This window comes from Panicum hallii, chromosome 9 (assembly GCF_002211085.1).
Source record: "Panicum hallii strain FIL2 chromosome 9, PHallii_v3.1, whole genome shotgun sequence".
NCBI classification, from domain to species: domain Eukaryota; kingdom Viridiplantae; phylum Streptophyta; class Magnoliopsida; order Poales; family Poaceae; genus Panicum; species Panicum hallii.
The window spans coordinates 37,796,611-37,868,699 of record NC_038050.1 but is presented as its reverse complement, the minus strand read 5'-3'; the positions used below and the strand labels follow the sequence as shown (position 1 = coordinate 37,868,699).

At 47.7% G+C, this 72,089-nt stretch overlaps 2 protein-coding genes across 2 annotated transcripts; one reads left to right on the top strand and one right to left on the bottom strand.

Moving 5' to 3' along the window:
* Positions 1-24,151: 24,151 nt before the first annotated feature.
* Positions 24,152-26,890, bottom strand: LOC112876857 (acyl transferase 1-like). The gene is made up of 2 exons (XM_025941037.1): positions 26,408-26,890; positions 24,152-25,278 (listed from the first exon to the last, which is right to left on the bottom strand). Exons 1-2 carry the CDS (start codon positions 26,849-26,851, stop codon positions 24,313-24,315), a joined length of 1,410 nt encoding a protein of 469 aa, XP_025796822.1. The 5' UTR covers positions 26,852-26,890; the 3' UTR covers positions 24,152-24,312.
* Positions 26,891-31,801: 4,911 nt separating this feature from the next.
* LOC112876407 (protein DETOXIFICATION 33-like) lies at positions 31,802-35,086 on the top strand. The gene is made up of 8 exons (XM_025940505.1): positions 31,802-32,204; positions 32,281-32,825; positions 33,599-33,685; positions 33,806-33,862; positions 33,958-34,196; positions 34,289-34,407; positions 34,499-34,585; positions 34,670-35,086. Exons 1-8 carry the CDS (start codon positions 31,890-31,892, stop codon positions 34,826-34,828), a joined length of 1,608 nt encoding a protein of 535 aa, XP_025796290.1. The 5' UTR covers positions 31,802-31,889; the 3' UTR covers positions 34,829-35,086.
* The last annotated feature ends 37,003 nt before the right edge of the window (positions 35,087-72,089 follow it).

Sequence of the window (72,089 nt, the reverse complement as noted above, 5' to 3'; positions counted from 1 at the left end):
TAAGGGCGGACAGGGACCCCCTCCAAATAGGAGATCACCCGATCACCACCTACGGAAATACAAACCACACAGGACGTAGGGTATTACGCTCTCGGCAGCCCGAACCTATCTAAACCTTGTATTCCTTGCATCTTTGAGTTCCTGATCTCGGCGACACCCTACCTACAAACTCACCACCTCGGGGGTATCCCTCAGTGGACGTGGCGGTAAAATACCGACAGCTGGCACGCCAGGTAGGCGTGTTCATCGAGCATCCACCGGAGAACTCGATGGCGTCATTCAACTTCACCAACGCCGAGCTTGACCTGCGTCACCAACAGCCTGGGTGGCTTCGGCAGCCACCTAGTCGACTCCAGGAAGCCGGAGACCTCCGCATCAACTTGAAGCAGTGACCTCGACGAGTTCATAGACAACCTCGACGAGTTGCTGCTCCTTGATCTGGCCCTGCAGATCGAAAACATGTTCGTTTTCGATGCGACTTCCACTTGTGATGCACCAGAACTAATCGGATCGAACTCAAACCGATCTGAGAGGACCACACAACCTAAGTCCCTTTCTGACTTGGAGGAGGACTTGGATCTGCTGCTCAAGTTCAAGAACGTGGGAGCCACCGCTTGCTGGGGAGCCCCCATTTTTGACAACTACTCGGACTCGAACGAAGAGTACTCATTGCTTAGTACTACACCTTCAAGCTAGAGCCGAGGAGGACTCGTAGATGAGGGAGCCACCGCCCGTCGGGGGGCCCCGCTCTTGAAAACCACTCGCAACCCGATGGCTACCCCGAATCATTTTTTGGGAACCATCTTGGTTTAACCATAACATCTATGCCACAAGGCCGTTTCGTGTACTGGAAGGGCTTAGAGCCCTCCGAACTACTCGATTACAAGTCCCGCCTTTTAGCCTTCATGCTGAAACTGCCCTTCCAGTAGGGCAAAACTCTCTCTCCCATTGCGGAAGAGGGAGATAGTAGCACAGAGCTACTCGAGTACAGCCATACAGCTAACAACTCACCAGATCATCAGGTCTACATGGCCTCCCTTCGCAACACGGATGACAATGAGTTGGGTCCCGAGTACGACGATGAGCAAATCACAGACGTCTCTGCTGATGAGCCCACAGCTGACGCCTCCCAGGACGAGAATGAGGAGCACCGAAGGATCTGGCAGGTGAAGAACGCCAAGCATGCCCAGTGCAGGCGGAACGAGGAAAATCGCGCTCGCAATCCAATGTACCAAAGGAACCTCAACAACGCTTTTGCAGCAACCGCGAATTAGGAGTATCGTACACCGATTGGCGCCATCACAAAAGCAGCTCTACTAGCCCAACAACTACCACCCAACCCTCAAATACAAAGGCTGCAGTATCTGACCCAGCGCATGCTCATGCAACTCGATGGGCAACATCCACTGTCCTCCACTCGGAATCTACCCTCGAAGTCTGAGCGCCATGGCGAAACAGCGATGATCAGTCGCACCCCAAAGGAGGCCCGGGAACCGGAGGAACGACAGTCGCCAGCGCAACGAGGGCCACCCATTCATGCATGGCAATGATGAACAAGAAGTACAACAATCTACTCACCAACCTTGCAACCAGCATGGTGCAAGGCCTCAAGGCGAAGCTCCACTTGAGGCCAGCCTTCACGACGCTCCCACGATCTACCTCAGGCATAAGATCAATGATGGCCGTGACGCACGGCGTGTTATCGAAGCAAGGAGAAGGGACCATACCGACAGGTACCATGATGATGACAGCAACGACCGCTTCCCCGCCTTCACCTCCAACATCACCGAAAAGTTCTATCCCACGGAGTTCAAACTAGTCGAAATCCCCAAGTACGACGGCAAGCAGGACCCACGCTAGTGGATCTGATGCTACTCTCTTGCCATCGAGGTTTCAGGGGGATCCAACTCTACCAAAGCCCTCTACTTCCCGGTAGCTTTGGAGCCCATGCCCCTCACTTGGCTTGAAAGCCTCAAGCCAAACTCCATCGACTTCTGGGAGGACCTCAAGCGGGCCTTCATCGACAACTTCCAAGGATCCATGATCAGAGCGGGCACTCGCCATGATCTGTCCTAGGTGAAGCAAGAGATTAACAAGACCCTGAGGTCCTACACCCAGTGTTTCTTCGAGATGCGCATCACCATCGCCGACATCACCGACAAGGACGTCATCCGCTGCTTCTAGAACGGGCTCTTCTTGAAGCACACGTACCATGACTTCGAACGCAATCGCCCGACTACTGCCGTGGAGCTACGTGACATGATGGCACGGTGGGCTGACCAGGAGGATGAGAAGAACGACCACTTCCCCAAGCGCAACAGCGACAAGTAGGGCAACGGCAACGGCCACTTCGACAAGGGCCAGCAGAACCGACCATGACTTCGAACGCAATCGCCCGACTACTGCCGTGGAGCTACGTGACATGATGGCACGGTGGGCTGACCAGGAGGATGAGAAGAACGACCACTTCCCCAAGCGCAACAGCGACAAGTAGGGCAACGGCAACGGCCACTTCGACAAGGGCCAGCAGAACCGAAAGCGCAAGCTAGACCAAGAAGTCGCGGCCGTTGAGCGCAATCCGCATGGCAAGAAGTTGGGGAACAATGACACATAATTTGAGAAAGTCTTGCAAAAACAATGTCCGATGCACCCGAAGTCGCGACACACGCTCTTCGAGTGCGTCAGCCTCCACAAGTCTCTCAATGCCCCACCCCTTCCCCAAGTAGGAAAGTGAAAGGACCAGGAGGACAATGATGAAGGTGATAAGTCGGGGGCTCAGGACTTCCAGGATCCGAAGAATGTTGTCAACGTCATCTTCGGTGGAGACGGCAGATTTCCCTCCAAGCGCGCGCAAAAGTTGACCCTACGCGAAATCCTCTCTATAGAGCCAGCCACGCAAAAGCCTCTAAGATATAGCGAGGTCCCGATCTCCTTCTCTAGGGATGATCAATGGACCAACTTCTCCGAGCCGGGAAAATTCCCGCTCATCCTTGATTTTATCATGGTGGGCTCACAGCTGACCTGAATACCCATCGATGGCGGGAGCGGCCTAAACTTGCTTTTCGTGAGTACTCTAAAGAAGATGGGCCTGGACATCTCCAAGATGCTCACCCCTAGTAGAGCTCCGTTCTACAGCATCGTCCCGAGAAACGTAGCTACACTACTCGGCTCAATGGTCCTCCCAGTTACCTTTGGGACGAAGGATAACTACTGCACCGAGTACATCAAGTTCGAGGTGGCTGACTTCGACTCGTCATACCATGCCATCCTCGGCAGACCAGCACTGGCCATGTTCATGGCCGTACCGCACTGCATCTATCTACTACTCAAGATGCCAGGCAAGACACGCATACTCACACTTTGTGGCGACTTGAAGAAGTCGTACGACTGCGACTAGGAGGTGATCGAGTACGGCACAACATCACGCGTGCCAGAGCCATCTGCAGAAGTACATGCGACCGTGCAGAAGCTCACTGACTTAGAGATGGAGATCTCCAGTCAACAGCCTAGCCAATCGAGGGTTAAACCCAACCCCAGAACATCAGCATCAAGGCCATCCAACTGCAAGAAGGCGACCCGTCCAAGACTGCTTTGATCGGAGGTGGCTTGAGTGACAAATCAGAAAGTGCGCTCATCAGCTTCATTAGGGCTAACCGAGACATATTTGCATGGAAGCTAGTGGATATGCCAGGGTTGCCCAACGGAGTTGATTGAGCACTGACTAAAAGTTGACCGTAAAGCCACTCCGAAAAAGCAAAGACTATGACGCTTTGCCCCCGATAAGAGGGAGGCTATCAAGAAGGAGCTAGCGACACTACTCGGGGCTAGTTTTATTACAGAATACCACCCCGAGTGATTAGCTAACCCTGTACTAGTCTTAAAAAAGAATAATAATGAATGGAGGATGTGTGTGGATTATACCGATCTCAACAAACCCTGCCTGAAGGATCCCTTCGTGCTCCCACGCATCGACTAGGTCATCGACTCTATGGCTGGCTGCATCCTACTCTCATTCCTCGACTGCTACTCAGGCTACCACCAAATAGCTCTCAAGGAAGAAGATCAGATCAAAATGGCATTCATCACCCCTTTTGGAGCATATGCATACACAACAATAGCATTTGGGTTGAAGAACGCAGGAGCCACATACCAACGGGCCATCCAACTGTGCCTTGCGGACTAGCTACATCGCAACGTTGAAGCTTACATGGACGACATGGTCATCAAGAACAGATCCCATGATGAGTTCATCCCTGATCTCGAGGAAACATTCAACAGCTTGCGGAAGTTTTGATGGAAGCTTAACCCAATGAAGTGCGTCTTCGGCGTGCCACAAGGAAAACTACTCGGTTTCATCATTAGTCACCGAGGAATTGAAGCAAACCCGGAGAAGATCACCGATGCTCCATGGACGATTAAGGATGTCTAGAAGCTCATAGGCTGCATGGCAGCCTTGAACACATTCATCTCCCGACTTGGAGAACGGGACCTACCCTTCTTCAAATTGCTCAAGTGACACGACAAGTTCCAGTGGACCGAGGAGGCAAAGCAGGCACTACAAGATCTCAAGCACCATTTGTAGTTGCCCCCTATCCTGACAGCTCCCATCGCCGCGACTACTCACGTCGTCAGTACAACAATCATGGTGGAGCGACAGGAGGAAGGCCATGACTTTGGGGTGCAACGACCAGTCTACTTCATCAGCGAAGTCCATTCTGAATCCAAGGTTCGTTACCCGAAAATTCTGAAACTACTTTATGGTATACTCATCACCTCTAGGAAGATTCGCCATTATTTCGATTGATACAACATCTTGGTGGTCACCGACTTCCCATTGGCGGATATCCTCCACAATCAGGACGCCACCGGGCGCATCTCCAAGTGGGCAGTGGAGCTGGGAGCCCTCACCCTCGACTTCAAGCCTAGGACGGCCATCAAGTCGCAGGCGCTAGTCAATTTCATGGCGGAGTGGCGAGAAAACCAAGTGGAAGCCCTAGCCAACCAGCCAGAGCATTGGGTCATGTACTTGGATGGCTCACTCAAGCTCGGAGGCGGTGGCGTGGGAGTACTTTTCATCAGTCCGAGAGGAGAACAACTCAAATATGTGTTCCAAATACTATCTGAGGTCTCTAACAACGAAGCTGAGTATGAGGCATTATTGCACAGGCTACGCGTGGCAGTCTCTCTAGGCATCAAGCGACTACTCGTCTACGGTCCAACAAGTCAACAAGTCAACAAGGAGTGGAAAGTCAACAAGGACACCATGCACGCATATGTTGCGGAGATACGCAAGCTCGAGAACAAGTTCTTGGGGTTGGAAATTGTAACACCCTAATTTTTAATTTAGAAATCTAAATAAATTCTGCTAGAATTCCTTTTAGGATCCATAAGGTTTTTATTCCATCATTTTGGTTTTAGAGCATTTACCGTGAATTAATAGCAATTTAATAAACCATAAAAAGAAATATAAGGAAGTATAGGTTTTGTGCATCTCATGCCCCATTGCATTGTTTTATTGTTTGTCTTCTATTTGAATTTAAATTTCAATTTCAAATTCAAATGCATTTGAATGCAATTATTTTTCTCTCTCTTTTTCTAATTGGGCCCGGCCCACTCTCCCTTTTTTTTCTTTTTCTCTCTTTTTCCCTTGCAGCCCGGCCCAGGCTGGCCTTTCCTCCCCCTCCCGCACGGCCTAGTTGGCCCGGTCCACTTTCTCTCTCTCCCCCTGCGCAGCCCAGCCCACGGCCTTCCTTTCTTTTCCTCTTTTCCTTCCCCTCCGCGCGGGCCAGCAGCTCTCCCCAGCCCATCTTTCCCCGTGCGGCCTGCTTCCTCCTCTCTCCCCCGTTCTCCCACTGACGGGTGGGTCCCGCCTATCGGGACCTTCCCCTTCCCCATGACCGGCTGGGACTCGAGCCCGAGTCCGACCGTGGTCCGGCGCCGTCCTGCCCTGCGGAGTCTCGGGCCCACATGACTAGATGCCTGGCTGCCCTATTTAAGCCCCAGTGCCCTAGCGCCTCTCCCCCAAGCTGCAGCCGCCGCCTTTGCTGAGAAACCGTAGCGCCAGAAGCTTCCCCGCCGCCGCCGCCATTGCCGTGCCTCGGCCGCTCGCCGCGCCGCCGCTCCACCGCTCCCCGCCGTCGAGCAAGCTCTCCAGGAGCATCACGTTGCGGTAAGGATGCTCGCCCGTCGCTTCTCTCCCTCTCCCTCGCTTTCCCGTGCTCGCTATTGGTCCGCCGTCATCCCGAGCTGCCCCTCGCTGCCGGCCTCCGTCTCCAGCCGCTATCGCCGCCTCCCGAGCCCCTAGATGCGTTCCTCGCCTCACGCTCTTGCTTCCCGACCAAACCCGGGTCCAAACCATGCTCGGGAACGCGTTAACGTGTTACCCAGACGAAGTGCCGCCGCACCTCCTCGCCGCCGGCGCTCTGCGCCGTCAGCCGCGTCACAGCCATTGGATCTCTATCCAACGGGTTAGATTAGATCTAACCCGAGTCAATAGAACCAGATACCTGTCAAATCGGGATAGTTTTGTGCTCTAGCCCCTGAGTTTCATAGAAATCAACCCGCAGTCCACGGTAGTTCAAAAGTATTCACGAATAGATCTATCTTCTTCTATTTAGGCCCCTATCTTTTCCAAAAATAGAACCCGCAGTCCTAAACCCTTCTGTTTTACAATCTCGACCGTAGATCTAATGTTTAATTATGATCTAGCCCTCGGTTTCTTTGGTCAGAGCCCTTCTAGTTTCAAAAGTTCTACAAATAAGCCCCTAGAATCATGTTTTAGCCCTAACTTCTCAGTTTTAACTCCGTTTTCAATTATTGTCGCACTCACGCGATCCTTGCGACATATACAGGAGCTTTATAATATTATTTTGCTCTGTTTATATTGATTGGTGTACTGTTTCTTATTTATTGTATTTGTTTGCTTGTATGTACTTGTGTGTTACGCTAGACGGTGCGCAGTTTGAGGGACCGCAAGAGCCGAGATTTGAAGACGTTCCCGAGCAGCAGCAGTTTCTTGACGAAGGCAAGTGGTCCTTGATCATACTCCAGTCCCAACAATATTATAAATACACACATTTACTTTATATGCATGCATGTGTCTAGAATATGATGGATCCCAAATTAAGGATGGGCCTAGTTTCTATTGATATTCCTTGATTAAACCTGGGTTATTATATTTATGTTGTAGCTACGCTAGTTGCTTTTACTTAGATTTTTGTTGGATAACCTGAAAATCATGTTACACTGATTTACTCATATTTTGGAATACTTTATTGATGATAATTAAGATCATTGCATTAATTGGAACATGGAGAACCACCCAGGAAAACAATGCAACCACAATACTACATGGCTCTAGTCTTGTCTAATTAATTAGAAACTTTAGCTTATGATAATTTTACCGAAAGGGTTAGAGGGGTTGCATCGTTGGGGTATAGCTCGGTCCTCTTGAGGCATATTGTTATATGTGGTCCTTCGCTAAGGGATTACCTCATTAGGGAGGGTTATGACCGCTTTGACTTGAAACCTTAGCGGATTGTCATAAGTTGGGGAATCTTTATAAAGGCCTTGTAGTGAATCCCTGCCAGTCACCTTGGAAGTGTTTAAGGGCCTTGCAAACCCGGGCATCAAGGGAAACACGAATTGTGGGTAAAGTGTACAACCTCTGTAGAGTGAAAACTGATATATCAGCTGTGCTCACGGTTACAAGCGGCTTGGACACTCACATGATAATTAAACTTGAGGATGATCTAAATCGATGTTCTTTATTTACTTATGTTGTTGATTATTTACCTTTGATATTTATTTAAGGGTTGGTATATACTTACATTTAGTTAAAGCTTGCTAAATAAAATTTGATCAACTAAAAATGCTTATCGTAGTCAAACCATGTCAGCTTTTCCTTGATTATAGTCTTGCATGTCATATAATTTACTCCACTTGCTGAGTACCAACCATAAGTGTACTCACACTTGCTTTATTAAAGCCAATGCTCCTCAGAACAAGATAATTGTCCGGAGTTCCCAGAAGACTTCGAAGAGTACTAGGCGTATCTCTCCCAGCTGCTAGTTATTAATGTTTATTTATTCGTTTAAGATTAAGACTGTCGGTCATGTAATAAAGTACTATTATACTCTATTTCGTTAATGCATTATTTCGGGTATACATTTGTGACGTCTACTATATATGCAGAACTTGATCCTGGCGCACATATGGGATGCTTTCGGTTGCCTTTTCTAAACCGGGTATGACAGAAGTGGTATCAAAGCAGTGTTGACTGTAGGACGCTAGCCTAGTTAGTAATGGTCAATTTTTAAGGCTTATCTTGCTTAGTAACCTAACTTCTGCTTGCTTGCTTTTGAAAATTGCTTATTTGTTGAGTATATCACTATTATTTCCTCCTTGACTTCATGCTTGTCTCTCAAGTATGTTGGTAGTTTTCAAAACGCAATCTTGCTTTAAGGCCACCTATAGAATTTTCTAAATATCCTCTATCTTGCGCTGTCCTCGCTTTTGCTACAGATGGCTAGAAACAAGCAGACCGCCTACAAGAGCACCCGTGGACTGCCGCACCCGATCCATCATCCGCAGGAAGTGCCCGACCAGGAGGAGCCCGAACAGTTGGAGCCCGAGTTTATGAGACTCGAAGACGACGATGAAGACTACTACAGCTACCATGAAGGAGGCTGGGTGGAAACTGACACCGAGGAGGAGCCTATGGCGTTGCCTGAGGACTACCCTGAGGCCTCAAGTGGCAGCAATGAGGATCCTGCAGGAGGAGAGGGTGCCGATCCAGGTGGCGCAGGCGGAGACGAGGATGAAGATGGTGACGACGACCCAGCTGCATCCGATGGTGGTGATGAGGATCTAGACAATGATCCAGAGCCAGCCGTTGCCGCAAGCCCACCGCCACCTGAGCCCCACTACGAGAAGCAGATACATCACTTGGACTTTGCTGAAGGTCCATTCCCCGCACTTCTTTGGAGGGCCATGCAAAGAATCGGCTTCCCACTAATGCCCCTCTATGAAGCTTGCTTGTACAAGAATGCCCAGCAGGAGGAGGTGTGGTTGGTGGCAGTGGTGATTAGTGTTCCGGATGAGAGACATGGTAGCTAGATGGAGTACTACAAGCACTTTGATGATGTGCCTAGGAGGACCTTGCACGCAGGGACTAGTGAAGCCGCCAGGAGAGCGCTCTACTATCTCTGCCATGCTTACAGGGATGAACTTCAGGGCACTATGTTCCGATTGTTTCCACGATGCAAGAAGGGAGCCACTTGTGCGTAGATTCCTGCCCCGCCCCTAGGGAAGGAAGCTTGCTCATGGACACTACACAGGAGTTGGTTGCCGCTCTCAGCATAGACTTGGATGCTGCCGGAGCAGAGATCCGGGAGATCAAGAGAAAGCTGATGAAGACCATCACGGAGAAGGCGATTCTGGAAGCTCAGCTGAGGGGAGATCTAGAGCTACCCCCGGAGTACGACAGCAACGAGTCCATTGAGTACCTACCAGTGTCACCTCCTCGCAAGCGCGTCCACTACGGAAAGCCCGGCTACCACACCCGCTATCATTAGAGATGATAGATCTAGGAGTTAACTTAGGAGTATTTCTAAGATAGGAGTTTTTTTAAGAGTCTTTTGTAATCGCTAGTTCGAACAATCTTTATAGTTTGTTAAATTTAGATTAATGTGCAAGTTTGCTTGTTTTTGTGAGAACAATATGATTTGGATCTTTGTAATGATTGCGATAAAATGTGGAGTGATGACCATAATTATATCAAGTTTACAATAAAGATAGATAGTTTAGTAAAGCTTGGGGTTGTCTATCTTCTTACTACCATTATCTTATCCTTGCTCTTACCCTTTTTCCATGATTAATTTCATGAGTCTCATTTTTCTAACCGATCAGATGGTGAACACTAGGTCCGGGTCAGGAGTTGATCAGCCCGCAATACCGCGACAGGGAACGAGCAACAATACCAACCCCGATCCTCAACAAAGTAAATAGCACCAGGCGCCACCTGCAGGGATGGAGCAGTTTCTCGCCGTCCAGACTCAGCTACTTACCAACATGGCGAATATTATCGCCAATATACAGGCTCAGATGAACCAAGCTCCACCACCTCCACCACCACCAGTAAGAGACAGGCACAGGGAGTTCATGAGCCACAAACCTCCCTCATTCTCTCACTCGTATGATCCTCTGCACACTGACGACTGGATCAAGATGGTGGAGAAGATGCTGAACATCTTCCAGTGTACTTACGGGGAGAAGATCCTTTATGCTTCACGCAGATTGGAAGGGACCGCTGCAGATTGGTGGGATGCTTACACCGCAGCCCATGACACCCCCAACACCATCACCTGGCAAGAGTTCTGGAACAAATTTAGGGAGCACCACATACCCAAGGGTTTGATGAAGCTCAAGAAGCAAGAGTTCCTTGCGCTGAAATAGGGATCAATGTCTATGAGTGAGTATCAGGACAAATTCATCCAATTGTCTCACTATGCTCCCGCAGATGTAGCAGATGATGCAGAAAAGCAGGATCACCTCAGGGATGGTCTGATTGGTCGTATCAAGTATCAGTTGATGGTGCATACTTTCAAGAATTTCCAGAAGATGGTGGACAATGCCATCATGGTGGAGCATACTCGCAAGGAGATGGGTGAGCAGAAGATAAAGTTTGAGTCATTAGGGCAGTTCAGCAGCAACTCCTGCCCTCATTTCGCGCCCCCGCAAGGAACACCCTTCCGCCTAGGAGGATAGAATGACAACTACGGGCAGAATTAGTACCAGCGCCCCAACCAACAGGTTCAGCAGCAACAAGCTTAGCATGCCGGTCAGTCAGTGCAGCGTCCCAACTTTCCGCAGAATTGCTAGGGCACCCCTACTCCAACCGGTGGTAATACTTGCTTCAGATGTGGTGAGGTGGGATACTATGCTAATGGTTGTCCCAAGATTAACGTCCAGAATACTCCAGGCCAATTCAACAACAGTGGACAGAGGCAGACTCCACAGCAGCAACAACCAAGGAACAACAACCAGACACCGCAGAGAAAAAAGGGTCAGCAGAACTTCGCCCGCGGGCGTCTGAACCCTGTGGCCACGGAGACCACTCAGGAGGCTCAGGATGTTGTGTTTGGTATGTTCCTCGTCAACTCAGCCCCTGCATCAGTTTTATTTGATTCTGGAGCATCGCATTCCTTTATTTCTACTCAGTTTGTCACAAAACATGGCATTCCCGTGCATTCCATGCCCAACCACCTGCTAGTTAGTTCGCCTAGGGGAAATATGAAGACCATGTATCAGTGCCTAGGCGTCAGTTTCACGATTGTGGGCAGGGAATTTCGTGCAAATTTCGTGGTGCTGGATTCCAAGGGAATAGTTATCATATTTGGGATGGGATGGCTGAGCAAGGTTGATGTAGTTATTCAGTGTGCCAAAAGGTCAGTGCTCCTCACAAGCCCAAAAGGTGAACGATTTGAGTTCGTTGCAACACTTCCGTTGGCAGCAGACTATGCAGTGAGTCAGTTGAAGGCAGATACGATTGAGGACATCAGAGTCATCTATAAGTACCCGGACGTATTCCCCAATGATTTGCTAGGTATGCTACCTGAACACGACATTGAATTCATCATAGATCTTTTACCTGGTACTGCACCTATTGCTAAGAGGCCATATAGAATGTGAGTTGGTGAACTAGAAGAACTTAAGAAACAGCTAAACCAATTGTTAGATAAACAGTTTATTCATCCTAGTTCTTCACCTTGGGGAGCACCCGTGATATTCGTTGAAAAGAAAGATGGTAATAGAGGATGTGTGTTGATTATAGAGCTTTGAATGAGGTTACCATCAGGAACAAGTACCCGTTGCCTCGTATAGAAGACCTATTTTATCAGTTGAAGGGAGCCAGAGTATTCTCCAAAATTGATTTGATGTCAGGGTATCATCAACTGAGGATACGACCCTCAGATATTGCCAAGACAGCTTTCACTACCAGATATGGGCTATATGAATACATAGTCATGTCATTTGGGTTGACTAATGCTCCAGCCTATTTCATACATCTGATGAATAAAGTGTTCATAGAGTATCTTGACAAGTTCGTGGTGGTGTTCATTGATGACATTTTAGTGTACTCCAGGAATGAGGAGGAACACAAGGAACAATTGAGTCATGTTCTACAAAAACTCAGAGATAATCAGCTGTATGCCAAGTTCAGCAAGTGTGAATTCTGGTTGAAGGAGGTCTCGTTCCTTGGCCATGTTATCACAGGTGGAGGTATTGCAGTGGATCCCGGAAAGGTTAGAGATGTGTTGAATTGGGAACCACCGACAACAGTGTCAGAGATCCAGAGTTTCTTAGGACTCGTGGGATATTATAGGAGATTTATAGAAGGCTTCTCTAAGATAGTGAAACCCCTTACATCACTACTAGAGAAAGACAAGAAGTTTATATGGTCACAGGCATGTCAGAATAGCTTTGATGAGTTGAGGAAAAGGTTGACTATCGCGCCAGTGTTGGCTATGTCTGATATTCACAAGAGTTTCAACATCTACTGTGACATTTCTAAACAAGGTCTTGGTTGTGTATTGATGCAAGAGGGACATTTGATTGCATATGCATCCTGTCAGTTGAGGAAGCATGAGCAGAACTATCCTACACATGACTTGGAGTTAGCAGCAGTGATACATGCTCTGAAGATATGGAGGCACTACTTGTTGGGTCAGAGATGTCAGATATACACCAATCACAAGAGTCTGAAGTATATTTTCACTCAGAATGACCTCAACCTAAGACAGCGAAGATGGTTAGAACTCATAAAGGATTATGACCTGGAGATACACTATCATCCAGGGAAGGCAAATGTTGTTGCTGATGCCTTGAGTCGCAAGAGTTATGTGAACGCGACAATGGTGAGCCAGATGCCTCAGGAGTTATATAAAGAGTTTGAAGGACTCAATCTTGGGTTCATCGCTCATACGGAAGGAATCACTATAGAGCTAGAGCCGACCCTCGAGTAAGAGATACGGAAGGGTCAGCTTGAGGATCCTAAGATTCAGGAGATAAAAGAGATGATAGAGGTAGGCAAGGCACCTAACTTCACAGAAGATGAACATGGAACGGTGTGGTTCTGAAAGAGGGTATGTGTGACCAATGTGGATCATCTTCGTGAGAAAATTTTACAAGAAGCTCATGACTCAGCTTATTCTATCCATCCGGGCAGTACCAAGATGTATCAGGATCTAAGGGAGAGATATTAGTGGTATGGCATGAAGCGTGATGTTGTAGCTCATGTGGCACTGTGTGATGTGTGTCAGAGGGTCAAGGTAGAACATAAGAGACCAGCGGGTTTGTTACAGCCATTGAAGGTGCCAGAATGGAAATGGGAAGAAATTGGTATGGACTTCATTGTGGGATTGCCACTCACAGGAGATGGTTATGATTCATATGGATCATAGTGGATCGTTTGACTAAAGTAGCTCACTTCATACCGGTGAAGACTACCTACATAGGGGCACGATTAGCAGAGTTATATATCTCCTGAATTGTGTGTTTGCATGGGGTACCTAAGAAGATAGTGTCAGATAGAGGTACTCAGTTCACATCTCAGTTTTGGCAGAAGTTACATGAGTCGATGGACATGAAGTTGAATTTCAGCTCCGCTTATCATCCACAGACTGATGGGCAGACAGAAAGGACCAACCAGGTGTTGGAGGATATGCTTAGGGCTTGTGCCCTAAAACATTAAGGCAGTTGGGATAAGAGTTTACCGTTCGCAGAGTTCTCCTACAACAACAGTTATTAGGCCAGTTTGAAGATAGCACCGTTTGAGGCACTGTACGGCAGGAAGTGCAGAACTCCGTTGTATTGGAGTGAGACAGGTGAAAGTCAGTTGTTCGGGCCTGAGATCATTAAAGAGGCCGAAAGACAGGTATAGGTTGTCTGTGAGAATTTGAATGTGGCTCAGTCAAGGCAGAAAAGTTATGCAGATACTCGACGATAAGAGTTGACTTTTCAGGAAGGAGAGTATATGTATCTGAAAGTGTCACCTATAAGAGGTTTACGCAGATTCAAGGTCAAAGGGAAGTTGTCACCTCGTAACATTGGCCCGTTCAAGATCTTGGAATGGAAAGGTGAGGTAGCTTACCAGCTAGAGCTACCTGCGCGACTGTCAGATGTGCACAACGTGTTCCACATATCACAGTTGAAGAAGTGTTTGAGGGTACCAAAGGAATAGTTGCCACTGGAGGAGTTGAATGTGCAGGATAATTTGACTTACACTGGAGCATCCGGTCAAAATCCTGGACATAGCAGAGAGAATCACCTAGAGTAAGAGGATACGGATGTGTAGGGTTCAGTGGAGCCACCATGCAGAGGATGAGGCTACTTGGGAACGAGAGGATGAGTTACAGGTAGAATTTCCCCAGCTCTTTGCTAGCCCAACCGAATCTCAAGGACGAGATTCCTTTTAAGGGGGGTAGGTTTTGTAACACCCTAATTTTTAATTTAGAAATCTAAATAAATTCTGCTAGAATTCCTTTTAGGATCCATAAGGTTTTTATTCCATCTATTTTGATTTTAGAGCATTTACCGTGAATTAATAGCAATTTAATAAACCATAAAAAGAAATATAAGGAACTATAGGTTTGGTGCATCTCATACCCCATTGCATTTTTTATTGTTTGTCTTCCATTTGAATTTAAATTTCAAATCCACATTCAAATGCATTTGAATGTAATTCTTTTCTCTCTCCTTTTCTAATTGGGCCCGGCCCACTCTTCCTTTTTCTTTTTCTCTCTTTTTCCCTTGCAGCCTGCCCCAGGCCGGCCTTTCCTCCCCCTCCCGCACGGCCCAGTTGGCCCGATCCACTTTCTCTCTCTCCTCCTGCGCAGCCCAGCCCGCGGCGTTCCTTTCTTTTCCTCTTTTCCTTCCCCTCCGTGCGGCCCAGCAGCTCTCCCTAGCCCACCTTTCCCCGTGCGGCCTGCTTCCTCCTCTCTCCCCATTCTCCCGCTGACGGGTGGGTCCCGCCTGTCGGCACCGTCCCCTTCCCTGCGACCGGCTCGGACTCAAGCCTGAGTCTGACCGCGGTCTGGCGCTGTCCCACCGCGCGGAGTCTCGGGCCCGCACGCCTAGGCGCCTGGCCGCCCTATTAAAGCCCTCGTGCCCTAGCGCCTCACCCCAAGCCGCAGCCGCCGTCTTCGCTGAGAAACCCTAGCGCCCGAAGCTTCCCTGTCGCCGCCACCATTGCCGTGCCGCGGCCGCGTGCCGCGCCGCTGCTCCGCCGCTCCCTGCCATCGAGCAAGCTCTCGAGGAGCATCGCGTTGCGGTGAGGATGCTCGCCCGCCACTTCTCTCCCTCTTCCTCACTTTCCCGTGCTGGTTATTGGTCCACCGTCATCCCGAACCGCCCCTAGCCGCCGGCCGCCATCTCCGGCCGCTATCGCCGCCTCCCGAGCTCCTAGATGCATTCCTCGCCTCGCGCTCTTGCTCCCCGACCAAACCCGGGTCTAAACCACGCTCGGGAACGTGTTTACGCGTTACCCCTGCGAAGTGCCGCCGCTCGTCGCCGCACCTCCTCGCCGCCGGCGCTCCGCGCCGCTGCCCCTGCGCCATCAGCGGCGTCACAACCGTAGGATCTTGATCCAACAGGTTAGATTAGATCTAATCCGAGTCAATAGAACCAGATATCAGTCAAACCAGGGTAGTTTTGCGCTTTAGCCCTTGAGTTTCATAGAAATCAACCCGCAGTCCACGGTAGTTCAAAAGTATTCACGAATAGATCATTTTTCTTCTGTTTAGGCTCCTATCTTTTTAAAATATAGAACCTGCAGTCCTAAACCCTTCTGTTTTACAATCTAGACCCTAGATCTAAGGTTTAATTATGATCTAGCCCTCGGTTTCTTCGGTTAGAGCTCTTCTAGTTTTAAAACTTCTACAAATAAGCCCCTAGAATCATGTTTTAGCCCTAACTTCTCCGTTTTAACTCTGTTTTCAACGATTCTCGCGCTCACGCAATCCTTGCGACATATACAGTAGCTTTATAATATTATTTTGTTCTGTTTATATTGATTGGTGTACTATTTCTTATTTATTATATTTTTTGCTTGTATGTACTTGTGTGTTACGATAGACGGTGTGCAGTTCGAGGGTCCGCAAGAGCCGAGCTTTGAAGACGTTCCTAGGCAGCAGCAGTTCTTTGACGAAGGCAAGTGGTCCTTGATCATACTCCAGTCCCAACAATATTATAAATACACACATTTACTTTATATGCATGTATGTTTCTAGAATATGATGGATCCTAAATTAAGGCTGTGCCAAGTTTGTATTGAAACTGTTGAACTTCCTTGATCAAACTTGGGTTATTATATTTATGTTGTAGCTACACTAGTTGCTTTTGCTTAGATTTTGGTTGGATAACCTGAAAATCATGTTACACTGGTTTACTCATGTTTTGGAATACTTTATTGATGATAATTAAGATCATTGCATTAATTGGAACATGGAGAACCACCCAGGAAAATAGTGCTACCACAATACTACATGGCTCTGGTCTTGGCTAATTAATTACAAACTTTAGCTTATGATAATCTTACCGAAAGGGCAATACGGGTTGCATCGTCGGGGTATAGCTCGGTCCTCTTGAGGCATATTGTTATATGTGGTACTAGGCGTATGTCTCCTAGTCATCTGCCTGTAAAGTCGAAGTCTGCTGCTAGTTATTAACGTTTATTTATTCGCTAAAGATTAAGACTGTCGGTCATGTAATAAAGTACTATTATACTTTATTTCCTTAATGCATTGTTTCGGGTATACACTTGTGACGTCTACTATATGTGCGGAACTTGATCCTGGCGCATATATGGGATGCATTCGGTTACCTTTTCTAAACCGGGTGTGATAGAAACCCACCATGTGATTCACGAAAATAACGTGGGAGCGGATGTGCTCTCCAAACTGCGTTCTGATCGAGCTAACATCCCACTGGGAGTTTTCGTTCATGAGTTGCATGACCCTTCCATCAAGGTACTAGACTCAAGTTTAGGTCATATAAATGAGAAGCGCATAGAAAACTCCATAAAGATCGTTTATTAAGCTCATTTGATTTTGAATCATTTGACATGTGCAAGTCTTGTTTACTTGGGAAGATGACTCAAATGCCTTTCACTCGTCAAAAGTGAGAGGGCAAGTGACTTGTTGGGACTTGTACATACCGATGAGCTCAATAGCCAAAGGTGGTTTTCAGTACTTCATTACTTTTACTAATGACTTTAGTAGATATGGATATGTCTACTTAATGAGGCACAAGTCTGAATCTTTTGAAAAGTTTTAAGGAATTTTAGAGTGAAGTACAGAATCAATTGGGCAAGACAATTAAATTTCTACGATCTGATTGTGGGGGTGAATATTTGAGCTACGAATTCGATGATCATCTAAAACAATGTGGAATTATTCCACAATTGACTCCACCTGGAATGCCTCAATGGAATGGGGTTTCCAAATGGAGGAACCAAACCTTGTTAGACATGGTTAGATCGATGATGAGCCAAACTGATCTTCCACTATCATTTTGGGGGTACGCTCTAGAAACTGTCACGTTTACATTGAACAGGGTTCCAACTTAGTCTGTGGAAAGGACACCATATGAGATGTGAACTGGGAAACATCCCGGGTTATCTTTCCTCAAAGTTTGGGGATGTGAAGCTTATGTCAAATGTTTGATGTCCGATAAGCTCACTCCAAAATCAGACAAGTGTTTCTTTGTGGGGTATTCGAGGGAAAGCAAAGGATATTATTTTTATAATCAAGCAGAAGGTAAAGTGTTTGTTGCCCGCAACGGTGTCTTCTTAGAGAAAGAATTTCTCTCAAAAGGATTTAGTGGGAGCAAGATGCAACTTGAAGAAATTTGGGATGTATCTGAAATGGTTTCAACCCCCACTGAACCTTCACGGGATGAACAAGGAGTTGTAGAACCTGTTGTTGAAGAACCAGCCCCACGAAGGTCTATAAGGGCACGTCGCGCACCTGAAAAGTTCACGCTCCTAACCACGGGGCAGCGTGACATATTGTTATTGGATAATGATGAGCCCAAGTCCTATACGGAAGCAATAATGGGACAAGACTCTGAGAAATGGCTTGGAGCCATGAAATCCGAAATAGAATCCATGCACGACAATTAAGTTTGGAACTTGGTTGATCCAATTGATAGTGTAAGACTTGTGGACTGCAAGTGGATTTTTAAGAAAAACATAGACATGGATCGAAATGTACATATCCATAAAGCACGATTGGTGGCAAAGGGTTTAATCAAATTCAAGGTGTTGACTATGATGAAACATTTCTCCCATCGCAACGCTAAGGTCTATTCAGAGTTGGGCCAGCCCACCTTATCCTAGTTGGGCCGGCCCACCTTCCTTTTTCTAGTTGGACCGGCCCACCTTCCTTTTTCTTTTTTTCTCTTTCCTTTCTTCCCTTGCGGCCCGGCCCACGGCCTCCCCTCCTTCTCCTCTCTTCCTCCCCTTCCTTGCACGGCCCACTAGCCTCCCCAGCCCAACTCACCCCACACGGCCCGCTCTTCTCCCTTTCCCCTCCTTCTTCCGCTGACCGCCGGGGCCCACCCGCCAGGGTCATACCTGACCTCGAGCCAGGTTCGGGCTCGAGGCCGAGTCCGACCCCTGTGCAGCGCCGTTCCGCTGCGCTCCGCCTTGGGCCCGTAAGCCCAGGAGCCACAGCCGCCCCTATTTAAGTTCCAAACCCGTGCCCTAGCTATCCCAAGCCGCAGCCATCGTCTCCGCCCGCAAAATCCTAGCATCCTGAGCCCCCATCGCCGCTGCCATTGCCGCACGCTTCGAGAGCTCGCCGCACCGCTGCTCCGCTGCTTCCCACCAACGAATGAGTGTTGCAAGAGCACCGCAGTGGGGTAAGGATCCTGGCCCTCCGCTTCTCCCTTTCCCCCTTGCTTTCCCACGCTCAGGATTGTTCGCCAGAGTTCTCGAGCTGCCGCTCACCGCCGCGCTGCCACTCCGGCCGGCCCTGTCGCCCCCAAGGCCCCTAGATCGATTACTTATGACGTCCGCTATCTCCCAGTGCAAACTGCACTCGAAACCGAGGCCGAGAGCGTGTTTACGTGTTCTCCCTAGCGAACCGCCGCCGCTGCCACCACTCTGCCTCGCCGCCGGCGCTTCGCGCCGCCGCCCCCGTGCCGCCCATGTCCCTGGCTATTGGACCTAGATCCAACGGATTAGATCTAATCTAACCCGAGTCAACAGCTCCAAGTACCAGTCAACCCATGGCCAATTTGCTCTTAAGCCCTTGAGTTTTGTAGGAATCAACCCGCAGTCCACGGTAGTTCAAAAGTATCCACGGATAGATCCTTTTTCTTCTGTTTAGGCCCCTATCTTTTTCAAAAATAGAACCCACAGTGCTAGATCCTTCTGTTTTATGATCTAACCCCTAGGTCTACAGTTCAATTATGATCTAGCCCTCGGTTTCTTCAGTCAGAGCCCTTTTAGTTTCAAATCTTCTACAAATAAGTCCCTAGAATCATGTTTGGGCCCTAATTTCTCCGTTTTAACTCAGTTTTCATTGATTCTTGCGCTCACGCGATCCTTACAACATGTGCAGTAGCTTTATTATATTATTTTACTCTATTTATATTGATTTGTGTACTGTTTCTTATTTATTGTATTTGTTTTCTTGTATGTATTTGTGTGCTATGATAGACGATATGCCGTTCGAGGGTCTGCAAGAGCCGAGTTTCGAAGACGTTCCCGAGCAGCAGCAGTTCGTTAATGAAGGCAAGTGGTCCTTGATCATACACCAGTCCCAATAACTTTATACATACATATATTTATTTTATATGCATGCATGTGTCTATAATATGATGGATCCTAGATTAAGGATGTGCCTAGTTTCTATTGAAATTCCTTGATTAAACCTGGTGTTGTAGCTAGGCTAGTTGCTTTTACTTACATTTTGGTTGGATAATCTAGCTGGAAATCATGTTACACTGGTTTACACATGTTATGGTTTATGCAATTGATGAAAATTAAGATCATTGTATTAATTGGAACATGGAGAACCACCCAGGAAAATAGTGCAACCATAATACTACATGGCTCTGGTCTTGACTAATTAATTAGAAACCTTAGCTTATGATAATCTTACGAAAAGGACAAGAGGGGTTGCATCGTTAGGGTATAGCTCGGTCCTCTTGAGGCATATTGATATATGTGGTCCTTGGCTAAGGAGTTTCCTCATTAGGGAGGGTTATGACCGCTTTAGCTCGAAACCTTAGCGGATTGTCATAAGTTAGGGAATCTTTGTAAAGGTCTTGTAGTGAATCCCTGCCATTCAACTTGGAAGTGTTTAAGGGCCTTGCAAACCCGGGCATCAAGGGAAACACGAATTGTGGGTAAAGTGTACAACCTCTACAGAGTGAAAATGATATATCAGTCATGCTCACGGTTACGAGCGGCTTGGACACTCACATGATAACTTAAAGATGATCTTAATCGATGTTCCTTATTTATTTATTTATTTATTTATGATGTGGATTATTCACCTCTCATATTTTGTTTAAGGGTTGGTATATACTTACACTTAGTTAATGCTTGCTTAATAAAATTTAATCAACTAAAAATGTTTATCGCAGTCAAACCACGTCAGTTTTTCCTTGAGTATAGCCTTGCATGTCATATAATTTACTCCACTTGCTGAGTACCAACCATAAGTGTACTCACGCTTGCTTTATTAAAAACAATGCTGCTTAGAACAAGATAATTGTCCGGTGTTCCCTGAAGATTTCGAAGAATACTAGGTGTATGTATCCCAGTCATTTGCATGTGAAGTTGAAGTCCGCTGCTAGTTACAGATGTTTATTTATTCGTTTAAGATTAAAACTATCGGTCATATAATAAAGTGCTATTATACTCTATTTTGTTAATGCATTATTTCGGGTATTGACTTGTGACATCTACTATATGTGCGGAACTTGATCCTGGAGCACATATGGGATGCATCTGGTTATCTTTCCTAAACCGGGTGTGACAGGTGAGGAGGAGCTCGTTGTAAATGGTTACACTGATGCTAGCTTCCAAACTGACGAGGATGACTTTATATCGCAATCTGGATTTGTGTTCTGCCTCAATGGAGGGGCAGTGAGCTGGAAAAGTTCCAAGCAAGATACTGTAGCCGATTCCACAACGGAAGCTAAGGACATAGCAGCTTCGGAAGCTGCAAAGGCGGCTGTTTGGATCATAAAGTTTGTTTCTGAGTTGGGTGTTGTTCCTAGTGCGTCCAATCCAATGGACCTCTATTGTGATAATAGCGTGCCATTGCACAAGCTAAGGAGCCTAGATCACACCGAAAGTCCAAACACATACTACGGCGCTATCACCTTATTCGTGAGATAATTGATAGAGGTGATGTGAAGATTTGCAAGGTGCACATGGATTTAAAAAGTGCTGATCCGCTGACAAAGGCCCTCTCACAACAGAAGCATGAGGCGCATATGAGTTCCATGGGTATTAGATATTTGCATGGTTGACTCTAGAGTGAGTGGGAGATTGTTTTAATCATGTCTAAGTTTGTGTTTTATTCAATGAAGTGTTATTTGTTCCCTGAATGACAATTATTTACATTGATTAACAAGTACGTGATGTGAAAGTATCTTATTTTATTATATTGTTGATCTAAATGATCACTAGTTTTGCCATTATGAGGAACAATAATGGTTTATGAACTAGCACATATAAGATTGATGATCATGTTTCCCAGATCATAGATATGGAGATATCAAATCAATAATGTGACACATGTTAGGGAACATGGTGTTGGATTGACCGGCCTCCAGACACTGCGGAGGTAGTTGTCTTAAATGTGCCATCAGTTGGTCTCGAATGGTATACCTGCTGAATCATTTGACCTGAGATCGCCATTATTTTTCACTATGCGTAGTGGTCCATCTTGGGGCTGCTAAACACTACTCCATAACTGGGTAGCTATAAAAGTTGTTTTCAAATGTATCATGAAACATGAATGGGATGTGAGCGGATCAAGATGAAATTTGCCCTTCCTAGATAACAGGAGAGATATCTCTGAGCCCCTCGAGATAGTTGGATTGGAAAGTGCATGGCCATGCTAAAGTGATTAAAGAGTTAATCATAATGACTAAAGGTTAGTCATGAACTGAATCCACTATTTGATCAAGTGAATGGTCGAGCTATCACATGGGTGGCCCGCATCTCACCTTGAGCTTGACTGGTATCATGTGGCAAAAGATCAGTGAATGAGTGTATCTAAGGTTCGGCCGATATGATCTTTATATGTATTTGGGAAGTCAATATGCCCTGCTAGGTGCTACTATTGACTTCTGATTCAGAAACAGTTTCTGCTCATGGCCGTCTACACATGAACCTAACAGGTCACACACTTAAGGGGTTGGAATATTGAAAGCTTATCTATATGATTGTCTCTAATACAAGTGGAAGATTGTTGATGATATGTCCAAGAGTTAATCATAACAATTCGGATTAAAGGCCCATTGGATATTGATCCATAGAGATTAGGGTTACAAAGGGCCTACAATATGGAAGCCCGTTAGCATACTCTATAAATATAGGAGGTGGGGACTAGGGGTGGTGATTCCACCACGCCCAAACCCTAGCCACACCTCCCTTTCGCCTGACGCCGGAAACCCTCGCCGTGCGCGTGGTGCTAGCACACCGGCCCTCGGCGTTCCATCCCTGTACGTGTGGACTCCATGGAGGTGCTGCTGCTGTTGCTGCTGTGCTGATCGGTTACGGCGGCGCGAGACTGTTGCTGGGACAAGGATGAGGAGATCGGTTCATGGGACAAGATCGACCACTTCCTCTACACCGACGCGCAACTACGTTAGATCTAGTCTACTCCAACGCATCTTCCGCTTCGCTGCGCGTCTACTAGTAACAATCCATGATCATCTGCTTATATGAGATCCTTGTTGAACGCGGTAGCTAGCGTAGCGTCCCCATTTCTCTACAACTGCAAACAAGTCAAACCCTTTGATTGGCTAGTGGGTATGTTTTGCAATGATTCGCAACAAGTTGAAAAATCATGTTTCACTTGTGGGATGTGGGAGCAGAAAAAGATCTGAGAAGAAATTATTCAACAATAAGTAGCTTACTAATGTCATCCAAAGATGGACGCGAGCAACATTACGAAGATACAATGCTTTTGGTTGAGCCAAGCAAAGATGCCACAATTTTTCTATGATCAACTAGACGACGATGATGTGAGAAAGTGATGAAACATCTTTTATTAAGCTCTCATGATTTTCATGGCCTTGCATTGACCGACTTGACAGGGAGTTACGTATTTATTACACTTGGAGTCAGGCACTTTACATGTCTGATACTCTCATGAATCCGTGATGTACTTAAGGTGGTTTCTGCTCAAGCTAAATGATCTAGATTTCTGTTTGTATTGTGTTTCAGACATCTTGTTTAGCAATTACTCCCTCTATTTTCATTTACATGTCGTATTAGATTTGTCTTAAGTCAAAATTAGCTAACTTTAACCAAATCTATAGAATAATATAGCAACAGCTATACTATCCAATATATGCACTGCACTGTCAACGTATACTTCATGGTGGATTTAATGAAATAAATTTTTTATTGTAAATTTTATTATTTTTTCTACAAATTTGATCAAAGTTGGTCAAATTTGACTTAAAACAAACCTAATACGATATGTAAATAAAAATAGAGGGAGTAACTGTCTAACTGGCATAGACATGCATGCCATGGTTGGTGGTTGGTTGGCTTGGAGAAGTTTGGGAGATATTATGCGGAGACGACCCTTAAAGTTTGAAAAGTCATCTAAACGCGGCTAGATAAAGCCGGCTCCAGGACAGGTTTGCCTAGTTAGTCCATACAACCTTGATTAAGGCCTAATTTAGTATTTTGCTCCTCTCTTCATGCCAGTGCATAACAATATAGTTAATGGCCTTGAAAATTACTTTTTATACGAGCAGCTTCTCTATCATTTTGTACAACACAACGTAGCCAGATTTTTCTCATCGCACAAATTAGCGAACGAAAAATTCAACTGTTCCTCCTCACAAAATTCAAAGAATATGAAATCCGACTATTTCCACACAAAATTCAAAGATCAAAAAATCTAGCTGTTTCATCCCGTTGCAAAAAATTGAATTAGTAAAAAATCCAACTGTTTCATTACAGCACTCAGCCATCACAGAATAATGACCAAAACCATCAAACAAGCAAGCAGCAGCCTGGAGTACATACATATATACCTTTGCCAGCATCTAGAGGGCACTCTGTATAATTAAATTCTTCTCATGCTGTTTGTTCAGCCACACAGCCAACTCCTTCCTGAACCTCTCCATCGCCGGCCTTGGCAATAGCATTGACACCACCGTTGCATCCTCGCCATCCTGGTTCTTGCACATCATATGATCGCTTCCCAGCTTGGAAGTAAGGTCTCCAGCCACCGGTATGCCACCACCCACATGTTCAGCCCACCCAAGGTTCAATCCATTCCCCGCCGCAATCCATTTCGTATCACAAACCTCATATGTCCTGGCCGGGTCAGCACAAGGCCTCTGTCGCAGGGACGCAATCGTCTCCACCATCGATTCCATGCACTCCTTTGTCACGCTGAGCTTGGTTCTGCGCACAAGCTCAACCGTGTCGACGAGTGGCTGCCTGCAGAGCTCATCGACAGTTAGTTCCGCTATTGGGGAGAAGTGTGCATTGCCGTAGTAACCCCATGGGATGAGGGTATGGCGATTCCACCTTCCGCGAGCATTCATAGTGAGCATAAGGCGCACCGGCTGACCAGACTTGTATCCCAAAGCTATTGTGCGGCATCGCCACATGACAGCAGTTAGCAGCTCAAAGGTTGTTGCAGGATGGGCTCGGTTTCCCCGTACTTGGCTCTCTAGAGTTCTCATCTCTGTTGGCCCAAAAACAAAGTAGTCGACTACCATTTCGTCGAGCGGAGTTGATAGCATCACGTCGTCTGACTCAGATTCATAGTCCAAGCTATTTAGTAATGGTTGGTATGAAGGGTTCGGTTGAGTGATGATGGAGGTTGGGCTATGTGTCGTACTTAGAACCTCCCTTTTCCAAACGGGGAGAATGCTTGGGGCTTCTGCACCACATGCCAACTCAGCTACCGTTACCATGAGTTGAATCATACCATAACCATCAGCAATGCTATGACACATGTGTAATCCAATGACAAATCCTCCACATTTCAGTCGGGTCAACTGTAAAAAAGTGAGAAGAAGCAATGTCATTCGAAGTAGAAAGCTAAGCCACGTGGCAAGAGAAGAAAAAAAAATCTGATGCCCTGAAACTGTATTTCCAATTCGTATGGTGGGTTCAGTTTTGGTTACAGATGACCTATTCATGGTAAGGATAAATTTGAAGTTTTGAAGAGAAATTAACTGGATGCTTTCTGCTTTTGTTTCTATTAATGCGGCACTGAAACTCTGAATTTTCCATGTTTAGATTAGTGTCTGAATGACCCCTAACACAAGTTCTCTACTTCCGTGCACCTTTGTTAGGACGAGTTGAACCATGAGGTCAAAGGTTAGAACTTTTTTTTTCTCTAAGCTAGTCTCTATCTACAATATCTCTCCTGCATATAAATATTCCCCATATAAATTTGCTGTACTTTCTTGTCAGGCACGCCGTATTACTTTTATCCTTACTGAACATTATTAAAATCTCGTATAATTCTGTGTTTCTGTATTTCCAGAAGTTATTTGCCGCTTTAATACGTTTACCCCCAGTTATTACATCTATCTATCGTAATAACGCATTATATTGGCGCACTGCAACAAACATGCATGAACCTCTGTGGACGGAGGCATTTTGTTTAGAATAATAAGTAGCCCCTCGTCAAGTTTTCATCTAATAATACAGATCGTCACGACATGTGTTAGCATTAGCATATTCTCACTACGGTCAATCTCAGAAGAAAATATGAATAGTGCAACATTTATATATGTGCAATTTTTATTTGCACCTTGAACACCTGCAAACCTCATTAACTTCTCCAAGGGGTAAATTTTTGGGTGAACCACAAATACTCTTAAAAATGTTTGACGATGAAAAAAAATATAGACGTGTCACAAGATTTACACAAAATTACCAGCGCAGCACTATCTTTTTCCGAAATTTAAGAAAAAAAAAGGTACTAGAAAACTTCCCTAAAAATGTATGCATATGCACGCTACTTATGATGGGCGATTATCATTTCTTTTCACATAAATGTAATTACTAGAATGCTACTCTCTCTCTCTCAAAAGGAAGGGGAGAGAGAGAGAGAGAGAGAGAGAGAGAGAGAGAGAGAGAGAGAGAGAGAGAGGGGAGGTTAGATAGAAACAATACCTGCATGAGGATCAATGGTCTGCCAATGATGTCTCTCGTATCACCAGCATCGCACAGCAGCTCCTCGACGCAGGGGTACGGCGGCAGCAGCGGCTCCCCGAAGTCCTCCAGCCGCACGTCCGCGTCGGCCTCCACGAACGCCACCCCCTCTGCCGTGCAGTCCACCACGAGCTTCCCCCCGGTTTCCTCCCGGAGCCGCCCGGCGACGGGGTAGTAGTACACCAGCGCCTCCGCGAGCGCCGCCCTGATAGCCTGCACGGGGTCGTCCGGTCCATCGTCGACGGCGCTCTGGTCGGTGCAGCGGCGGAAGAAGCCGATGACCGTCTCGTAGTAGCGCAGCGCGTGCTGGTCGTCGATGTCGGATAGGGCCTTGGTCTCCCTTGGCGTCGGCCGTGTCGGCGGGACGAGCTCCGGCTCCCTCCGGCGAGCCTTGAAGGACACCATTGCTGCGTGCGTGTCAATGTTAGCTTGCTAGCTGATGAAAAGATCGGGTATTCGTGATGTGCTTTTGGAAGCTGTGATGGCAAGCGTTAGGTGAACCAGGCGTACGTATTATATATGAAATGGCTGGCTGGCAGGGCATCTTTTTTCACAAGTGGAATTGTTGTGATATATTTATAGCTATATATAGCCTATATACAGAGAAGTTGAAGCGAACCGAATTCTCGAAACAGCTCTTCCCTTCTCCGATCCATCCTGGATTTTCAATTAGGCTCTCAAAAATGTATAGCAAATATTGGAGGATAATTCAAATCCATGATGTGTTTCGCTTTATAGACTGTGAACCCTTGTGAGATAGATCTTCAGATCGGAGAACCGCGGAGCATGTGGGAACAAGACGTTTGTAAATGACAAGATTTTCACTGACCTGATTGGTAATTAATCTAGACACTACTACTATTGCATGCATAACCAAGTTCATGATGTTGGTATGTAACTCATGGGTATACAAGAGGTGCACTAGATACAGACACCCTACATAACGCGGAGTAGAGATATGCAGGCCAGCTGGTAGCCAGGCAGGAGGCTATTGGTAGTATGAAATTTCGCGCCAGCAAGTTGTCTAAGGCTTATGTGTAAGTGTGAACAAATGGACCTATAGCAGCGTTACCACTTGCATGGTAATTGTAGGTATTGATTTAATTGGTTTTACACCGTGAACGACCATTCCAAGAACACCACATGCCTCATTCAAAAGACCTTCAAATTAAAGGAGAGACGACGAAGGCATTCCTCGTCTTAATTTCAATGTAAGAGGTATACTGTTTTCGTAGGAGAAATCATCCTCAAAAAATAGTAGAAATTGACATTTAGTTTCTCTATCAATTTATTGTTAATTTTTATAATATTGACATCATATCATCTTTAAAGTACTTTTAATATATATATCTCTATGGATTCAACTTCTGTACTGTTAGCACATAGTTTATTGGCTAATAGGTGACCAAAATCTGCTAGGCTTGATCTTAATTTATAAATCAAAAGCACCATTTACATTGATGAATGCGGTATAGCGAAAAATTGATGTTTCAATTTTATATAGGATCCCCAAATGGCCAGACTGTGCATGCGGCCATGCCAGACTGTGCATGCGGCCATGACCGTAGTTGTTCAACCGACCATTGACTTGCAATAATCACCCTAAGCTACTACATTCATCTGACTTGATCTATGAATAGTGAATCCTCTATATGTTTTGCTTAAAAATCGAATTCCAGCTCCTTTCGTTCCGATTCCAAACAGTGAATTACAGCATGGCATTAGATCAATGGAACAGATGAAAAACATCGCATCGCCTAGCATCATCCCATGTGACCATTTCCTTTGCATATACATTCCTGAATGAAGTTAGAATGCCGGCCGGTACACCCGATCCAGTCCACGCCACAATCGAGTCTTCCTGTACGATCTACCATGTGAGACAAATGAAAGCCAAATCAGATCTGAGTCGTGGAGGAGGCATGCTTATAGCCTCGATGATTATCCACTGCTAATATTCTGTTACGAAGTCACCTAATGACTAGCTGGATATATATCAGCCGGCTATATACTATTGCACAAGATGGCGCCTTCCCATGTTAGGGCGGAATATAACAGGCTAGCTAGCAGCACAGCAAGCTAGACAGGAGATTTGGAATTTCATTCTACAATAAACAATCCAAAGTTGATTCTTATTTGCAGATTTATTATTAATCTGATAATGCAATTTATACACATTTACTCACACATTTCGGTTGGAAGAGTATCACATATTCGCAGGGCGCATATGCGTACGCTGAGGCAATGAATTTCTCAATAACACGATGATGCAAGCTGGCCATGTTGATTGATAAACTCAACCATGTTGGCACACTTTCTGGTATATATTGTTGATGTTGGTATGTATCTGGGTACTTACTGCATGCTCTAAAATCTAGATAGGTCCAACCCAGGTAAAGCCGCATAGTAGCACGTGCTGGCAGCTAGGAATGCCCCAACGGCTTGGATTATTAGTATTTAATCTTACACTTGATGATAAGCTAGTTTTATATAATTACAAGTTGTAGTATGATAAAATATCATGCATGGTAGCAGCTTGCATACTCATCTAGGCTCTGGTTCTCCCCATGAAACAATTGGGCGCATCAGGGTAGTAACTGATATACATACGCATAACATTGTTGTGATGTCTAGAAACAAAAGCGAAGACATTTCTTTCTATTATAAAATTAGTGTGCCCATCAACTAGACAATAATAATTTATAGAAAGAAAAACAATGATTTGCAACCATCTAATTCATTCAAGTTCCATTATTTTCCTAATGATAGGATGATGCCTTGCAATGTTAATAAAGCGGTCCTACAGCTGTTTCAATTACCTAGTCAACTGATGATGTTGGGTTTATCTTTGACCAGATGTATACTGCTTAGTGCGCTAGATAAAGCCAGCCCAGGTAATGCCTTGTACTAATAGGCTGGCAGCGAGCCAGTATGCATGCATTTTCAGAACAAGCAATTTATAATGACATTTATGTAAGCGCAATTGTACAAAATTATTTGCATATAGCAATGTACTACTTGGAACATATATTGTCTTGCCCTTTTGATCATAGGAAAGGCCACCCGTAGGCCTCACTCGAGGTGAGGATAAAACAGTGTACTGGCTGAAAAGTACACTTTTTTATGTTCAAATGATGTCTGTAGCCAAATGCAATGACAAGACTGTATGAAATTTAGACTCCTATTCAAAATGTTCTTTTTGTTGGTTCTTTCCCATGCATTCCTAACTTCCACAGCGGGCCTTCTAAATTAGTGCTCTTGAATTACAGCTGAAGAAAACAAAATGAATGCAAAAATATATATGGGCTGCCTGATATAATTCATGACTTTCTACTCCTCAAGGAGTAATTAGGTATAGGGGCAGAGCCAGGGCCCGTGCTGGGCGTGTTGCAGCACGGGCCCTGGCCCAGCTAGCTTGTCCATTATAAATTTATAGTATTTAGACTTAAAATCAGCAGCATTCAAGCTTAATTTTAAACTTAATTTTAGTTAGCCTGGTACTTCATCCATTGGTCAGCCCTGGGTGGAAGGTCTTTCCAGCTCCGCTCCTGATTAGGTAACCAATACATCTAAAAATATTTTAATTAATTAAAGCAGAGGAAACCTACGTTACCAAGAAAGAGCCCTTTCTTATCCTATATTTCAGTCAAAGTGTGCTTCTAACTTTGACCAATTATTCAACCTAACGTTCTTTCCTCTTTTTGGGTTTTCCATTTCAAGTATGACAATGCAATGCCAATGATTCCAAGACTCTCGTCCTTATTGTGTCGTAGAAGAAACAGCTTGTGAAGACGAAACAAGTGTGATGTCGTTATAAGCTTTTAACTCTTTATAGATTTGTTGGAAGTGTGCAAAACGGCCCTACGTGCTGCCTTCCATATCTGTGCGACTGAACAGAGATTGTATCACTCGGAAAATATTAAGCCATATGTAATTAAACTACCAAATGTGTAAATATGATGGGCCCTCTTGCATAGTGTCAACACAAATGAGTAGTCCTTGTTACAACACACAATACTACACGTAAGTTGCGGTTTATTACCATTGTTCTAACATAGACATGGAATCCTGTGTTCTAACAATATATATATGTTCCAAAATGTCTACTATATTTGCAAGAACTATTTCAGTTTCAGTGTATTATGCTACTTTCTCTGTTTCAGACACGTATATGTGAATGGGCCTTTGAAAATGGACATCAAATTTTGCACTGGACACATTTTTTAAGGAAAACGTACCTTCAGAGCTAAAATTAAATCAAATCCAATATAATTTTAAAACTGTTACATGGACAGGCTCATACATTTGTTACTTAAGGTTGGATAACCATCATAATGCATTACACATTTACACCTGAGAAATCCAACTCATGAGAGAAATTTTGAATAGCTTCTCCTGCCAAAGTGTCATATATCTTCCTGACAAACTTCCAGATATGTTGTATGTTCCTTTAGTGGATGTCTCACTTAAGTCTAATGGGAAATTCTTTTCATCCATGATCTGAATGAAGAATTTGAAGCAGTGTACCTGCTTAATAAAGTCAATTGTTTTAGAATAACAAGTTGGTTAAGATACTGTTTTAGGTTGCCATTATAATGCCATTTTAGATATTTTAATGCTACTTAATTCATACATTGTTGCTATTTGTTCATCACAAGTTGTAATGTCTGAATTTTGATATTTGTGTGCGCCTCGTGATTTTGAACTGTTGAAGTATCCTAGTAGAAATGATAATGGTCTCTTGGCAATCTATCTTTTCGAAGGAAACACAAAAGTGCATGACAACAGACAAAAACTAACCCATATACTGGACCACATGATCTTGTTGACTTTTTCCATCCTACATTAAATTCCTGATACCGATGTTCTATGTAGAATCCCCCCCAAAAAAATTAGATCTGATATTCGTGGAGCCATGCCTACACTGTACCAAGAATGTCAACGATAGGTTAAAAATCAAATGTCGGTGATGAAGTAATCTTGACAGGATGTCCTGATTTGTTAAAACCGTAAGCACATTACCCATATTACAGAGGCGACAATGTCGCCCAACTCACAACTGACCTCGTAACCTTCTAAGAGTTTCATGCTGAATAGTTACTGAGCACTTCGTTTCTCCTAATTGCTTTTACTTGCCTTAGACATGCCTTGGCTTGTGTTAATTTGATAAGTTGATGGTTCCTATGACCTCACACCGTGGTGTTTGTTCAGTGACTTTTCCTGCCACAAAAAGTTGGGTGTCCTAGTGCGTCAAGGATGGGAGAATTCTCAAGCGGCCCTCTGTACAAGCCTCTGTCAAGCACTAGGCAAAAGTCTCTTCATACTAAGCTTATTTGCCTCGTTCTCCTGCTCATCCTCAAGCCCTTGACTTGATGTCACTGTCATCAAGTTGGGTGTCAAGCAGGAGAAACGAGCCAAAGTTGGGTGTCCTAGTGCTTGTAGTATGGGACAGTTCTCATGCGACACTTCGTACATGCCTCTATCAATGCCATGCCCTGACAATATGGCCTCAATTCCAAGGCTAGAAGATGAGCAGGAGAAGGAGCCAAACAGGCTTATTATGAAGAGGCTTTTGCGCCGGTGCTGGGAGGAGTCCAGGCTGCTCTGGCGGCTCGCCTTCCCGGTGCTCCTCTCGGAGGTGTTTCAGTTCTCCATCGGATTCGTCACCACCGGCTTCGTCGGGCACCTCGGACAGGTCGAGCTCGCCGCGGTCAGCGTCGTCGAGAACATCTTGGATTCCTCTGCCTATGGAGTTCTGGTGAGTATCTATTTTCAGCTAGCAGCACTGGAATTATTGTCAACCATCATCAACTTCCCCCTTTCTCGGCATGTAGTTTGGCATGGGCAGCGCGCTGGAAACGCTGAGCGGGCAGGCCGTCGGCGCCGGGAAGCTGGAGCAGCTGGGCACCTACACGCAGCAGTCGTGGATCATCTGCGGCGCCACCGCGGTGGCGCTCGCGCCGGCGTTCGTCTTCGCGACGCCGGTCCTCAAGTCCTTCCTCCACCAGCCCGCCCACGTGTCGAGCATCGCCGGGCCGTACGCGCGGTGGGCGATCCCGCGGCTGTTCGCGCACGCCATGAACATCCCGCTCCTCATGTTCTTCCAGGCCCAGAGCCGGGTCTGGGCGGTGACGGCCATCTCCGGCGCGGCCCTCGCCGTGCACATCGCGCTCACCTACCTCGCCGTGAGGCGGCTCGGGTTCGGCCTGCCCGGCGCGGCCGTCGTCGGGGACGTCTCCCACTGGCTCGTCGTGGCGGCGCAGTTCGCGTACATGACTGGCGGCAGCTTTCCCGACGCCTGGAAGGGGTTCACCGTCCGCGCGTTCAAGAACCTCGGCGCGTTCGTCAAGCTGTCGCTCGGGTCCGCCGTCATGATCTGGTTAGTAGTTTCCGTCGACATTGCCAGCATCTTTCGATATTAATTTTAGTTGTTGTTTTCTTTCACCTATTTGATGGTTTTATTAGTATTCTTTTGCCTGTTAGGCTTGGTTCCTATGTCCTCACGCAAAGATAGGCAGTTTTTTTTTATGATCACCCTCTCGGGACGCCGCTCCGGCGCACCTCGAATGGGATCCAGGAACTCCATCTGCTTGCTCCGCTTCACTGGAGGTTGCTGCTCCCTCTCCTTCTGCCAAAAAGGAGCGGCTTCACTGGCTTTACACTGTCTTGCCTTGTGACCCAACCTAGAGCAGACAACGCATTTGGGCGGGTCTCTGCACTGGGCGTCTCGGCGATGGAATGGCCAGTAGCGAGGCAATTGAAGCACCTCCCAACTGCCCTTGTCCTGAGAAGCTCGAGTAAATGTCCACCTTTCCGGTCGACGAGGGCCAAGCCTGTAATGAATGCTCCTTACCTTCTTCCCCCGGCGCTCATGAATGCTCTTCTGACGCGGCCCAAGCCGTGTCCGCACCGGAGGCCGTGAGCGGTCGATCATTTCGTGGGCCCCTTACCTCCTGGCAGACGTAGCTTGCATTGGATTCCCCCTCAGACGAGCGATAGTCCGCCGCCGGTGGGTCACCGGCCGGCGAGTGGGGTGGGGTGGTGGGTCGAGAGCGCTCTCCCATGGCTCCTCACTCATAAAGATAGGCAGTTCTGATCTTCTGCGCGCCGTGGATAGCGAAAACTGTTGACCTTCTTTGTTTTTTTTGGTAGCTTGGAGTTTTGGTACTACACCACGCTTCTCGTTCTCGTGGGCCTCCTTAAACATGCCAAACTTCAACTCGATGTCATGTCTGTCTGGTAAGTACTACTCCACTAAATAATTTCTAATTAGACATTATATACCTGTTGAAAATTAAACACCACTTGCTTATTTAGGTTTACACACTGAATATGAATCGACTTTCTGAATATCTGCAGCCTCAACTACGAGTTCCTGACTATAATGGTTGCACTGGGCTTCAGCACAGCAGTCGGGTACGTATGCAGGAAAAGGACGAAATGCAATATTTGATTCAGATTATATTCGCAGCATGGAATGCATGAATAAACATGCTACATTTGATTGACAGCGTAAGGGTGTCGAACGAGCTGGGTGCAAACAGGCCCAAGGAGACAAAGTTTGCAGTGGTTGTGGCAGTATCGACATCCATCTTCATCGGCGCAATCTTCATGGGCGCCGTCCTTATCTGGAGGACAAGCTTGCCAAAGTTCTTCAGTGACAGCCGGGAGGTGATACATGGGGCTTCAAGATTGGGGTATCTTCTCGCCGTGACCGTATTCATGAGCAGCATCTGGCCTGTATTATCAGGTATATATCATTTCACAAATGGCAAATAAATGAGATCGACATGGAAATTGATGTTGGAAGACATGTATTGAAGTTCCAGTCTAATTTTGCAGGTGTGGCAGTAGGAGCAGGGTGGCAAGTGCCTGTGGCGTTCATAAACGTCGGTTGCTACTACTTAGTGGGCATTCCGTTGGGTATCCTGTTTGGCTTCAAGCGAAAACATGGCGCCATGGTAAAATCCAGTCAAAATTAAGCTTCAATTTTTGTGTTAACCACAATGTCTTCTTATCAGAAGCAATGTTTGTGTTCTCTCAATTCTTCAGGGCATATGGATGGGCATGTTGACGGGCACATTTCTCCAAATGGCTATACTTCTTGCCATTATCTTCAGAACAAAGTGGGAGGAACAGGTACAGTTACTCTCAACTAAACAATTTCTCCTGTAAATGCACTACACAAACGTATGAAACTGGATGTGAACGCAAATATTGCAGGCTGATCTGGCAGAAACGAGGATGTTACAATGGGGAGGAAAGAATGAGAACCTACCGCTGACGAATGCTCCACCTACGGATGACCAGATGGTTCCTGCAGATGACAAAATGTTGGCGGAGGGAAGCCAGAACAATGCAGAATTACTGCACACAGATTGATTACAGAATACATTCATTTTTGTTTTACACCATAGTTTCATTGTTTGCTAGGCTGATGTGATGAGCAGGTTTTCATTTATTTTTTCCCCATTCTATATTTTAGGCATATAGTATTTCTTTCATATATCTGGAAATTTCCTGATGAAACAGAAGTTCATGATCTGGAGATGTTGCTAGTATTTAGTTTAGCAACTGCCATTTAGAGTTCCAAGATGACTTTTGAAGAAAATGATTATTTTATTTCTAATTTATTAGCACACGCACATATATCAAAAAATAAATTGTACGTTATTGTTTACGAGGCGCATTTCATTTTGTTAGTGAAAATATTTGATTGCCAGTGCTCCACCAATATTACATTTATTTAATACAAAAGTATCATCATAAAAACTATTTTTGAATATGAATCCAATAATATCAAGTTTTGTGTCACAAATACCATTTATTAAAAGAGTAACTGTTAGACAAAGACTTATGGTAATGAAATGAAATAAGCCCTATCAGTTTTGATCAACAGTAATGGGCTGGGTCACTTCCTTTTGCTTCTTTCCATGGTTGGCCGCAGGTGGGAGTGGAATGGTTTTCCCACAATTTTATCCTTTCATCTTCTAAGCTTGGCTTTCTCCATGTCATCAACTGCCCATTATAGAATTTTTTAAATCATATTATTTTAATGAAAAATTCCAGAAATAAATAGAAAAAAGAAAAATTCCATCTAAGTAGCATATTGGCTATTGAGAAGCCGACAGGAGGCTTACCGGCTGCTGAAGGACCGACAGCCCATGTGGCATCCAATGTGGGCCGCGGGGCTCGTGAAGCCACAGGCTGTCGGCGATGATAGGGCGTGTAGGCTCCTTGTGGGCTGACTGGACCCACAACCAACCACTCGTGCCGATTGGGCTATCGGCAAAGGAGAGCCAAATGGGTTAGTCGGCTTCTAAGGGGCTGACAGGACCTATTGGTTGCTTGAAGGCCGACAAATCTATGGGCTCTTGTTTAGCCGACAGGGCCATTTCATAGTTTTTTAGTTATTATATTGCTGAATTTTTTTAATGGGATTTATAGTAGTTTTTATGAATATGTAGACATATTACTAATAAATGTAACCATGCATGCTTGTTTTAAGCTATTGTTCAGAATAAATCATGAAAAGTACATTAGCACTCCCCGACTTTGAGTGACATTCAAATTACAAGTGGGAAAGATTATAATTTCCACTCTATTTGTTGCATAGACTACGATACATTATGCAACATGGTAAAACCATCAATCTTTGAATCAAACAATCTAATGCGAACTAAGCAATGTCATGTATGGATACATGTATTGTGAGCATACACCACTCTAAATCTAACACACCTTAGGTAATTGAAATAGCCGGGGTACAACCTAATTAGGTTGTCTAGTAGTACCGGCTCTGAGAGTACTGTGAGGGTTCTTCCCCGTCGTACCCACCACCTCCACCAGAGCATTGGGAGGGTCCTGCACCTCCACTAGAGGAAGGTGGAGACGGAGGCAGTTGATTCTTCTTCATGTGGTACGGGCACTTGCACCAAAAATCAGGGCAAAGCAGGTCCAGTGAGAGGCTAGCAGTCCATGGTATAAAGTGGCTTCTTTTAGATCTTTTTCCAGGCCCTCCACCTTCCTCTCCAGGTTGAAAATCCTGTTTTTCAAGATGTTGATGTACTCCTGGGTGTGCTCAAAATAGTTGGGATCCACCTATCTTGCGTAGCGGCAGTTCCCTTCATCATAGTACCACTAAACATGATTCGTTGATTAGCATATGAAAATACAGAGCGACGATGATGTAAAGGAGGAACAATACTCACCTCACTAATCGGACACCTGAAAAAGCCTCACCCTCCATCACCATACCCGTTATATAATTGCACGCAGAGCTTGTTGTGGTGGCACTTGGGCCACACATCCCTACGGTTATCGTAAGGCCTTAGCTCGGCACCATCAATGAAGTCATGGCGTGCCTCAAGAGGAAACCCCGGCATAGGTGGCTCATACTGATCAGGTCCAAATGTCCCCGGCCATATGATGGTAGGTTTTGGACGTGGCGCTCCTCCCTCCCTCCTCCTATGGCCTCTCCCTCCTGGTGCGGCCATTGCTTTAGCTTTGGTGTGCTTGAGCTCTTGTGTTGATGGTGTGTTTGAAGTATGGAGGTGCTGTTGTATGTTGCAACCAGAGCCCAATTTATACACAAAGTTCGCATGACCTGTGGTAGGAACAGACAAATATCTAAGTCGTGCATTAATGAGTTCCACGTGCATTGGTCTGAGTCATTGAGGAGTCATGTCAGTCTACAAAATTGGGTCATGGAGAAGCCACATCGGTCTGAAAAGGCTATGCTCTGAAAGGCTGAGGCATGGAGTAGTTACGTCTTCCTGAAAAGCCTACTAGTAGCACTTAATCATCTGAAAAGGCTACGGATGCTTTGTAGGTGTACCGTGACCTATCAATATGATGAAAAATCTATGATTTAGGGTACATTGTTGTTTTTATAGACTTTGCAGGATGTCTGAGCTCTCTTCTATGCTCAGCCCCAGGTTGGACAGTGGGTATTGACATCTATAATAATGGTGGTACGATCCATTTGATGGATGAGGCTGATCATAAATTCCCGGCTTGCATTGCAAATGCTGGTTAGGTAACGATAAGCTAGCAGTAGCCCATTGCATCTCCACTACTATGGTACATCACACATAAGATCTTTGCTCTAAACGGTAAACTTAAACAACAAAGTGCAGTGGCATGTGGAACACGATAGCCACGTGTTTGAACTACACCAAATAGGCCTTAGGGAATGTAAAATGTCAGGATTATATGGTGCTGCTTTACTGAGTGCACCGGGGATATTTCCCCTTCCTAATAGCATCTGGCCCTACTTCCTTCGCACAACATGCCCTCTCTCATTTCCTCTCCCTATCAGCTTCCCGTTCCTCTGCCTCCTGACGTTCCACCTCCTCCATCCTTTTCCGGATCTCTTATTGCTCTTTCTTGCGCTTGGCCTCTTGCTGTTCTAGTGCAACATTCGCTACCATCTTTCCCTAACCCACCTTCCTTCATGTTCAACATGGTCTTTAGCTTGCTGCGACTGCTCGGTGTCCAGCCACTTCACAAAATCCCATAGAGGCAGTGGAGACTATGTCCAACACAACTTAGTGGTGGTATGAAATACATCAGCGGGAACACTACTAGAATTTAGGCCTGTGGCAATGGTGCAAAAAAATGGCAATTAGCCTGTCGGTTTCGCAAATGGCCAACAACTAAATCTACTCGAAGTGTATATCGTGCATTGTGATTGGAGGTGGCCTAGCACATGATGACTTATAATTTATACTAGTTCAGGCAATCGTGCCCTACGTCCATTCGGGGGTCGGTCAGATGTATTGCATAAGCCCGGGTGCTCGTGAGAGTTTGGAGAGTTACAAGCTTTTGAGTGAGGATGGACGATAATTCTACTTTTGGAGCAATGATCCTTTCTAAACGGATGGCCCTCCCTTTTATAGTCCAAGGGGGCCCTCCTTACAAGGGGGGCTAGTGGAAGGAAAGAAAGAGAGAGAGAGAGAGAGAGAGTTTCCTTGCCACGCTAGTCAAGGTCATTAGCTCTGTCAGTCGGGACTGCCAACTCCATCAGTTGGAATTCTTGTGCAGCCACCACCCAAGTCTTGTGTTGCGAAGTGGCCATCTTGTTCTATCCTTGTACATCATGCTTTATCGGTCGGGGGGCAGGTGTGCGCCGATAAGTACAGTATGACAGTCACGTCCTGTCCTCGACGCTATGCTCTGTCATTTCATCGTGATGGAGGCATGATCATCGTATCGCGATGGCGTCGCTCCCCGTCCCTTTGCGAGGACGGGCAGGTAGAATAGTGTCCCCCCTGCTGTGGAAGCCAGGGAGACTGTAACCCCCGTGGGGGGAGTGGTTGGCCCTGTACGGCAAGTTGACTTCAGCGTGCATCCTTATCCGCCGTCCTGCTCCCGAAGCCCGCCAGTACGCAAGGTCCGGTTGGCCTCGGCCTCGCCGGTCGGGGATAGTGACACGTGTAAGGCGGAGCCTGTTCGGGGATCTGAGTTGGAGCTGTGGTACGGACCCAGTCCCCGAGTGTCCCCTCGGATGAGGATGCAAGCTAGGTTTTCTCCGACCGGGCGGCCGATCGGGGTCACGGGCCCAAGCGGTCCGAATGAAGTCACGGCTCCATGAGGATGATCATCCATTCCAAGCGCAGTCTTGGGCTAGTCAGAATGCCAGTGGAAAGTGGGCCCGCTGGGGACCCCGGCTCCCTGGACCCATCAGAGGCCCTCGAGCGGCTTTGCGATTTCTTTAATTGTGAAGGCTCTTATTTCGTCACGCTGTGTCTTAGCCTAGAGTGAGAAGTCGCATCATGCTGCTTTAGCTGCAGGGAGGCACGGAGTTCGATTGACTCCATCTTGTGACCGCGGGTTCATTTGGGTCGCTCTGATCTGCCCTTATAATGAATGTGCCACAGCGGCACCAGCCGCTCATCTCTGATGCAGAATATCGAGGCCTGCCCGATTCATCATGTCGGCCCGCCGCAGAGGAGTTCCTTCCTATTTCCCCCATGAGGGTTTCCATCATTTCGAGGCGGAGCTGTGTGCCATGCGGCGAAGCCAATCCGCAGGATGCGAAGGTGCCTGATCGGCTATAAATTGGGGCCTCCAGGCCCCTGTCTTTCAAACTCATCCAGAACTTGAGTCGTGGGTTAGCCCGGTCTTGTATAATGGAGCTACTCTCAGCCCATGTGCATCCACGTGATGGAGCCTGTGGCTCTTTTCAGCATCTGGTGCTAGAAGAATGCTTGCGAGCGGCAGGGGATAGCACGCGGGCAACACTGTACGCCCGGGCCTCTCCCAAGCTCGATCCTCCGAGTGCTTTGCTTGGATGATCGAGGGTAGCGGGTGCGCAGGCAGGCCACCGTTTCGGACGGGCGACTACATGTGGAGCGGCAGCCTCGGGCGGTGAATGTGTTAGTATTTCCATCTGTCGGGCCCTGAAATAGGGAGGAACTCCTTGTTCCTACCTTCTGTCGAGCGTGCCTGTGAGGGCCGCCTAGGTCCCGGGCAAGTTCGGCTTCCCCGTGTTCCTCACCTTCATTTCACTTGATGATCATGCTTGTCCTTCCTAGGCAGTTGGAGATAGGGAAGAACTCCTCGCTGTCGTTCAAGACAGCAAGGGAGTTCAGTTGGCAGCGGCGACAGATGGACTGCTCGCCGTCATCCCCAGCCAAGTTGCCCTTGGGGAGGGGGGGGGAGGAAGAAGAAGGCTTGCGAGGAAGATGCTCATCCCATTCTTCCTGCACTTGTAGCAGCCCCCCTCAAGGCTTCTAGCATTACCACCCTTATGGTGGTAACATGTTTTTGTACTTTGTAACGGCTATGGGCCGACTGTACTTTGTAATATTAATTTTCTAGGAATAAAACTCGTTTATTCTGGAGTGCTTTGTGTCTTCCGTGCCCGACCACGAGTCCAGCTGGGGGCTGGAATTTTGTCAATCCCTGTGGGTGAGAACGCGGTACCCTGACTTGCCACGGCTTTGCCGCAAAGGAAGGCGGTCGGGTCGGCGACGTCACGTGCGAATACGTGTGGAGGTGACCCTGTCCACGGTCTTCGCAGTCGGGGTGGTTAAGCCGGCGCCACTTGCATCAATGGCTCGAGTGATGGGCTCGGTCATGTAACATCCCAGTTTTCATCACTATTGAAAGAAATGCAAAATAACCCTCTAGTTACTTCTCCACTAAGTAAGAGTGGGATATTTTCAAGGCAACACTCTAATTCCTTCTCCATTAAGTGAGAGTGGGATATTTTTAAGGCAACACTCTAGTTCCTTCTCCATTAAGTAAGAGTGGGATATTTTCAAGGCAACACTCTAGTTCCTTCTCCATTAAGTAAGAGAGTGGGATATTTTCAAGGTAACACCCTAGTTCCTTCTCCATTAAGCAAAAGTGAGATATTTTCAAGGCAACACTCTAGTTCCTTCTCCATTAAGTAAGAGAGTGGGATATTTTCAAGGTAACACTCTAGTTCCTTCTCCATTAAGCAAAAGTGAGATATTTTCAAGGAATACTCTAGAATTAGTAATAAGTAAAATTTTGAAAATGTTAGGATATTTTGGAATTCTCTAGAAAGGGGATACTTGTCCTAATACTATGACTTCCCTTGACCTATAAATAGAACCCCCCCTTTGCCATGCCATCCACTTATGAGCAAGGTAGATAAGTTGTGGTAAGGCTAGAAGGGCGAGTGCTGGACTAGCGACTTAAAGGTGTGCGTTCCTTCGTGACTTTGTTGCTCCAATAAGGTAAGTGTTAGTCTCCTGGTTAAACTTGAGTACTTAGTATATAGGTTGTGATTCATCTGTTGGTAGGCTCCACCTCGCCATAAATCAGGGTCGTCGCACACAGCGCCGGCCGAGATATTTTTCCTCCGCGCGAACCGCCTCACCTCATTTAAAAAGGAAGCCGACGCACCTCCCTGCCGTCCCCACCCGCGCTCGCTTTCGCTCGTGCACGCGCGACACACCGGCCCCACGACGGGACCGCGCACTGCCGTCGGCACCGCGCCGTGCCGCCCACCTCCGCGTCCCCACCTCGCCCACGCCGCTGCAGCGTCCTCGCCGGCTTTGCCGCCTCGACGCTCGCGCCTTCAGTGCTGCCACTGTTTGAGTTGACGGCGAGCTGCCGCTGTGGTAGAACCAACCTGAATTATACCGGCTCAAGTACGTGAGTCCACTCCCGAGGGCTCCAACGTGCTTCAAACGGTATAATCCCTTGGCCTGTCGGGTAACGTCCCGATAAACCACCGATACACAGGATCAAATAAGGTTACCTCACACGAAGGTGAGTCCAGAGATACAATCACCATCACATTTTACATCACAGAGGAATTTATGTTACAAGGGTTTCCAAAAGAGGTACGAAGATTAAATTCAGAGAGAAGATTACAAACTGTTAAACTATGGTTTTTAGCAGCGGAAAAAAAAAACATACGCGATGATTACAACTCGTCGATAAGACGGATGTCATGCTAAGCCCGAGCACGACATTGCTCGATATCACCAGTGCTGGCCGGGGACGGATCCCATTCCACGGACCAACCTTCTGAAAGAACACAGGGCCAGGGCAAGGGAAGAGTAGGGTCTTCCAGACATTACCTGCAAGACATATAACTAGCAAGGCTGAGTATACTAATACTCAGCAAGGCTTACCCGGAATTGGGTATACTTAGCCCATAACTAGACTTATGAAAGCTTATAATGGTTCTGGGTTTAGTTTCAGCTGAAAAGCAACAAAGAGTAGATCCTTAACTTCAAATTTTAGCTTTCAGATTCTAGTTAATTATCCATTCTAGGTAAGCACCTATAACTACTCAAGCAAGGTAGAGCTCTTTATTTCAACCATCAGTATTACTCATCATTTAGTTGCTCTTGTTACTCTGTGTGATAAAGGGATCAAGCAGTCTCAATCTTCGTGAGAAGCGGACGATTCGAATCGAATTTAACCTTGCAAGGTAAACCTAACTCACACGCTTGGAACATCCAACATTTGCTCCGAAGCAACCGTTTGCCTTTCATTCCGACTCGTGGATAGGTCCACCACAAGCGACTGCAGGAACATACGCACATCACTCGTGCAGGACATACGTCTGTAGCGCGACTACAAAACCCGTATTCCTGGTTGCCCTTGCAACACGTATTTCCCCAGTCGAACCAAGTAACCAAAAGAAGCAATCGAGTGGTGGGAGGTATGTCCACTCCTCGGGCCGATTGGCTACTAGGCTTACCGCTTACCCATAACTCACGGCATGTGGTTAGTACTTTCAAACGCTTAACCCCGATCGGCACACACCGCGACCTTATCAAATTCAACAACACAGACGGGGTATCATCTCAACCATGATACCTCACAAAACTCCCGTCCGGCATCCTTATAGTGATAACAGGAATGTAAACATTACAACTCCTATATCGCGCGAGTGACAGGAAATCACCCGACTTCTACCGGCCTTATTAGCATAGCAGCTAGCCGGACTCAAATACTAGTATTCAATACATCGGTTCCTAGGAAAATGCAACTAGGGTTTCAAGCAATACCTAAGAACTTAATGCATAGAATATGTAAATAGATATAAAGTGCAGTGTAATTAAAATAGTAGGTTATGTCCGGGGCTTGCCTTTACTGGTGAGTCTGAAGTTAGGAATGTTAATATCTTCCGAACTTTGGTTCGGGGCTTCCGATATCCCATTGGCGACATTTACTTGATCTTCCGGAACACCCTCCGTAGACTTTAGGGAGATCTTGTAGATACCGTTGCCGAAGTAGTCGTATCTACATGCAATGCGACATCGCATTCAAAGTGTGCACACAAAACTATTTTGTTTCACAGCAAAGTTGCAATCCAGTACTCATATAACACACTATTCATATAACAACCAAAAAGATTTGAAGCTAAACCTAGACAGAGCTATAGGAAAACAACCATTTAGAATCAGCTATTTGTTGAGGGTTACAACAGAGCTGATTGGGAACGACAGAGATTTAGCTGATGGAAAGGTGTATTGGTTTTCTAATTGATCGATGAAAGCATCGATTATCCTAGTAAAGGGATGATTCTTAAAGCAGTTGTGTCTTAATCGAGATGTGCTTAAGTGTTATTCTAGGTAATTAGGTGTGGTTATATCGGCTCGATTACGTCAACACAACTATTGAGTGATGTACAGTCGATTGGAATGTGGTTAAGAGTATGTGACTGATAAGTATGAAGCCGACCTCTCAGTCGATAAATCGACTGATAGAAGTGTGTGGATAAGGATGGGGAAACTAAGGATCGATCGGCCGTGTTTGACCGACATGGAAAAGCAACTAAAATCGGCTTAGGTCGGCCGACAGCAAGAATCCTAAGAGTGTGTACATCTTTGATACATCGACTATATGCAGTCGATGTAGGACAGAACAAAGGAATTGTATCGACAGTAGCCGATACAAGAAGGATAACAACCGTATCAGCTAATCAGCCGATGGTAGAAACATATTACAAGAAAAGCATTGGTTGACAATTGTTATATGGAAACATCATAGACTTAACGAAAACGGATGCTAAGTGACTGGGTTGATAACCTAACACTGAAGCATAGCTGTCGAGATGTTTTGGCTAAGCAGCAGACACGCCAGAACTAACAGGGATCCTTATACAACAAGGAACCTAAAGAAATAGCAATCGAGACGAGGAAAAATCCTGATGGCAGGGACATGAGCATTCGTATAAGAAGATTAACTAGATATCACACAACTCTATTTAAGACATACATGCTATGGCTTACTTTCCAGCTATAACACAAGCATACAATACAAAGCACAATAAAACATTCATTCCCTAACACTTGACCTAGACCACACATCAAGATTTTCAATTCAAGATCACAACATAAACTTGTAAATTTTGACTTAGGGTTTCCAACAAAACTGATTTTATATTTTTATGAACTTCTTACGAAAATCTATGAAATGTAGAAGTTCATCGATTTGAAATATAGAAAGCTTTGGAAATTTTATAAAGAACACCCTAGAACTTTCTAAAACATCGTAATCAAGTCCCTGGTCCGGGAAAACAGATAATAGAAAGTTAACGACGATATCTCGACAAAGGAATCGCCGGCATTAGAAAGATTCAGTGGATTAGGGCAAACCTTGGGGTAGCCTTGGTTATGAAGAAGAATACGCGGAAAGTGAATTCCCGCGGTGAACAGAATTGGCGACGAGAAGATGAGCTCGACGATGATGAGATTCCGTGGGTGATGAAGAAGTTCGTCGGGGATTGCAGTGGGTAGAGAATGGCCGAAGGGGTAATCCCCGCGGTGATTTGCGGTGATGGCGGTTGGTTGAGCGATCAACGAAGGTAGGGACTGCTGGACGTCATGGACCCCTGGAACGAGATGATGGAGCCGAACAGGTTCGCTATACTGACTTTTCCGCGAACCCTAGGGTTTTCCTGCTCACGAGCTGAGTCTTCTTTTGCTTACGCACGCATGCCACTGAAACACGGCCGGCACACCCGCGTAGCTTCCTGCAGGACTGTCGTGCTTGGTCGCATCGAGGCTCCTCCGAGCTCGTCACGCCTAACTGCCGCCTTCGCTCCACAACTCCTCCTTCCGACTCGCCTCGCCGTAATCGTCACCTTCAATTTGCCTCCTCTCCTTCCAGCTTGCTGCCCTTCGTGTATCTCACGAGGAAACCCTCCACCGTAACTCCTCCTGCGCGTGCCGTTGCTCGGCACGTCGTACTCCAACATCACCTGCTCATGCCCATAGGCCTGCTCTGCTCCGGCCGCTCAACAGCTGCCCACACCACCAACGCCCGCACGCCACCGCGCGCACGCTCGCGCCACTCGCTCGGTGCCGCTCACATTCCTGCCGCTCCAGCACCTGCACCGGCTCTCCAGCACACGAGCTCCTGCATTGCCTAAACCATGTCGCTCTCACTCTCGTGCTCGCTTGACGCCAGTGCCCGCTCATGCCTGTTCCCACGTCGCGCGCGCTCACTCCGAGCCGCAATCGCACGCTTACACTGGCCCGGTGCTACTGCTCCACCTCTGCGCTCCGCGCTGTACGCCGCCAGCGCGCCTTCGTTCGCGAGCTGCAGCCGGCCACCATGGTGCCGTCGCTCACCCGCCCGAACCGCAGCCGCTCCGCGGCTCCACCTGCACCGCCGACTTCCGCACGCGCTCCGCATTCGCGCTGGCGCTCCGCCGCTCCGGCCGAGCCAGCGCCGTCTGTGACGCTCTGCTCCTGGGCCCTTCGCGCACACACCTGCTCCCGCTCGCACCTCGTCTGCTCCCGAGCCGCGCACCAACGCCGGCCTGCCGCCATCCTGCGCACACTCGCCTCGACCCTGGGCCGAGTCGCCACGCCACCACCGCAGCCGTGCGCGCTCTCACGGCCAGTGCCCGCCAGCACTTCACCACCTGGCATGCCTGTGCGCCTGGTCCTGCGCCAGTTCGTGGCCCGCGCTTCTTCCTCCCGCTCGCACTACCTTCTGGGCGCCGCCCGGCCTGCCTGCTCTCGCGCGCCGCTCGGCCTCACTCCCGCGCTCACCCGCGCCAGCCGCTCGGCCGCCAGCGCCAGCCACCGCGTGTCCGCGCGTCCGCCTGGAGCCGGCCGAGCCGCGCGCTCTCGCCCGCGCTCGCCCGGGCCCGGTCCGCGCCCGCGCGAGCCGCAGCTCCCGCGCCGCTTATGCGCGCGCAGAGCCGCGCCCGCCGCCTGGGGTTCGCCTGCGTGGGGCCGCCGCCGCTCCTGTGCGCCTGCTGCTCGCGCCGCAGCTGCCGCTGCCAGCCGCCGAGCGCCGGCCCGCCCCATGCTGCTGCTGCCTGCCTGTACTGGTTGGAGGGAAGGGTAGACGGGAGAGAGAGGAAGAGAAGCAGAGAGAGAAAAGGGGAAACGGCCAGTGATAAAAGAAGGGCGCCGGATAAGGGAGAGCAGAGAGGGAAGACAAGTGGGATTCTCCAAGGGCGTATACGCAATTTCTGGAAACTGCAGGGACTTATTTGTAAAGAAAGATTTCCCATTGATTTAAAACCCAAATGAAGAGATGCCCAAAACGAAAGTTGGAGAGTTTTTCAAGCTCTACAACATTGCTTTAGGGCTCAACTTCAAAAACTCAAAATTTATATTTTTACACGTGAAGTTTTGAATAAAAGTTGGATTTGTATTGTATTTGTCCTAAAGAATGAAATTTTATAAAATTCAGGACCTAAATGCAAGCATTTATGACACGTCATAATGACGGGATAGACTCGTCATAATGAGTGGATAGACATGCCATGATGACTTGCACTTTTACACTTTAGCCCTAAGTAAATTTTAAAGTTACTTTTGTAAATCAAACATTTGCATAAAAGGACTTGTACTTTTATAAAATCACATAAATACCCTTATTTTTACCACTTTATCCAAAATTTTTACACAATTCAACACTTGCATTTCCAATGCAACTTTGGATAAATATATATTTTTTTACAAGGAATAAAATAAGAAAAACATGTTTACAAAACCACTTTTCACTTATTTTGAAATTACTCTTATCCAATTACATTTTGCAAAAACAACCCTAGGTTTTTCTGTAATTACAAAAATACCCTTTTTATTTACACTTTAAATTTTCAAAAACTTCACATAAACACACATACGCTTTATACAAACAAACACATATTTCACACTAACAAAATATATCTAGTATTGCAAGTACACGAACTGTCACAGCCTTCCCCCCTAAAAAGAATCTCGTCCCGAGATTCGGACGAAAGACTCTTTAAGGGACGAAAAGCAGATCACACATCAAAAGTGGCAAAAAGCAATCACACTAGAGAAGATTGAGGTTGATAACGAGAGCATGACGAAATGAGTATAACGAGAGCATGAAGAGATTGTACATAGATGAGTTTGACAAGATAAGAGAGAAAAAGGTGATCAAGTTCTCACAGAATTGAGACCACAATCATGAGGAGGATAAATGTCGGTGACATTCATCACAAAACTTGTGGATAGCAAGTGAAGATAGTACGAAAGATGGAGTTACGAGTGAGGTTTGAAACATTTTTGCTCAGAGTTTATTACCTGAATAATTTAAATGATATTGATTGCAAAATATGCCCATTTATACCGATGCAATCAAGGAATAACGATAAAATGCTGTAACTCAGAATGCAATGCTCAATATGTACTCATGAATATGATGCACTGTTGAGATGTATGATTGCAATGATGATGCGACATGAGGATGGAGAATTTCATGCACGATCGAAATGGTGCATAGGACATTATGCAATTACCATGATGCTGACTAAATGATGCATACGCCATGATGCAATGATGACGATGCTTGCAATGTATGCACGTAAGAAATGCATATCGTGATGAGTTGATGATGCACATGACTCGCACTCTACAACCGTCCTCTCATAGCTAACACTTGGGTAGCTCTATATCCTTAAGCGAAGATCAAAAGTTAGGACACTAGTAAGGTTGCATAGAAAGAGATTGCAGTGTTGTTACGTCACATGCACCTAGTCACCAGTGCGCCCCTAATGGCTCAATCATGTGACTGCAGTGCACATGAGGCCTTAGGTTCCGACACGGCATCTTGGTCATGTGATTAAACACCACCACAAAAGAGGAATAGCAACCCTGTAGTGCCAACAACAACAAGATAGACTTAGGAAACCGAAGACAACCCTAAGTTGCACCGGAGGCACACCCGTTAGTTAGTCTACGGATTGTCGATGACGATGCAACACCATGCACTGATCAAAGATGGTATGTATTATAATGCATGACTTTTGCCATAATTTTTTTTTACTCAAATCATCTGAGCAAAAATTGAAGGTGCAACTTTCAGATGTTGTAACCAGAATAGACAACAAGATATGGTACAACATCAAGAGAGAACAGATGATTTGCCGATTAATGGATCCAAGGGTTTGCTGACAACTATCAAAATTCAACCCTCAAGGAAAAGCAAGATCAAGGGTTTGATTTAGCTGTCAAGCTAAGATCGATGATAGGGTTCAGACATAACCCAATCCACTTGATTCATAAAAGACGTTCTTAACTCTAAGATAGCCCAGCAGATTACATTAACTCCTACAACACAAAGTCAAACAAGCATTCAGATACAAGCATATGTTTCAGTACATCAACGTAACAAGCAAGGCAATTAGATCAAACCAAGACAACATGATGTATGCACGTTCTACACGTCCTCACAACAAAAAACAAAAAAAAATAACTGCCAAGTAATCTTGGTCTTACGTGGTTAGTTACGGTGGCACAATATAGATACGTCTCTCTCTATATATATACTAGTCGTTCTTACGTTCAAGCTTACGTAACGAGGTTAGCATACCTGCAGAAAATCACAATATGTATATACTGAATCTTTCATGCCAGCATGTCATGAAAGCGTCCCCAATCATTACTGTTCACTATAGAAACAACATCTGTACAATTACCGCCGTACAGACAACGTTAGCATACGTTATCAAAACAACGTATTCACGGGGGTACCGCAAAATGCGGGGGTATGATCTGCGATCGCCATACCCTGCGCCGAACCATATACTCCCAATGTAGTCAACCGAAGTTGGTACATTTGCAGCATCTCAAGTAGGCCACTGCTTGAGAAACAGCGTTCGGTTCGCATCACCGACGGGAAGGCCAAGCTCCCTCAGTTGGCTGAGGATCCTTACCTTCTTACCTCATCGTCGAAGGTGTCGTTACAGAATGTAAGATTGAGTTGTGCATGAATTTAAGTTTTGACAGAAAAGTAATGCTGGTAGTTAGGATTATACATATATATAGCCACCTCTATTTCCCTCATAAACATTACTCTAGGGCTTTACATACTAAGCATAATCCTTAACGAATCCAACGTAGTTTTGCCAAATACTCTATTGGCCAAAATTTTATACTGAAAACATTTTTAAGGTAAAATGTATCTCCAGGGTAACCTTATAGCTCTGATACCAGCTGTGGCAGAACCAACCTGAATTATACCGGCTCAAGTGCGTGAGTCCACTCCCGAGGGCTCCAACGTGCTTCAAACGGTATAATCCCTTGGCCTGTCGGGTAACGTCCCGATAAACCACCGATACACAGGATCAAATAAGGTTACCTCACACGAAGGTGAGTCCAGAGATACAATCACCATCACATTTTACATCACAGAGGAATTTATGTTACAAGGGTTTCCAAAAGAGGTACGAAGATTAAATTCAGAGAGAAGATTACAAACTGTTAAACTATGGTTTTTAGCAGCGGAAAAAAAACATACGCGATGATTACAACTCGTCGATAAGACGGATGTCATGCTAAGCCCGAGCACGACATTGCTCGATATCACCAGTGCTGGCCGGGGACGGATCCCATTCCACGGACCAACCTTCTGAAAGAACACAGGGCCAGGGCAAGGGAAGAGTAGGGTCTTCCAGACATTACCTGCAAGACATATAACTAGCAAGGCTGAGTATACTAATACTCAGCAAGGCTTACCCGGAATTGGGTATACTTAGCCCATAACTAGACTTATGAAAGCTTATAATGGTTCTGGGTTTAGTTTCAGCTGAAAAGCAACAAAGGGTAGATCCTTAACTTCAAATTTTAGCTTTCAGATTCTAGTTAATTATCCATTCTAGGTAAGCACCTATAACTACTCAAGCAAGGTAGAGCTCTTTATTTCAACCATCAGTATTACTCATCATTTAGTTGCTCTTGTTACTCTGTGTGATAAAGGGATCAAGCAGTCTCAATCTTCGTGAGAAGCGGACGATTCGAATCGAATTTAACCTTGCAAGGTAAACCTAACTCACACGCTTGGAACATCCAACATTTGCTCCGAAGCAACCGTTTGCCTTTCATTCCGACTCGTGGACAGGTCCACCACAAGCGACTGCAGGAACATACGCACATCACTCGTGCAGGACATACGTCTGTAGCGCGACTACAAAACCCGTATTCCTGGTTGCCCTTGCAACACGTATTTCCCCAGTCGAACCAAGTAACCAAAAGAAGCAATCGAGTGGTGGGAGGTATGTCCACTCCTCGGGCCGATTGGCTACTAGGCTTACCGCTTACCCATAACTCACGGCATGTGGTTAGTACTTTCAAACGCTTAACCCCGGTCGGCACACACCGCGACCTTATCAAATTCAACAACACAGACGGGGTATCATCTCAACCATGATACCTCACAAAACTCCCGTCCGGCATCCTTATAGTGATAACAGGAATGTAAACATTACAACTCCTATATCGCGCGAGTGACAGGAAATCACCCGACTTCTACCGGCCTTATTAGCATAGCAGCTAGCCGGACTCAAATACTAGTATTCAATACATCGGTTCCTAGGAAAATGCAACTAGGGTTTCAAGCAATACCTAAGAACTTAATGCATAGAATATGTAAATAGATATAAAGTGCAGTGTAATTAAAATAGTAGGTTATGTCCGGGGCTTGCCTTTACTGGTGAGTCTGAAGTTAGGAATGTTAATATCTTCCGAACTTTGGTTCGGGGCTTCCGATATCCCATTGGCGACATTTACTTGATCTTCCGGAACACCCTCCGTAGACTTTAGGGAGATCTTGTAGATACCGTTGCCGAAGTAGTCGTATCTACATGCAATGCGACATCGCATTCAAAGTGTGCACACAAAACTATTTTGTTTCACAGCAAAGTTGCAATCCAGTACTCATATAACACACTATTCATATAACAACCAAAAAGATTTGAAGCTAAACCTAGACAGAGCTATAGGAAAACAACCATTTAGAATCAGCTATTTGTTGAGGGTTACAACAGAGCTGATTGGGAACGACAGAGATTTAGCTGATGGAAAGGTGTATTGGTTTTCTAATTGATCGATGAAAGCATCGATTATCCTAGTAAAGGGATGATTCTTAAAGCAGTTGTGTCTTAATCGAGATGTGCTTAAGTGTTATTCTAGGTAATTAGGTGTGGTTATATCGGCTCGATTACGTCAACACAACTATTGAGTGATGTACAGTCGATTGGAATGTGGTTAAGAGTATGTGACTGATAAGTATGAAGCCGACCTCTCAGTCGATAAATCGACTGATAGAAGTGTGTGGATAAGGATGGGGAAACTAAGGATCGATCGGCCGTGTTTGACCGACATGGAAAAGCAACTAAAATCGGCTTAGGTCGGCCGACAGCAAGAATCCTAAGAGTGTGTACATCTTTGATACATCGACTATATGCAGTCGATGTAGGACAGAACAAAGGAATTGTATCGACAGTAGCCGATACAAGAAGGATAACAACCGTATCAGCTAATCAGCCGATGGTAGAAACATATTACAAGAAAAGCATTGGTTGACAATTGTTATATGGAAACATCATAGACTTAACGAAAACGGATGCTAAGTGACTGGGTTGATAACCTAACACTGAAGCATAGCTGTCGAGATGTTTTGGCTAAGCAGCAGACACGCCAGAACTAACAGGGATCCTTATACAACAAGGAACCTAAAGAAATAGCAATCGAGACGAGGAAAAATCCTGATGGCAGGGACATGAGCATTCGTATAAGAAGATTAACTAGATATCACACAACTCTATTTAAGACATACATGCTATGGCTTACTTTCCAGCTATAACACAAGCATACAATACAAAGCACAATAAAACATTCATTCCCTAACACTTGACCTAGACCACACATCAAGATTTTCAATTCAAGATCACAACATAAACTTGTAAATTTTGACTTAGGGTTTCCAACAAAACTGATTTTATATTTTTATGAACTTCTTACGAAAATCTATGAAATGTAGAAGTTCATCGATTTGAAATATAGAAAGCTTTGGAAATTTTATAAAGAACACCCTAGAACTTTCTAAAACATCGTAATCAAGTCCCTGGTCCGGGAAAACAGATAATAGAAAGTTAACGACGATATCTCGACAAAGGAATCGCCGGCATTAGAAAGATTCAGTGGATTAGGGCAAACCTTGGGGTAGCCTTGGTTATGAAGAAGAATACGCGGAAAGTGAATTCCCGCGGTGAACAGAATTGGCGACGAGAAGATGAGCTCGACGATGATGAGATTCCGTGGGTGATGAAGAAGTTCGTCGGGGATTGCAGTGGGTAGAGAATGGCCGAAGGGGTAATCCCCGCGGTGATTTGCGGTGATGGCGGTTGGTTGAGCGATCAACGAAGGTAGGGACTGCTGGACGTCATGGACCCCTGGAACGAGATGATGGAGCCGAACAGGTTCGCTATACTGACTTTTCCGCGAACCCTAGGGTTTTCCTGCTCACGAGCTGAGTCTTCTTTTGCTTACGCACGCATGCCACTGAAACACGGCCGGCACACCCGCGTAGCTTCCTGCAGGACTGTCGTGCTTGGTCGCATCGAGGCTCCTCCGAGCTCGTCACGCCTAACTGCCGCCTTCGCTCCACAACTCCTCCTTCCGACTCGCCTCGCCGTAATCGTCACCTTCAATTTGCCTCCTCTCCTTCCAGCTTGCTGCCCTTCGTGTATCTCACGAGGAAACCCTCCACCGTAACTCCTCCTGCGCGTGCCGTTGCTCGGCACGTCGTACTCCAACATCACCTGCTCATGCCCATAGGCCTGCTCTGCTCCGGCCGCTCAACAGCTGCCCACACCACCAACGCCCGCACGCCACCGCGCGCACGCTCGCGCCACTCGCTCGGTGCCGCTCACATTCCTGCCGCTCCAGCACCTGCACCGGCTCTCCAGCACACGAGCTCCTGCATTGCCTAAACCATGTCGCTCTCACTCTCGTGCTCGCTTGACGCCAGTGCCCGCTCATGCCTGTTCCCACGTCGCGCGCGCTCACTCCGAGCCGCAATCGCACGCTTACACTGGCCCGGTGCTACTGCTCCACCTCTGCGCTCCGCGCTGTACGCCGCCAGCGCGCCTTCGTTCGCGAGCTGCAGCCGGCCACCATGGTGCCGTCTCTCACCCGCCCGAACCGCAGCCGCTCCGCGGCTCCACCTGCACCGCCGACTTCCGCACGCGCTCCGCATTCGCGCTGGCGCTCCGCCGCTCCGGCCGAGCCAGCGCCGTCTGTGACGCTCTGCTCCTGGGCCCTCCGCGCACACACCTGCTCCCGCTCGCACCTCGTCTGCTCCCGAGCCGCGCACCAACGCCGGCCTGCCGCCATCCTGCGCACACTCGCCTCGACCCTGGGCCGAGTCGCCACGCCACCACCGCAGCCGCGCGCGCTCTCACGGCCAGTGCCCGCCAGCACTTCACCACCTGGCATGCCTGTGCGCCTGGTCCTGCGCCAGTTCGCGGCCCGCGCTTCTTCCTCCCGCTCGCACTACCTTCTGGGCGCCGCCCGGCCTGCCTGCTCTCGCGCGCCGCTCGGCCTCACTCCCGCGCTCACCCGCGCCAGCCGCTCGGCCGCCAGCGCCAGCCACCGCGTGTCCGCGCGTCCGCCTGGAGCCGGCCGAGCCGCGCGCTCTCGCCCGCGCTCGCCCGGGCCCGGTCCGCGCCCGCGCGAGCCGCAGCTCCCGCGCCGCTTATGCGCGCGCAGAGCCGCGCCCGTCGCCTGGGGTTCGCCTGCGTGGGGCCGCCGCCGCTCCTGTGCGCCTGCTGCTCGCGCCGCAGCCGCCGCTGCCAGCCGCCGAGCGCCGGCCCGCCCCATGCTGCTGCTGCCTGCCTGTACTGGTTGGAGGGAAGGGTAGACGGGAGAGAGAGGAAGAGAAGCAGAGAGAGAAAAGGGGAAACGGCCAGTGATAAAAGAAGGGCGCCGGATAAGGGAGAGCAGAGAGGGAAGACAAGTGGGATTCTCCAAGGGCGTATACGCAATTTCTGGAAACTGCAGGGACTTATTTGTAAAGAAAGATTTCCCATTGATTTAAAACCCAAATGAAGAGATGCCCAAAACGAAAGTTGGAGAGTTTTTCAAGCTCTACAACATTGCTTTAGGGCTCAACTTCAAAAACTCAAAATTTATATTTTTACACGTGAAGTTTTGAATAAAAGTTGGATTTGTATTGTATTTGTCCTAAAGAATGAAATTTTATAAAATTCAGGACCTAAATGCAAGCATTTATGACACGTCATAATGACGGGATAGACTCGTCATAATGAGTGGATAGACATGCCATGATGACTTGCACTTTTACACTTTAGCCCTAAGTAAATTTTAAAGTTACTTTTGTAAATCAAACATTTGCATAAAAGGACTTGTACTTTTATAAAATCACATAAATACCCTTATTTTTACCACTTTATCCAAAATTTTTACACAATTCAACACTTGCATTTCCAATGCAACTTTGGATAAATATATATTTTTTTACAAGGAATAAAATAAGAAAAACATGTTTACAAAACCACTTTTCACTTATTTTGAAATTACTCTTATCCAATTACATTTTGCAAAAACAACCCTAGGTTTTTCTGTAATTACAAAAATACCCTTTTTATTTACACTTTAAATTTTCAAAAACTTCACATAAACACACATACGCTTTATACAAACAAACACATATTTCACACTAACAAAATATATCTAGTATTGCAAGTACACGAACTGTCACAGCCGCAGCCCACGCCGTCGCCGGTCCCTGTGCGACGCCGCTGCTGCTCTCCTCGCCTATAAAAGGAGCGAGGCCGTGATGAGCTCCATCATCAGCCCAAGCACACCGAGCCGTTTCACTTCGCTAGCTAAACCACTTCTCACGAGCCCAGTTCACTGACGAGATGAAGCCCCAACAGTTGAGCCTCTTCCTCGAGCTGTTCTACGCCAAGGTGAGATGGTAGGCAGCTCCCCGGTCGTTACCTCCGCAATACTAATAAAGGCACAAAACACCCACCAGGCCGTGAGCACCTAATCCAAATCGTTCTATATAAACACCAACCAATGCTGTAAACCCAATATCTCCTTCGTATCAACTCCTTTTCATATAACTCTTTTTCCTAAACTCTCCTCAAATCATATACTATCTATTCCTCCTATTTTCATCTCCATTTGAGCTTATTTTATAGCTTGATTGTGTTTGTTTGCCGGTTGTGCCGTTTCCACCGTAGATCACGGAGTGATCGAGGAGGAGCCGACCAAGGAGTACGAAGGCCAATACAGTGGGCTGGAGCCAGAAGACCCGTACCGCGAGCAGGAAGCCGCCGCCGCCGACGCGTACGTAAGCGAAGGCAAGTTTCATCGACCCCTATGTGAGCGGTTGCATCCATGTGAGGACGTCTAGTTGTAGCTCTGGTTTAGGATTGATTACATATACTGGTGCTTGAGTGATTGAGTGTGCTCATACATGCATGTGAGTAGTTGTGCATATCCAGAGTTGAGACTAGGATATGAAGGGTTTTGGCTGAGGCTAGGGCAGCTGGGTATGCTGGAGCCGGCGCTACCGTGGTGGTAGACTGGCAGGTGAGCGCTACCGTGGAGGTAGGCTCGAGTTGACATGTTGAGGAATGGTTGCTGCCCTGGTGAACCATAAGGACTGAGTTGTTTTGACATCTCACCTAGCTTACTTTAGTACGACCACAGGTTCCGTTATGGGCCGGACTTAGCCTAATCCCACTGGTTAGCCTGACGGTCGCAGGGTTGGTTCACGGGTATAGACCTTTGGGGTCAGGGCCCGAGGGTTTGTGCGGCCGGGCTGGGGCGTGACCACTGCTGGGTGTCGGCTATGTCGGTTGTCCGTTCGGGCAGTCGAGCTTGTGGGTACAGTGTACGACCTCTGCAGAGTGTAGAATCCATTCAAATGGTCCGTGTCCACGGAATGGACAGGCTACGGTGTGGTCCTGACAACTAGTGAGCTACCTACTGTGGGATGTGTCGGGAAGAGTTGCATACCATAAGGAGCATTACTAATGCATTGTGCTTAATGTGTGTCGTGCATGTCATTCCCCTCCCGTAGGGTGAGGTGGAACTTGCTGAGTACTTTTGTACTCACCCGTTTATGACTTATTGCAGAGGATCCTGATTTCGTGCCTGAGGAAGGTGAGTAGTTCGTGCCCTATACCCAAGTCTGGAGTGGTGCCGTTGTAGTAGAAGCCACCATGTCAGATGAAGAGTTTACCCTTGCGTTCATCACGGCTACTGTTGTATTCCTAGTTTATATTATTATTGTAATCGAATGTATTAAATAAAGCTATGTATGACTGTGGCACCACTTGTGTAATGTATTTTCACCAGGGACTGTTTTTCTGGTGTTTAAATACATATTTAGCTCTGGTTGTTTAGACCGGGGCGTTTCAAGTGGTATCAGAGCCATGCTTGGCTGTAGGACATGAACCGGTAGTAACGATGACCGTAGGAGCTCTAGGATGGTCAATCCTTGAGACCCTATTAGTCCTTAAAACTTTATCCTTATTATGCTGACCCTACCTTTGTAAGTTAGATGGCGGATGACTGGACCACCACCTACTGCATCAACGAAGATGGATTTCCTAGGGTGCTTTATGCTGCCACGATGCGACTAGGTATTCCGGAACGACCGGAGTATGTGGGTCGCGAGTTCATGGAGCATGGCACCGAAAGTTGTGAGGTCACCATCCATATTGGCGCCAGTGACAAATACTTGGAGATGCAACCATGGAGCGTCACCGCCACTGGAGCCCGTATGCCTGACACCATTCAACTTGCAGCTCGCAAGGCACTGCGGTACCTGTGCCAGATGTTCGAATGGCACTTGGGTTCCACTCCCATGAAGTACTTTCCACCGTTGGACCGTAGCCGTCCTGCTTGGGCGGCGAGGATCCGCAACCTAGAAAGTCCCACAGGGACAGAGAAGAACCCCACAGTTGTCGCTATGTCTGGCTATTTGCTTAGCCTCGACGATTTGTGCGACCAACTGCATCAGCGTGTGAGAGATTTAACCCAGCGTGCTGAGGGAGCGGAGTCCCGTTGGCATAAGGCTAAGCTGGCCTTAGCTCAAGCTGAAGCCCGAGCGGCTGAAGCTGAAATCCGCCTCGCCGTGGCCGAAGAAAACCTTAGGGAGCAGGCAGACCACAATAGCCAGCTTCTTAGAGGTGTCTACCTAGTAGATCGCGCCAAGCGTAAAGGACACCATCCCAGGACTGCCGCTGAGTCGCCAATCCTGGAGGGGATCCCACTATACCCTTTGTCCCAACAGCGCAGGAGGATTTGCGAATCAGTGCCGCCCACGCCTCCCGCGTCTCCCCGAGATCCCGAAAACAGTGACCCCGAAGACCGTGTTGTAGAGTGCAGTAGTCGAGTCGTCCCGGCCGACCCTTAAAAGTCGAGCCGCATTATTGTAATCCGTCGTGTCATGTATCCCTTCTTGAATGAATGCTTGGTGCTTGAATGATTTGTTTGTGTTGTGTGCTATTATATATATATATGCAAATCTACCCTAGTAATAAATTAGGAGAGCCACCTAATCGTACCTTATCCCTCCTTGACCGCAGATGTCCCGTCGTTCGAGTCGAGTCCGGGGACTCCATGCTCAGGAAGACGGTGACGAGGTCAACCCGAGAAACCAGGCCCCTTTGAACGTAGCCCCAGGAGCACCAGAAAATGGACACCCACCGCCGCCACCTCCCCGTGCCCCAGCACCCATTGATCTGGCAGCCATACTGCAGCAGCAGAACCAACTCCTTCAAGTTCTTGTGACCACTCTCACAGCTCAAACTCAAGGCAATCCTGGCAACAATAGACCTGCAATGCATCATGGCAATGGCAGCAAAATTGCAGATTTCAACCGCTTGCAGCCACCTAAGTTTGGAGGATCTGATAACCCTATTGAGGCAGATGATTGGCTGCGAGAGATTGAAATGAAGCTCGAGGTGGTCCATGCAGATGACAGAGACAAAGTTTTGCTCGCAGTACAACAGTTAAGGGGACCAGCCCTTGCTTGGTGGCAGAGTTATCGGGAAATAAATGAAAACGCTAACGAGATGGTATGGGCTGACTTTGTCAAGATTTTCAGAGAACATCACATTCCCAGCAGTGTTATGAAGCTCAAGAGGGATGAGTTCAGAAAGCTTCATCAAGGTGGAATGAATGTGACGGAGTATCTTCATAAGTTCACGGAGTTGTCTCGTTATGCACCAGAGGATATCAATGATGACGAGAAGAAGCAAGAAGCTTTTCTTGGTGGGCTAAACCCTGAAATCAGGACCCTGGTTGAAGTCACCACCCACAGTGACTTTAATGCCTTGATCAACAGGGCTATCACCACTGAGAGAAATAGGAAGTCAGAACTCAGTGAGCGCAAACGACGGTTTGAAAGCAAGAAACCCCAGCAGATGGAGAAGTTCTAGAAGACTCAGTATCCGGCTCACTCAGGCCAGAGGAGCCAGGGTACAACCTCATTCAAAACGCACCTCGGTTCTTTCCAGAAGCCAGCCCAGTCAGCTCCTGTTATGCAGACCCAGAATACCTCCCGCACCCAACCGACTGGCGGAAGTCAAGTGACCAATGTGAAGGCCTGTTTCCACTGCCGCGAAGTCGGACACTACAGGGCCAACTGTCCGTATCTCAATCAGCCAGCCCCTTCTATTTTCTCCAACTCTGTTCAAGGACCAAAGCAGTCGACGGGAACCAACCGTACAGCACCAGCTAGGAGCCAGCAGCAGTCCTTCGGCAAGGCAAAGGTGAACCATGTGCATGCTGAAGAGGCAGAGGATGCACCAGGAGTGATTTTCGGTGAGTTTCTGGTCCAATCAACTCTAGCCTCAGTACTCTTTGATTCTGGAGCATCGTATTCCTTTATATCCTCCCACTTTGTGGAAAAGTATGATATCCCTACTATAGCCCTTAAGCAGCCGTTAATGACACGTTCGCCTGGAGGTCATATACCTTGCCACTTAGGCGTCTTAGATATCCCTATAAACCTAAGTGGGGTAGTATTCCTTGCCAACCTAGTAGTCCTTGCTTCCAAAGGGATAGATGTCATACTCGGTATGGACTGGCTCACCAAGCACCGAGGAAACATAGCCTGTGCTGAGAGAGCCGTGACAGTCACCAACCACCAAGGGTCAACAGTCACATGCCTAATCCGGTCTAGCCTATCAGACTCCATGGTGAACCACATTCAAGCAGAATCTCCAGAAGATGTGTCAGTAGTTCAGGAATTCGCAGATGTGTTTCCAGATGAACTACCCGGTATGCCTCCAGAAAGAGATGTAGAGTTCACTATTGATTTAGTCCCTGGAACTAAGCCTATAGCAAAGAATGCCTATCGGTTAGCAGCCCCAGAGCTTGCCGAGTTGAAGAAGCAGCTCGAAGAGCTTCAACAAAAGGGATTTATTAGACCTGCTGCTTCTCCGTGGGGAGCCCCAGTGCTTTTTGTGAAGAAGAAGGATGGAAGCATGAGACTTTGTGTGGACTACCGTGACCTGAATGCAGTCACCATCAAGAACAAGTACCCTCTGCCTTGGATCGATGACCTGTTTGATCAGCTGAAGGGAGCTAAGTTCTTCTCCAAGATAGATCTGAGGTCAGGTTATCATCAGCTTAGAGTACGACCAGAGGACATCCCTAAGACAGCCTTCAGGACCCGTTATGGCCAGTATGAGTTCACAGTGATGCCTTTTGGTCTAACTAACGCCCCTGCCTTTTTCATGACCCTCATGAATAAGGTGTTTATGGAGGAGTTAGATCGGTTTGTCGTGGTATTCATAGACGACATACTGGTCTACTCTAAGAGTGCTGAGGAGCATGGACAACATCTTAGAGTTGTGCTGGGAAAGCTCAGAGAACACCAGTTGTATGCCAAGTTTAGTAAGTGTGAATTCTGGATGCAGAGAGTCAGTTTCCTGGGTCACGTCTTAACAGCTGAAGGTGTTGAAGTGGACCCAGAAAAGGTCAAGGCAGTATCAGAATGGAAGCAACCAACCTCAGCCTCGGAGATCAGGAGTTTCTTGGGATTAGCCGGCTATTACCGGAGATTCATAGAAGGTTTCTCTAAGATAGCCCGGCCTATGACCGAGTTGCTTCGAAAGGACACAAAGTTTGTCTGGTCTGAAGCTTGCGAGGGAAGTTTTCAAGAGTTGAAGAGGCGACTAACCTCTGCCCCGGTGTTAGTCTTGCCAGATAATCAGAAGAGCGTTGTCGTTTATTGTGACGCATCTCGACAAGGATTGGGCTGTGTGCTGATGCAAGAAGGAAGAGTTGTAGCCTATGCCTCAAGACAGTTGAGAACACATGAGCAGAACTACCCCACCCATGACTTGGAGTTAGCCGCGGTGGTGCATTCCCTCAAAATTTGGAGACATTATCTAATCGGGAACAAGTGTGAGATCTACACGGATCATAAGAGCCTGAAGTACATTTTCACCCAGTCAGATCTCAACCTTAGACAGAGAAGATGGTTGGAGTTGATCAAAGACTATGATTTGGAAATTCATTACCACCCCGGAAAAGCTAATGTGGTGGCTGATGCGCTCAGTCGTAAAGCGTATTGCCATCACCTAGTTACGCAAGCCCCAGAGCTGAGTGAAGAAATGAGGAAGTTGAACCTAAGGGTTATACGCCGCTCCTGCAACCATAATCTTAGTGTTCATCCCATCCTGGATGACCAGATCAAGGAAGCTCAGATGGAGGATGAAAGATTGGTATGGATTAAAGATCGCAACAGTGAAGGCAAAGCGCCAGATTTCCGGATAGATAAGGATGGAGTCTTGTGGTTCAAGAAAAGATTATGTGTGCCTAAGCAAGGTCATTTTCGCAGGACCATCTTGGATGAAGCCCATAACTCCACTTATTCCATTCACCCCGGCACTACGAAAATGTACCTGGACCTTAAGGAGAAGTATTGGTGGAATGGTATGAAGGGGGATATTGCTCGATTCGTCGCTCATTGTGATGTGTGCAAAAGGGTTAAGGCAGAGCACCAGAAGCCCAGTGGATTACTCCAACCGTTGCCAATTCCAGTATGGAAGTGGGATGAAGTTAGTATGGATTTTATCACCGGTCTGCCAAGAACCCAGAGCGGCCATGACTCGGTTTGGGTAATTGTCGATCGACTTACTAAGGTGGCACACTTCATCCCAGTACGTACCAATTATGGAGGGGATAAATTAGCCAAGTTATATATTGAGCGTATTGTGAAGTTGCATGGAGTACCTAAGAGGATTGTGTCAGATAGAGGCACCCAGTTCACTTCAAGATTCTGGGGCAGGTTACATGAAGCACTTGGTACAAAGTTGGACTTCAGTTCAGCCTATCATCCTCAGACTGATGGCCAGACCGAAAGAATTAATTAGATCCTTGAAGACATGCTAAGAGCTTGTGTTCTTACTTATGGTAAAAATTGGGAAGACAGTTTGCCATATGCGGAGTTCTCTTACAACAACAGCTACCAGTCCAGTTTGAAGATGTTGCTGTTTGAAGCCCTCTACGGGAGGAAGTGCCGCACACCTCTCATGTGGACTGAAGTCGGTGACCGCATTATTGAGGGCCCAGATTTTATTAAAGAAGCAGAAGATAAGATAGCGGAAATCAGAGAGAATATAAAGGCAGCTCAGTCCCGCCAGAAAAGTTATGCTGATAAAAGAAGGCGTACTCTCAGCTTCGAAGTTTGGGACTATGTGTACCTTAAGGTTTCCCCAATCCGCGGCACACGCAGATTCCAGGTACAAGGAAAGTTGGCTCCACGTTACATTGGACCTTTCCCAATTATCAAGAAAGTGGGAGCGGTAGCCTATAAGATTCAGTTGCCAGCAGAGATGTCAGATGTACACGATGTATTCCACGTGTCCCAACTCAGAAAGTGTCTGCGAGTACCAGAAGAACAAGTGGCCCCAGAAACAATTGACCTGCAGGATGATCTCAGATACCAAGAAGTACCAGTAAAAATTCTAGATATTGTGACGCGAAGAATCCGCAACTCAGCAGTCAAAATTTGTCGAGTCCAGTGGAGTGGGCATTCTGAAGCAGAAGCAACTTGGGAGAGAGAAGATGCGCTCCGAGCCGAGTTCCCCAGTCTCTTTAGTGGTGAAGCTGAATCTCGGGGATGAGATTCAACCTAAGTGGGGTAGGTTCGTAACATCCCAGTTTTCATCACTATTGAAAGAAATGCAAAATAACCCTCTAGTTACTTCTCCACTAAGTAAGAGTGGGATATTTTCAAGGCAACACTCTAATTCCTTCTCCATTAAGTGAGAGTGGGATATTTTCAAGGCAACACTCTAGTTCCTTCTCCATTAAGTAAGAGTGGGATATTTTCAAGGCAACACTCTAGTTTCTTCTCCATTAAGTAAGAGAGTGGGATATTTTCAAGGTAACACCCTAGTTCCTTCTCCATTAAGCAAAAGTGAGATATTTTCAAGGCAACACTCTAGTTCCTTCTCCATTAAGTAAGAGAGTGGGATATTTTCAAGGTAACACTCTAGTTCCTTCTCCATTAAGCAAAAGTGAGATATTTTCAAGGAATACTCTAGAATTAGTAATAAGTAAAATTTTGAAAATGCTAGGATATTTTGGAATTCTCTAGAAAGGGGATACTTGTCCTAATACTATGACTTCCCTTGACCTATAAATAGAACCCCCCTTTGCCATGCCATCCACTTATGAGCAAGGTAGATAAGTTGTGGTAAGGCTAGAAGGGCGAGTGCTGGACTAGTCACTTAAAGGTGTGCGTTCCTTCGTGACTTTATCGCTCCAATAAGGTAAGTGTTAGTCTCCTGGTTAAACTTGAGTACTTAGTATATAGGTTGTGATTCATCTGTTGGTAGGCTCCACCTCGCCATAAATCAGGGTCGTCGCACACAGCGCCGGCCGAGATATTTTTCTGCCGCGCGAACCGCCTCACCTCATTTAAAAAGGAAGCCGACGCACCTCCCTGCCGTCCCCACCCGCGCTCGCTTTCGCTCGTGCACGCGCGACACACCGGCCCCACGACGGGACCGCGCACTGCCGTCGGCACCGCGCCGTGCCGCCCACCTCCGCGTCCCCACCTCGCCCACGCCGCTGCAGCGTCCTCGCCGGCTTTGCCGCCTCGACGCTCGCGCCTTCAGTGCTGCCACTGTTTGAGTTGACGGCGAGCTGCCGTAGCCCACACCGTCGCCGGTCCCTGTGTGACGCCGCTGCTGCTCTCCTCGCCTATAAAAGGAGCGAGGCCGTGATGAGCTCCATCATCAGCCCAAGCACACCGAGCCGTTTCACTTCGCTAGCTAAACCACTTCTCACGAGCCCAGTTCACTCACGAGACGAAGCCCCAACAGTTGAGCCTCTTCCTCGAGCTGTTCCACGCCAAGGTGAGATGGTAGGCAGCTCCCCGGTCGTTACCTCCGCAATACTAATAAAGGCCCAAAACACCCACCAGGCCGTGAGCACCTAATCCAAATCGTTCTATATAAACACCAACCAATGCTGTAAACCCAATATCTCCTTCGTATCAACTCCTTTTCATATAACTCTTTTTCCTAAACTCTCCTCAAATCATATACTATCTATTCCTCCTATTTTCATCTCCATTTGAGCTTATTTTATAGCTTGATTGTGTTTGTTTGCCGGTTGTGCCGTTTCCACCGTAGATCACGGAGTGATCGAGGAGGAGCCGACCAAGGAGTACGAAGGCCAATACAGCGGGCCGGAGCCAGAAGACCCGTACCGCGAGCGGGAAGCCGCCGCCGCCGACGCGTATGTAAGCGAAGGCAAGTTTCATCGATCCCTACGTGAGCGGTTGCATCCATGTGAGGACGTCTAGTTGTAGCTCTGGTTTAGGATCGATTACATATACCGGTGCTTGAGTGATTGAGTGTGCTCATACATGCATGTGAGTAGTTGTGCATATCCAGAGTTGAGACTAGGATATGAAGGGTTTTGGCTGAGGCTAGGGCAGCTGGGTATGCTGGAGCCGGCGCTACCGTGGTGGTAGACTGGCAGGTGAGCGCTACCGTGGAGGTAGGCTCGAGTTGACATGTTGAGGAATGGTTGCCGCCCTGGTGAACCATAAGGACCGAGTTGTTTTGACATCTCACCTAGCTTACTTTAGTACGACCACAGGTTCCGTTATGGGCCGGACTTAGCCTAATCCCACTGGTTAGCCTGACGGTCGCAGGGTTGATCACGGGTATAGACCTTTGGGGTCAGGGCCCGAGGGTTTGTGCGGCCGGGCTGGGGCGTGACCACGGCTGGGTGTCGGCTATGTCGGTTGTCCATTCGGGCAGTCGAGCTTGTGGGTACAGTGTACGACCTCTGCAGAGTGTAGAATCCATTCGAATGGTCCGTGTCCACGGAATGGACAGGCTACGGTGTGGTCCTGACAACTAGTGAGCTACCTACTGTGGGATGTGTCGGGAAGAGTTGCATACCATAAGGAGCATTACTAATGCATTGTGCTTAATATGTGTCGTGCATGTCATTCCCCTCCCGTAGGGTGAGGTGGAACTTGCTGAGTACTTTTGTACTCACCCGTTTATGACTTATTGCAGAGGATCCTGATTTCGTGCCTGAGGAAGGCGAGTAGTTCGTGCCCTATACCCAAGTCTGGAGTGGTGCCGTTGCAGTAGAAGCCACCATGTCAGATGAAGAGTTTACCCTTGCGTTCATCACAGCTACTGTTGTATTCCTAGTTTATATTATTATTGTAATCGAACGTATTAAATAAAGCTATGTATGACTGTGGCACCACTTGTGTAATGTATTTTCACCAGGGACTATTTTTCTGGTGTTTAAATACATGTTTAGCTCTGGTTGTTTAGACCGTGGTGTTTCAGGTCAGCTCCTAATGGGTGTGCCCGGGCAAAATTTCTGGCGTCCGAGTGGAATCCGGGTCCGTCGTTCGTGACGGGGTCAGCATAGCCCGTAGGTGGCATTCCACTACTCCACGACCTGCCTCCCGGTAGATGCTCGAGTCGTTCGACCAACTCAGGTGGCCCGCTGTCATCTCCTCGATGGAAATTTCGTGGGCACGGCTCGAGGTCCGGATTGGACGAGATGGTTGAGACGACCCGGATCGCTGCTTGAGCAGGTCGGGCGAGGGTTGCTAGGGCTCATCTGCATTTTCTCCCCTAGCTCTATTTGATGCGAGGAGGCCTCAAGTCCTTCACGGACTGGCCTTCGAACCTCGGTCGGTCAGGTTCCTGAGTTTGAATCCGTTAGCACACTTTTTGCGCCTTTTGGTTTTGTTGCCTTTACGAAATTCGAGAAATGTAAATGCAAGTATTGAATGAGGACACAGCCTGTTGAGGCTTACTCGGGAAGTCAGAACCTCACCCCATTTTTCATGCCCTCGGAGCGGTCGTGGTGGGCCCCTGTCCTCGATACCGTGTCCCGATGGCTAGGCTTTCACGAGGCGCCTCTTTAAAAGGGAAGGGCCGAAGGTCATCATCCTCCTCCATCTTGCCCTTGCCTTGTTCCTGCTGCTAGCACCCGCCTCCTCCTCCTTTGTTGTCTAATCACCACCGCTGCCCTCCTTCTCCACCCCCGTCGTGCCTGAGGAGAGAAAGAGAGAAAGAGGAAGAGAGAAAAAAAAGTCGTTCTGCTATCCCCTCCTGTAGTTGCGATGTCGAATTGGAGACCATCGACCGTGGAGGAAGCGCAGCTCAAAGACTTTGCAGCGAAGGGGTTGCTACCACCAAGGGTGGTGGCGCACTGGAGAGCTCCTCCGGCGGAGCACAAGGAGCCGCAGCTCGAAGCCGGTGAGATCGTGAGCTTCCTCGCATTCCACGGGCGCGGTCTTGGATACCTGGCACACATTTCTACTTAGGCTATTGAATGAGTGGGAGGTGGAGCTGTAGCACCTCAACCCGAATGGGGTGCTACACATCGCTAGCTTCGTCATGCTCTGTGAGGGCTTCCTCGGAATAGATCCACACGCGAATCTGTTCCGAGCCTCCTTCTACGATCAGGCCCTATCGGCTAAGGGGGACCTGGAGCTTGCGCCGGTCAGGGGCTTCGGCCTGCAAAAGAGGGCTCGCCGGACGGGAGACTACCTAGCGTACAACCCCGCGAACTCGAAACGGGGGTGGCATGAAGATTGGTTCTACATCAGGAACCCGGCAGGGAACCCATTCCCGCCGTTCACGGGGGCGCGCCCTGTGAGGAAGGAGAGCTGGACATGGGGCCTCCCTACTACAGAGAAGGTGTGCTTGGGGGTCCTTGAGACGATGCTGCGGAAACGCGTCATAGAGGGCGTCGATGGTGTGCGGCTCTTCGGTCCCGTGTTCGCCCGCCGGGTTGTCCCTTTGGCTATCAGGACAACCAAGATGTGGGAGTACACCAGCCCCGCGGATCCCGACCGGGTGTCACCTATGGTGGTGTCCAATGAGGAGGTGTGGTCGTGGTTGACATGGTCCTCAAGGTGGGGAACCAGCGAGTTGTCAGGGGCCCAAAGGCCTTCAACAAGGAGAACCCTCCGAATTTGTAAGCTTTTCTTCCCTTCTTTTCTCGTCGGCCCTCGGGCCTCTGATCATATTTTGAAATTGCCTTGTTTTCTAGGGGCTCGGTCATCCCCAGTCCCATCCACACCTCCTGAAGGGGGGGAGAGGGTGCAGCCAACCAAGCCACCCAAGTGGAGGCATTCTAGGCCAGGAAGGAAAAGAAACCAAGAAAGGCCAAGAGAAAGTTCAAAAAGGAGCAGGAAATTATGCATCAGGTCTGGATGGGGGAGGACCGCAACATCATGCAGGAGGAGCTTGAGTCAAAGTCCTTGACCAACTCTAATGGCCAAGAAGAATCGAAGGAGGTGGAGTCAGAGCACGAGGGTGACTCCGTGTTTGTGGTGGTGCCTAATGGCACCACGGCAAAACGGTCTGCAGAGGGCTCCGGGACATCCTCTAGCATCCCGGACGGGAGGAAGCGTGCCTCCAATAAGGGCGCGGTGCAGGCGGAGGAGGCAAAGTGGGCCCAAGTGGAACATCGCTTGGAGAGGCTGCAGGGGTCGCCTCCATCGGTGGTGAACGCAGAGCGGCGTGAGGACGAGACGGGGGCGCACGCCCGATCGGCATCGAGCCTGAAGGTGGCGGGCACGGCCGCCCCATCCAGCAGCTAGGAGGGGGCGGCGCAAGGCTCCTCAACCTAGGGCGCCGGTCGAGGCGCTCAACAGGCCGGTCAGGGACTGGCAGGATCGGTTCCTACCGCAGTTGGAGTGAAGGGGCCTGGCGCATGGCTCCTGAGGGGCTTCTGGAGCTTCAGGGGCTTCGGTCTCCCACCCATCGGCCGGGCTTCGAGGTGAGGGAATCGTGTCATGGTTCTAACCCTGTTTCCAGATGCTTTTGCTTATTCTGCTTTTCCTCGTAGTGCCTTGATATCGACCGGCCTGCAGCCTGGTGCCGAACTAGTGCCGTGGAGGCCTAACCCGGTGTTGTTTGCTTCAACTCGGGCAGGGAGCAGGGAAGTGGCCTCTACGAGCGGACCGGTGGTGATGACGGTGTTCCCCGTGCAGTCTGGTGCTGGGGTGACTGTGGTGATGCTTCCTCCGTTGAGTGCGTGAAGAGAGAAGGAGATTGTGGCCCCCGTGTTTGGAGGCGGAGGGGCACTGGTGGGGAACAAGGAGAGAGTGATGGTCCTGGCCTCCAGGCTGCCCGCATCTAGGAGCTGGACGGGTGGTGAGCGGGTCTGGCCGACCCTAGCAAGCCCGGCGAGGCTCGGTTTTTCCTACGTGACCGATAGGAGGAGGAGCTTTGGGGCCATCTTGAGCAGAGCGGAATATCGGTCAACGACGACCTCACCACCACGGAGGTGGGGCTCATTGAGATCTTGAAGAAAATCAAGCTCGCCTAGTGGAGCGCGTCTGTCAACCTGCCAAACTTCGCTCTGGTGAGTCCTTGTGGTTTCCCTTTGCATCTATCTCACCGATAAGGGGCAATTTGATTTGATGTTTTTGACTCTCCTACTTCGAAGAGCCTGGAGGGGATCTCACTAAACATGTCCCGGTTCCTCCGGGAAGAGCATGCCCGACTAGGTCCGGAGGCGGCGGCACAGCGGCGGGTCAGGGAGTTGACCCGTGAATTAGAAGCCGCCCGGGCATCGGAACTTCGTGAGCACTACCGTGCGACCGTTGCCGAGCAGGAGCTTACCACAACCCGGTCGATTCTAAGCATAGAGCGGTTGGCGCTGGAGGCGGAGTTAGCAGCCCGAGCTCTTGATGAGGGGCAGGCTCAGTCCAAGGGGCAGCGAGTCACCCAGCTAGAGGTGATGCTGGCCCAGAAGGAGGAGGGGCTCATGATCGCTGAGGATGCCATGACCGGTAAGTAACTCTTCTTCTCCATCCCGTTAGTTCTTGTTTCGCATTGTGTGACCTCTAATTTCCCCTTTGCCCGTGTCTAGAACTAGGAGGGAGGAACAGGCTCCTGCGGGATGAGTTGAAGCGATCAGAGGAAATCCACCGCGCCGCTGAGTCCGAGTTGGTGAACACCAAAAAGGTGGTAGCGCGGAGTGCGCAAGCGCTAGCGGATTCCTTGGGGAGGAGCAAGGCCCTTGAAGAGGTACTTAGTCATCTTCGGAGGGTGTCGCGGTCGGTGGTCATGGAGGTCCTCGGGCCCCGCCCGGGGTCGAGCGCACTCGCCGCCGATCTTTCGGAGATTCCGGGCAAGGTGGCGGGACATATCACCGACGGAGTCTTCCATGGTGCCTCGGGAGTGCTGACGTCAGTGTCGTTACACTACCCGACTCTGCATTTTGAGGCAGTCGGGAGAGCCAGGTGGTCCGCTGATCGGCTCCGCGAACTCGGACAGAGCTTGGTGCCAGCCGCGATGTCAATTGAGGAGGTGACCACCGCTGAGTGGGTTGTTATCGCCATAATTTAGGTGGGCCAGAAAGGTGGGCCACGAAGCAAGATGGGCTCGAAAGGTAATCATAGTGGGGTTGCGAATCGGCCCCTGCGCGGGTGTTTGAGGCCGGGGTTGGCCATGTATCTAGATAGGCATGTGTGTTTAAATAGTTTAGTTAGAGATAGCCAAGATTCGTGTCGTGGTTAGTTAGGATTGGTTAGCGAAGGGAAGTCTCCGGACTGTAAATATGTACCTTGGATTATGAATAGAGGAATAAATCAATCATTCACCAACAATTCTCGGCACATCACCACGCTGTTCTAGGGATTCTCGGGTAAGTGCCGTGCAGCCCCGATCACACCTCGCGTGGTCGGGGCGGCATCGTACCTGCTTATCTACCTTTTATGTTTCTCATACTGAACCGTTGTTGATGGCGAGTAACATTAGTTATCTTGACGTTTATAGAGTAGCATCGGCTCTTCCATGCTTTAATTGTGCATCATTTGTTACCTATAAACGTTCAGTTGTCATCGTGCCCGATCTCGGGTATAAAGGCAGTGTCTTGCTCTATTTTGTTTAATAGATCCAATCTGTTATGGTTAGTCTTTGTTTATCGAAGATTTAGTTTAATATCTGCATGATTAGGCCCTTCAAATGGATTGAATGTTCCGGCAGTATGTTTGGCGCTTTATAATAGCTTACAAAGGGATTGTTCCGGGAATCGGCTCTCTGTTGTTTTTTAGGCCTCTGTTTAGGTTGTTGTTTCGTTACCTTCCGTATCTATTAGACTCAATTATGGGTAGGATGTTCTGGTTATGCAGTGAAAGCTTTAACCGTCATAGATTGGATTAGCTTAATGGTTATAGAGCAAGTTTTATTTTACCATCGGATATGCTCGACTTATTCATATTCATAGATCCGACCTGGTACTGAATACAATCGGCTCTTTACAGCCGATATAGGGAATCACCCGATGAGCCGATCACGGCTCGGACTAATGTTTATACGTGTCTGTGCATGCAGGAAACTAACATATAACACGTTCGATCAGGTACAACGTCAGGTGGCACGCCTAGCAACCCAGACGCCAGGTCGTGTGCCGGATCTTAGGCCGTTGACCGAGGGACTAGGGCCCACCAGCAGTCCCGGGAGCCTCTCGGCTCTTCGTGTTACCTGTCGCTGCTCGCCGGTGGGTTTTGACCGACAACAAATTCTGGCACGTCCGGTGGGACCATCTTCATCAACTACATCGACTTCTGCTGACGGGATAACGAGGGATGATCCGATCACGTATAAGGAGCTGCCTGTTGAACACTAGCAGAAATACGACGAGATCAAGGCTCTCTTCGAAGCCGATCTCATCGGCTCTTTGGAGAAAACCCGCCATCACGGCGTTAGGTGGAATAGGTTTTCACCTGAAGGCGCTCTTGATGGTGTGGTTCTGTCCACTCCTTCAGAAGATCGTACCAGAGCTCTGCGCCAGGAAGTAAACTACGTGGTGGCCCACTCACTATACCGACACTCCGAGAGCTTGGTAAATGCTTTCGAGCATGTTGCGCTGCACGTGGTCCAGGAGATCATGAAGCATCAATACTCTCCAACGGGACCTACCTTGGGGAGTTATAAGGGAGAATTGCCTTTGCAGGCTAGGCCTCCACTGCCTTATGAGCTCGCGGCTCCGGAGTCACACGGCTCCCCGGCCTTTGTTGTCTACAAGATGGGAGGTGACCCCGTGGATCACCAGTTTTTCAGCGAGCCGCCCAAGGAGATCCCGCATGGGTATATGTGTGCTTATATACCGGATAGCAATAATCTGGTACACTCGATGCAGAGGGCGGCTGGAGGAGTTTCCGGGGCAGATGCTGACATACAAGCGTGGGTAGCTTCCTATGCCACCGGGCCGAGTCATGACAGTGCGCACTTGGCCCCAGGAGCGCAGACGGTAGATCGGATTAGTGCCATCCTAAGAGATCAATTTGGTATTCTACCAAAGAGGAGGGCGATCTGCTATACTAAGCCGTATCCTAGTGACTATGATTTAATTCATCTACTGCCCAAGTATCGGCTTCCTGAGTTCACCAAGTTTAGTGGACCAGAAGGATCTAGCTCCATCGAGCACGTGAGCCAATACTTAGCGCAACTAGGGATGATCTCGGTGTCGGATCCCTTGCGAGTGAGGTTTTTCTCGCAGTCTTCCACAGGGCCGGTCTTTGGATGGTACACATCATTAGGCCCTGATTCGATCCGTACCTGGAAGTAGCTAGAGGATCAATTTTATATTCAATATCATTCGGAAGCTACAGAGGCAGGAATTGCCAACTTGGCATAGGTACGGCAGAAGCGAGAGGGAACCACGGCGGAATACATCCAGCGCTTCAGAGAAGTGAAGAATCGATGCTACTTGATCCGTATTTCGGAGAAGGAGGTGGTCGAGTTGGCATCTTTGGGATTACTAAAGCCGATCAAGGACCTGGCTTTCCAATTGGAGTTCAACTCTTTGGCGCACTTAGTACAAAAGCTAACAACATATGAGCAGCGCCACCCAGAACTATACCAGGATAGGTTCAAGCATCAAGTGACATTGATTGACATAGAAGAAGATGAAGATTCTGGGGATGATTGACATAGAAGAAGCTGAAGATTCTGGGGATGATCAGGAGGTAGCAGTTGCAGAATGGACTCGGGGGGCAAATCCCGTGTCCTGTAAGTGGGTGAAACAGCAAGGGCCTGCAAAAGGTTTTGACTTCGACGTGAGTAAGGTTGAACAGATATTTGATCTGTTATTAAAGGAGAAATAGTTGAGGTTACCTGAAGGTTGCAAGCCTCCTACAGCACAGGAGCTGCAGGGGAGATCATATTGCAAGTGGCATCACTCTTTCACTCATAACACGAGTGATTGTAAGGAGCTCCGTTGGCGATCCAATCGGCTATTGAGCAAGGCCGATTGATCTTGGGCCAAACTGCCATGAAGGTCGACACCCAGCCCTTCCCGAGTATGAATATGGTGGAAAGTTATGACCGGTCTGTGAGGCGACAACTAGATTTCGC

What these genes read in the sequence shown, in the direction of transcription:
- LOC112876407 (XM_025940505.1), top strand. Translation starts at nt 31,890, where the DNA reads ATGGGACAGTTCTCATGCGACACTTCGTACATGCCTCTATCAATGCCA. An exon ending in GGGTCCGCCGTCATGATCTG is followed by an intron (nt 32,826 to 33,598) that starts GTTAGTAGTTTC and finishes TTTTTTTGGTAG; the next exon opens with CTTGGAGTTTTGGTACTACA. An exon ending in GGCTTCAGCACAGCAGTCGG is followed by an intron (nt 33,863 to 33,957) that starts GTACGTATGCAG and finishes TTTGATTGACAG; the next exon opens with CGTAAGGGTGTCGAACGAGC.
- LOC112876857 (XM_025941037.1), bottom strand. Translation starts at nt 26,851, where the DNA reads ATGGTGTCCTTCAAGGCTCGCCGGAGGGAGCCGGAGCTCGTCCCGCCG. An exon ending in GACCATTGATCCTCATGCAG is followed by an intron (nt 25,279 to 26,407) that starts GTATTGTTTCTA and finishes ACTTTTTTACAG; the next exon opens with TTGACCCGACTGAAATGTGG.